The sequence below is a fragment of the Amborella trichopoda genome, chromosome 11, assembly GCF_054954075.1.
Source record: "Amborella trichopoda isolate Santa Cruz 75 chromosome 11, AtrichopodaSantaCruz75HAP2 v2.0, whole genome shotgun sequence".
In the NCBI taxonomy this organism is placed as follows: Eukaryota; Viridiplantae; Streptophyta; class Magnoliopsida; order Amborellales; family Amborellaceae; genus Amborella; species Amborella trichopoda.
In genome coordinates, this window is record NC_142346.1 from 43,855,213 (window position 1) to 43,927,301 (window position 72,089).

The 72,089-nt window shown below is 36.6% G+C and overlaps 3 protein-coding genes and 1 long non-coding RNA gene across 14 annotated transcripts in view; all 4 read left to right on the plus strand.

Annotated features, from left to right (window-relative positions):
- The first annotated feature begins 5,832 nt into the window (after nt 1-5,832).
- Nucleotides 5,833-10,705, plus strand: LOC18448338 (putative pectinesterase/pectinesterase inhibitor 51). The gene is made up of 2 exons (XM_006858408.4): nt 5,833-7,152; nt 9,369-10,705. The coding sequence occupies exons 1-2, from the start codon at nt 6,003-6,005 to the stop codon at nt 10,049-10,051; spliced, it is 1,833 nt and encodes a 610-aa protein (XP_006858470.1). The 5' UTR covers nt 5,833-6,002; the 3' UTR covers nt 10,052-10,705.
- A 2,214-nt stretch (nt 10,706-12,919) lies between these two features.
- LOC18448339 (uncharacterized) lies at nt 12,920-45,575 on the plus strand. 8 transcript variants are annotated; one of them, XM_088850683.1, is made up of 6 exons: nt 14,207-14,599; nt 23,247-23,463; nt 28,821-29,319; nt 29,896-29,981; nt 42,903-45,237; nt 45,360-45,575. In XM_088850683.1, the coding sequence occupies exons 5-6, from the start codon at nt 43,120-43,122 to the stop codon at nt 45,387-45,389; spliced, it is 2,148 nt and encodes a 715-aa protein (XP_088706809.1). In that variant the 5' UTR covers nt 14,207-14,599; nt 23,247-23,463; nt 28,821-29,319; nt 29,896-29,981; nt 42,903-43,119; the 3' UTR covers nt 45,390-45,575. The 8 variants fall into 8 exon arrangements, with proteins under 8 accessions (XP_011628568.1, XP_088706809.1, XP_088706806.1 ...); XM_088850681.1 differs by having other exon boundaries at nt 14,387-14,599; nt 29,896-30,814; XM_020676056.2 differs by lacking the exon at nt 14,207-14,599 and adding an exon at nt 17,708-18,612 and having other exon boundaries at nt 29,896-30,814.
- Nucleotides 34,934-36,142, plus strand: LOC148779933 (uncharacterized). Its single transcript, XR_016043539.1, has 2 exons — nt 34,934-35,139; nt 35,222-36,142. It is a non-coding gene; the product is annotated as an uncharacterized LOC148779933 (long non-coding RNA).
- Nucleotides 45,576-63,063: 17,488 nt separating the features above from the next.
- The window catches only part of LOC18448341 (uncharacterized), a 15,448-nt gene continuing 6,422 nt past the window's right edge, over nt 63,064-72,089 (plus strand). For 2 of the 4 annotated variants that reach the window (XM_020676021.2, XM_011630268.3), the window contains exons 1-4: nt 63,064-63,498; nt 65,449-65,507; nt 65,886-66,061; nt 69,338-69,446. In XM_020676021.2, coding sequence (XP_020531680.1) covers nt 63,228-63,498; nt 65,449-65,507; nt 65,886-66,061; nt 69,338-69,446 — 615 coding nt within the window. In that variant the 5' untranslated portion in view covers nt 63,064-63,227. Of the gene's footprint in view, nt 64,135-65,448; nt 65,508-65,885; nt 66,062-69,337; nt 69,447-70,383; nt 70,747-72,089 lie in introns of those variants that run through there. The other 2 variants (XM_020676020.2, XM_088850684.1) reach the window with 2 other exon arrangements.

Genomic DNA, 72,089 nt, shown 5'->3' on the forward strand with positions numbered 1-72,089 from the left:
GGTTGCAACCTTAAACAATCCAATTAAAGCACATCTTAAAATTTTATGATAACATTTAATTTTGTTGTAACTTTTTTTTAGTAGTATCTTAAATTATATTTTCATGACTAATTAGAAAATTTTAAATTTAAAAAATAGTTAAATTTTTGGTGATTAATTGATTATTAACTCGTTTGGACGATGAAATTGGTCCTATATCGAATTCATTTATAAATAATTGGTTTTTATTTTGAACAATGTGTGATGTTTTCATATTCTACTAGTTTTGTTTTATTTTTTTGATATTTTTACAAATTTGTAGATGGAACATTTACTGATTTGCACTTAAAATTTATGAATAGTCATAAACTTTAAATGAAATTTTTCGTTTTGTGAATATTTGACATCCAAAACCAAATCATATGAATATTAATCAATAAGTAATAATTATAATATAACTTTTATCTTAAAAATAGTTAAAATTATAATATAACTTAAAAAATTAAGTAGATTTATAAATATATGAACATATTGAAATTGGACGGTCTAGATAATATGTTGCAAGATGCGTTAATTCCGGGACTCAATTTTTTTTTTTTTTCATATCCATACATTTCGATATCGAAATGATCGGTTAGAGTATTTTTGTAATATTAAAAGAATATTTTCGGTAGACTTTTAAGGTGCATATGTGATTCTACATTTTAAAGTTGCAAATCTTTCCATTTTTAAATCATCACAACATTTCTGACATCGAAAGAACATTTTCAGACAAAATTTACAGGTGTACCTTACTTCCTTCCACACTATAAATAGGGGCCCTTAATTAAAAAATCATAGAACCATGGAAATGTCTTAAAAAGGGCATGTGAAGGGATGCTACGTATGAGGAGGCGTAATAGAGCACCTAGCCCATGCCCTAGGGGCCCATGCTATTTTATTTGGGCAACTTTTTCTTGTGCCATTGACTTCTTATGGCTATCCTCTCCATAACCACAAAACCCTAAATTTAGTGGAAGTTCCATCAAAGTTGAAATTGGGCAACCAGCACAACCTCTACTGGGCCTCCACCATCAAGGCTTTCCCACTTTGGCTGGGTATAATTTTTGACAAGTCTCCCTAGACTCAAATTAGGTACAAAGGAAACAATCACAGGTTAAATATTCAAAACAAATGATAGGGATTTTTTTTTTAGAGTTTTTATTGAGGTTCTGCTTGTTATGGTAATTTGTTGTTTAATAAAATTAATCATGTTAATGATTTACGTATTAGTTCAAGTACAAGGTTATAAAAAGACATAAAAAAAAGTCTAAAAAAGATATGCATAAAAATAGTAAGAAGAGATATGATGATTTATGGTCTAACTGAGGGTATGTCATTTTGATAGAGCAAAATAGCAGGACAGGATTCGTGTAACCGACCCTAAATAGTTGGAATAAGGTATGGATGATGACGATGAATGATGAATGATTTATCAGTTGTTTGGTAGTGTCCATCATAAAGCTATTTAAAATAAACTTTTAGGAAGCTCTATATATGAGTTTATCTTTTCTTAAAAAAATAATTACTTCATTCAAAGTAATTTTCTGAAAGTCAAATCATTTTACTAAAAAGATGCTACAAAAATTTAAATAATTAAAAAGTATTATAAGTTATACTAAGTATGTACTAAAAAACTAACAAAATTGTATTTTACATAGTATATTAATTTTAGATAAAATAATATACTCTAGAATATTTGAAATAAGCGGAACTAAGACATAGTATATGGAATATAAGTTTAATAATAATAGGAGTAGAGACAAGGAAGTAGTTAAGACTGAAGGCCAAAAAATACCAAAAAGAATGCACTTTTGATATCTCAGATTGGTAATTAGGAAAATTGAGAAATATAGGAAAGTGTTACACACATAATTAGAGCTGCATGAACGAAGTGAAGATGTACAATTGAAGTTTTATGTGATAGTCGCATACCAATGAAGTTGAATGACAAGTTCTATAGGGCAGTTGTGAGACCAGCTTTACTTTGTCGCATGTTAGCGGGTCAATGAACAACATACCCATATGATGAGTATAGCTAAGATGACGATATTGAGATGGATGAGTGGCAAAACAAGAATGGATCTTAAATAAATACATTTGGGAGAACTTAGGTGTGGCTTCAATAGGCGATAAGATGAGAGAAAGTAGACTTAGGTGGGCTGGCCATATATAGTGCAAACCCAATACATCATCGATTAGGAGGTGCGAGTTAGTTCAAGTGGAAGGCACAAGGGGATAAGCCTAAAAGGATATTGTTGAAAGTAGTGAGAAAAATATGGGGATGTATGTCTTCATTCAAGGTATAACCCTTGATAGAGTAGAATTACGAACCAAGATTCGTGTAGTCGACCTCAAATAGTTGGAAAAAAACTCTAATGATGATGATGATGAGTATACTCCACATAAAAAAAAAAAAAAAATCATCCAAACATACCCTTATATTCGTTCATACAAATTTAAAGAAAACACACTATTACAAAGACCCGTCAAATATATATATATATATATATGTGTGTGTGGGTATGGTTTGCATAGAGCCTAGGCTCTAAACAATCAAATTAGAGCCTACCTACAAATAGTGTTGAGAAATGTGGTTTCAATACTGGAAATCTTTTTGATAGCCTTCAAATATATTTCCATCTTTATTTATAAAGTTTAAAGCTTAAAAAATAGTGTAGATTTCTATGAAAACTTGAAAATTTTGAAAATTGATGGCCCAAAAATGTGTTACAAAATACACTGTTTTCAAACTTGAAATCTATTTTTTTCTTATGTCCATGCATCTTGATGTTGAGATGATCAATTTGTGGATATTTGAGTATCAAAAAAACATCTTCTAATGAAATTTTTAGGTAAGCTCTAATTTGATTGTTTAGAACTTCGGCTTTATATGAACTTTTCCCTATATTACTTTAACCACTACCTATCTTAAAACGTTACCTACCTCCTAAATTACTTTTAACCCCTTCCTATCTTACCGATATCTAAGTCTTTGGCTCCTAATAAAATATAGCAAGCACTCAGCCTCCAACATTCACCTTCAAATTTGAAAACCTGTTCCAACCAATTAACCAAATAAATCCCAGCCAACAAGCATTAATTTCTTGGTTAACCAAGGAAACATATCAATCAAACATTATCCTAATAAATTAGCCTAAACCCAAAAACTTACACAATGTTTATCAATTCCAAGTTGGTCCTTGAGACCAAACTGTTTGATCTTTTTTTGGGGTAGCTTTCGCCGCTCCCGGCAGCCTGTCCCATCCGGTGTGTATGAGAATCGGCGATGACTCTCAACATAAACATAAAGACATTTTCAAATATGAAAGTGCACAAAAACAATTTATTGTTGATAAGATTGTATAAACATAAGGGTTGAGTATATACACTTTAAAACATATAAAATTTTGGATAGAGGGAATAGCCATATGTATAACTTGTATAAATATAGATTGTTGATGCACAACTAGTAATTACTTGCATAGCGTGCCTGTGTATAAATAGTATGTCACTTATGCATTCAAGGAGAGTAAATCCAAATTAAACTCACCCACGAAATAAGAGGAAACTGGTTGTAAATTATTTAAATTTAGTTTGGTTTAGACAAGGAACCTACTTGGGATGCCATATTTAGAATTTATGGGGGCACATATCAAATAAGAAGCAATGAATCGAGCTTGGGCTTGATTGGTTAGTGATGGACGATTGTAATGCTGCATTTCAATTCCCTAAAAACATCAATGAAAGAGTAAGTTTCAGGATTTTTCCAATCTCTTTTACTTTGTTTTGTGTGAAAATATTTTTTATGAATATTTCACGTGAAAGAATTCTCTCATGCGGTTAGACAAGAAAATATTTTTGCACCAATTTGTCTTAGTGCATATTTTCACACCAATTGACAGCTAATTGATATGAAAATATTTCCACACCTAGCCATATGAAGAAAATTTTCACATGAAATATTGCCATGCAAATCAAATGTGGAATCAAGTTTATTTCGTACCATTTTGCAGTGAGAAAAAGGCAAAATGTTCAAAGCCCCAAAAACGTCTGCTCTAGGTTATACTAGTGTCTCATTGATGTTGACTAAGAGAAAAATAAAAAACTAGGAAAATTGTAAACAAGAAAATCTTTCATTCCCAACATGTAGATAACATGAACGGATAAAATCAAAGATAAAATTTCGAACACAAAATTAGATTTTGGTGAGGTTGCAGCCTCATGAAATTTGGTAAAGTTGTACTTCAATGGCGAGAAAAATTGTATAGAGTGCAAGAAATCTTGTAATGGCTTGCAAATGTATTTCTGCATTATGTAATGGAAAATTGTTTCACACGTGCTTGACTACATTTCTACATATGCTGTTCAAAAAGTGTAAAGCGTCCATTTTAAAGATGAATACAGGTAGGTGTTTCATCTAAAAACAATAGAAACTAATGGTCCAAATGTTTTCTTACTAGAATTATTATATTTAGATTTTAATTTTTTTTATATTCAATAACCTCCATATTAAAGATTGCATGTTCTTCAAAATTAAGTCTTAAAATCCATCTCAAAAATGGATTTATTAAGAGGCCTGCATTTTTATATATGCAGGCTTGGCCACATAGCAATTGGGTCCTCATGTAATTTAAAGCTTGTACAGAAAACGTAGAGTAAAATGGACCACTTTGAGGGGTTAGAAATCATTATTTTATGGGCATCAATTTTTTTTGTTGAAGAGGTGACGATCCATTTGAAAGTTTTCTGGCATCAAGACTGCATTTTTTTTGGGCAAGTTTTGAGATAGGATTTACGAAGCCATGACCTTATATAATGCACCTCCCGTCAATAAAATAAGCTAATAAACTATAAATTGATGGGTGTAGTTTGTATAAGGTGTCAACCTTAACAATCCAAGTATGGTGCACGTCCAAATCTTGTTGGAATATGCAAATTAGGTGGTGGGAAATCTTTACGATGATTGTAATCTATTTTTATTTTTAATTATAAAATTTAAAGTCATAAAAGAGTCGTGATCAAGTAGATTTTTCAACGCTTGTAAATCAACATACTGCATAATGTGTCACAAGATGCACTAATTTTATCGAGATAACCAATTAGAGAGTTTTCCAAGGTATGTCTTGCTTCTGCATTATAAAGTTTGTGTTTTGTATAAACATTTGCTTGTGAGATTTTAGGGAATTGACATACAACCCCCTCCTGATAATTTTTATCCCTATTAAACCATCGATTTTCCAAAATCTCTTGTACTTTAAAGTTTGAAACTTTGAGATGGTTAGCCACCCAATAAGTTTTTTTGTTCTTTTGAGAATTTTCTGTATTTTGTTTTACTGAATGCCAAACCCATTTTTTAGTCATTTGACTCATTTCTATTTATTTTTTTTGTGACTTTATATGCAAGTTTTAATAACAACAACAACAATATATTAATTGTTCAATGATTTATCTTTTACAAGTATTTTGATAAATTTTATTAATAAAAAATAAATAATAATAATAATAATCTATTAATAATAGTGGTATAAATTTTGATTAATCATTTTTCAAGTTAAAAAAAAATTGATGCAATTGTAAAATAATTCATAATATTAAAAAATAAAAATTTGTTTTGTTTGTAGAGAGGGTCGCCAGAGGTAAGACTGGTTTGGTATTTTGTAAAATAAAAAAAATTAAATTTATCAAAAAAAAAACACAAAAATATAATTGGGGGCTTAAACATGAGAAGTAGAAGAGATTTTGGTAGAGATGAAAATTAGAGCTATCGGTGAGATTTTATGAAAGTAATATTGTCATTCTGATAAAAGCTTAGGGTAAATGAGTAAATCAAGCATGCGTTTTCTCCTCAGGCTAATCCCTCCCTGTTAACACGCACCCGTGAACTCCCGCCCGTAGCTATCGCTGCCCACCACTTTCTCTCTCATCACTTTCTCTCTCTCTCTCTCTCTCTCTCTCTCTCACATGCCCCATTCCTCTCCACCATGCGTGACGACACCAGTTCCAAGGCTCGCCTTCAAAAACCCCTGATCTCTCTCAAAACCCTCGTTATCTGCATTCCAATGGCATCAGTCATTACTCTCTCTCTCCTCCTCCTCTTTCTCTCTCCTCTCCCTGCCACCCTCTCTAAACCACCGCCCATAAACCACCTTCCCCACCCCAAAATTGGGGTCCCCAAGCCCCCAAAACCACCAAATGGAAGCACCCAACAAAACCCAAATGATGTTTCTCCCCTTATTCAATCAGCCTGCAATTCCACCCAGTACCGAACAACCTGTGTAACCTCTCTAATGAAAACCACCTTTCCCACTCCAAATCCATTGGCCATTGACATTGTTTTAGCATCAATGGACCTTTCTCTTGAATCCCTGAAAACTGCTCAATCCATGTCCAAAACCATCTTGGATTCTTCTTCAGGTAACATAAACCAGTCTTCAGCTGCCAAAAATTGCCTTGAATTCTTGAACTACTCCTCTATGAGGCTCTCATCGTCCAGAAACCAGGAAACAGTTAAAACCCACATCAAAGATGTGAAGGCCTATCTGAGTGGATCATTACTTTACCAATATGACTGCTGGTCTGCATTGAAATATGTCAATACAACCAGTCTTGTGAATTCCACCATGGCTTATTTGAATTCTCTAATGGAGCTAACAAGCAATTCACTGAGCATGGTTTATGCCTTGGATTTTTATGGGGCTGATACCACCACTTGGAAACCACCCAAGACAGAGAGGGATGGATCTTGGGGTAGTTTTGGTGGTGGTAACAGTGCCTTTCATGGGAAAAAAGGTGGTTTTGGGGGTGGCAAGAAAGGTGGTTTGAGAGATGGGGATGGTGGTTTTTGGGATGAGAAGGTGGTTTTGGAGGGGATGAAGGTGGATGCAACTGTTTGCAAGGATGGGGCCTCTGGATGTTTGACACGTGTACAGGATGCAGTTGATGGAGCGCCTGATTATGGGAAGGGCAAGTATGTCATTTATATAAAGGAAGGTGTGTATGGGGAGGTAGTGAGAGTTGGGGTGAGCAAGAGGAATTTGGTATTTGTTGGGGATGGGATAGGGAAGACTGTAATTACAGGGTCTATGAATGCTCAACAACCAGGAGTTTCAACCTACAACACTGCAACTGTGGGTAAGTGGATCCTATCCTTTTTCTTGTTAATAACTTAGTTGAAATAATAATTTATTAGTATTATGATATTAGTTTTCACTTCATAGTAATAAGAGCAGGTAATAGGTTGGAGCAGAGTGGTTGTGATATGATCCTTTTGTGGTTGAATTTTATGACTTTGCGAAAATCTTGGGAGAATTTGGTATAGGGCAGTGATTTCATGCTAACGGTTGGTTGCATAGTAATATATGTATTTTATTCTTTGTGCTTGGCTTTGATTATGCCAAGTGGGGTATTTTGGTAATTTAGAATACTCGAGTTACATGATAGAAAAGATTTGAGTTCTTTTGTAAAATATAGTTACTCGAATTGTTCTCCGTTCCACCCCCAAAACATGTTTTTATGTTTTTTTAATGAATAAGTGTTTTGCGTTTAGAATCCGGAGATCATGATGGGCATTTTTTGACATTTGGCTCAAATATGAGCGACCAAACTATCAAAATGATTTGGATTTCAAATATGGAACAAGAAGTCTTGGACATTTTCTGATAAAATAGTTGAGAAAGTAACCTAAGTAAAATTCTTTTTGGAAATCAAATAAGTGCATTAATTTAATTAGAACCATTGATCTTTGGGTGTAGTTTGTATAAGGTTGAGCCCTAAACAGTCAAAATAAGGCGCACCTTCAGATACTGTTGAAAGGTATTGTTTCAATAGTTTAAATCTTTGTGATGGCCTAAAACTTTGTTTTCATCTCTAATTATAAAATTTTCAGCTTAAAAAATAATCTGTTTTCATCGGGCATATCTATGAATACTTGAAAATCTTGAAAACTGATGGTCCAAAAAAAGACATTACAAATGCACTATTTTCAATAGGGAACAATTTATGCAGGGGCGAGGCTCTAAACAAAGGCCGCACCTCAAAAATCCACTACAAGAGGTTGCTTTGAAGCCCCAAAAATCCCCAAATTGATCATCTCGACCTCAAATCAAATTGATCAGCACCACTTCAAGATGTATGGATATGAGACAAAATAGATTTCAAGTCTTAAAAATAGTGTATCTGCATTTTCAAACCTTCAATTTTCAAGTTTTCCTAGATCTACCCGATCTACACTACTTTTGAAGTTTTGAATTCTATAATTAGAGATAAAAATAAATTTTCAAGCCATCACCAAGATTTTCAGTATTGAAACAACATCTTTTAACACCATTTAAAGGTGCGCTTTACTTTGATTGTTTAGAGCCTTTGCCCTATAGAAACTGCACCCTTTCCAAAAACTTGAAATTCATTTTTTCTCAATTCCATACATCTTGAAGTCGAGATGATCGATTTGATGATTTTTTAGCATCTGAAGAACCTCTTTTGTTTAGGGCCTCACCACCCTTATATAAACTATTTCCTTGACCTTTTATGTAGTTTGACCAAGTTCTTGCTATTTTCGCAGTTAATTTGTTGGGTGTGGAACATCTGTCATTCATGTCTGGCTTTGTCTGTTTCACTGCTTACATTCTTCTCATTGTTCACATGAAAAATTGTATTTTGAACATGGTTTTGAAATTCGTCCAAGTCGTCTCTGAATCAGCACCGAGTCGAGTTCCAAGGAACAAATTCGGTTTCATAAAAAAAAATATTAAAATCATAATTGTATGATTTTTTTACTAAACCAACATAGACATATTTCATATATAATTTTGATGTTTTGATTATGATTTGTGAATTTTCTTATCATAAGCTGTATATTTGTATTTTCCCTTTTTTTGGATCATTCTAAATTGTTTCTGGCGATAAATCAATTTTTTTCTAAATTCCATTATTTATTTATTTCAATCCTTTTTGGATAGGTTGCCTTTTTAATGTTTTTCTTTTTATTTTCATCAAAATATGTATATTTTTTTATAAGCCCTTTTTTTTTTTTTTTTGCCTCTTACACTACTCAAGTCCTCTTCCCTTTTTGTGAATTTTCTTACTCGAGTAACTCGGCTCCGGCAAAGTCTAAGTCCTGAGAGGCAAGTAAATGAATCTTGATTTTGAAAATTTTACAAAAAAAAAAATCCATGACTTGTCTTGTTTAGGGATAAACTCCAAGCCTGAGTGACGCAAGTCTTTTTGCCCGAGTTCTTAACCCATGTATGCTTTGTTTTCAACCTCTGGAGTTCATCAAGCTTATTCCTTATTTCTCTATTGTCTTTCTGAAAGTGAACCTCTTCTGAGTCCTTGTCTCATTTTTCTAGGGATCAATGGTGATGGTTTCATGGCGAGGGACATAACATTTGAGAACACAGCTGGGCCAAATAGTCATCAAGCTGTGGCCCTGCGCTCTGACAGTGATCTCTCCATCTTCTTAAATTGTGAATTCCTGGGTAACCAAGATACTCTCTATGCTCACTCCATGCGCCAGTTCTACAAATCTTGTCGCATCGAGGGCAACGTCGATTTTATCTTTGGCAATTCAGCCACTTTCTTCCAGGACTGCATTATACTAGTCCGGCCTCGCCAGCTCAAGCCTGAATCGGGTGAGACAAACGCAGTAACTGCCCAGGGTCGCACTGACCCCGCACAAATCACAGGCTTTGTGTTTGAGAATTGTCTGGTAAATGGAACCCAAGAATACATGGGCTATTACTATAAAAAACCAAAGGCCCATAAGACTTACTTAGGCCGGCCATGGAAGCAGTATTCTCGAACAATTTTCGTGAGGTGTTACATGGATGTTCTGATAACACCTGAAGGGTGGTTGCCTTGGAGTGGGGACTTTGCGCTCTCGACGCTCTATTATGGCGAATATGGGAATTCGGGCCCCGGGGCAAATCTCTCTGGGAGGGTACCATGGTCTAGTCAGATTCCATTAGAGAGACTGTCTCTATATTCCATAGAGAGTTTTATACAGGGTGATCGATGGATCACAGGTGGATAGAAATAGTTCTTTAGAACAGAGAGCTTGTGAACTCTGATCCACAGTTGAAGTTCAGTCATTTTTTATTTGATCTTCATCGTTTAATATTCCTAAAAAAATTTAAGTGGAAGATCTCTTGAACTCAAAACCACGGTTCAATTCAAGTAACTTGTAAAGAAAAAGGATCGACGAACATGTTACTTCGAAATGGACGTTAGAATAAGTGAACTCTCAACTCCTTGAGTTTCCCTGATCCTTCCTACAGTAAACCCTAAACCCCCAACACCAACAATACCCATATTACCTCTCAAGCTCCCATCAAAATCGAGTACCCCAATCCTTCCTACAGTAATTGCCATGTCCTTCCTCTTCTAGGCTTTCTGTAATGCAGTCTCACAGCTATTATGGTGTTAAACATTGTCTCCTCCTTGGTTACACTTGCAGATTTTCTCCTTGCAAGTGCCCATGAAGCTGACATTGCTAATATATGTGACTTTATGCGATTGGCATCCAATTCTTTACCCTCAAAAGATCGTTGGTTGCGGTCTCTTTCTTCGCGAATTAGTTTGAAGTTCTTTTGAAAGATTGATGTGGTACTTCAAGATCAATTGTAGGATGTTGTTTGTATACTCTGAAAGGAAAACTATGCAAAGAGGCATTTACTTCTGATACAAAGAGGTCACAACTACTTTTGTCTGACATATTTCAAATAAATAAGAGTATTATTGGATAGATTCAAAGTTTTAAAAAAAAAATCTCTTAATTTGTAACATACCTTAAGCCGTCCAATTTGACATTTAATAACTATAAATAATTGTGACCTTTTTATATCAAAGATAAATGTTCCCATAATATACAATCCTACTTTAAAAGCCTAATCAAACTTACAAAGGTTTCGAAATATAATGCTAAGCGTGTGGTTTGTATGGGGTGTAAACTTCAAATAATCAAAAGTAAGAGTACCTCCAAGCCTTGTTTGAAGATGAAGTTCTAGTGCCAAAAACCCTTTTTTAGCTTTAAATTAAATAATTAAGGGTGAAAATAGATTTGAAAATCTAGCTGATTGATAAATACTTGAAAATCATAAGAAATAGATGGTCTAGATAATGTGCTAGATGTATTATTTTTTCAGACTAGGTAAGTCAATAATTCAACTAGCTAAGTCAATAATTGAACAAATATGTTGAAGCTAAACGAGTTTCGGTTCACTATGTATTAAAGACAAGCTAGGTCAATAATTTTATGTGTAGTTCAATAGGGATGAAGTCCTCTACTCGTGAAAGAAATGTTACTAAGGATATCATGTTGCGGCAACCCACCACCTTAACTTAAACAACTTTTGTTTAAACTAATCTAGTTTTGCTTTCCATATTAGCATAAAAATGTGGCTCAAGAATTTTTTTTTTGTGCTACTATATCCATCATCATCATAGCATTTTCACAATTAATTGGTATAGGCTACTATATCCAAACTCCCCTAAAAAGGACTGGTGTTTCTAATATAAAGCAGGTGATATTAATAGACATTGTGCTTTAGTGTATTGGGCTCTAGTATGGATTCTCTTGAATAAACTTGGCAAATCAAGGGTCATGTGTTCAGAAAAACCACAATCAAATGCAAGACCATTGAAGGTACCCAAAACTGCTGCAATGCATTCATGCTGTATTAGCCATCACCCTTCCATGAAAATCCCCAAATATCAGCACGAGGTCCTCTAATTATACCCCAAAACTGTTAAAAGAAGAGCACTGGAAATCCGTTAGGGTTTAGAAGCTTTGTCTTGACCTCCTATCCAAATAGCACTTTTATTTGAGGGAATAAATGGGTGGTTTGCTCAGTGGGGTCTAAATCATTTTTTTGATCTATGCTAAATCTGAAATTTTGAGCTTTTTTTTTTTTTTTCATCTTGGGCTCAAAATTTTTTATCTGATTTGTATTTATATTAGTTTAAATTAAAATCGTATTTGAAAGTTGTTTTATTTATTTTTCATCTCGATTTTTTTTATGTTGTAGTATATTTTCTCGTATATTTGCATTTTTTTTCAACAGCCAATGTTTAATTGTTTTTTATTTTTTTGTTTTCATTTAATAATGTGGTTTGGTTTGCCTAGGGTTGGGAATCGGGTTGACTCGACGATACGGCTGGTTGACCCAATCCAGGTCCGGATCCAAGTTTTGGACAGGGTGGGTTAGGTCTGGGTTCAAGTTGACCCAACCTAGACCCCGCCCTAAACATATGTAGACATAAAACCACACACACACACTATATATATATATATATATATATATATATATATATATATATATATATATATATATATATATATATATATATATATATATATATATATATATATATATATGTCCCTTAAAAATAGGGTGTGGTTTGTATACGGTTTTAACTTTATACAATCAAAGTAAAGTTCATCTCTAAATTTTATCATAAGATGTAATTTTGGTGTCCAAATTTTTTATGATGGCCTATGATTCTATTTTCATATCTAATTATAAAATTTAAAACTCTAAAAAGAGTTCAAATCAAGTAGATCTATAAACACATGAAAATATTGAAAATGGACGGTCTAGATAATGTGTTGCAAAATGCATTATTTTTTAGATTTAAAATCGTTTTTTTTTGTTTTCACATATCCATACATCTCGATGTCGAGATGATCATGTAGAGACCCTATTTTTGGAATTGAGATTCTTTTTGGAATTTTGAATCTCAAAGTATAAAAAATGAGCCTTAGACAAGCCTTTTAAACCATAAGAACCACGTTAGCCTAGTAGACCATAGGACACACTAAACCATAGTCATTCCGATACCATAGTCCAGCGTAGAATGCCCAAAAAATTCTATCATCACAATCACACTCCCAAAGAAATCTAAGACAACTGGGTCGGTTACCCATCGCACTTGAACTTGGGGTGCATCGTACATGCAATCTGCATTGTGTGGCGCAAACAACTGTCAATTTCTGATTGGTGTAAGTAATAGCTTCACGCATTTCTAGGGCACCTTTGCCTATAAAATCTTTGTTTTTTGACCTCCCAAGGGGAGAGCACTGCATATTCCTTACAAACCCTAATTTCCTCTCTCCATCCAAACCCTAACCCCGAGCAACCTTAGTTTTCAGCAACCACAGCCAACAATCACAAAGATAAATAACCTCCTCTTTTTCACTACCTAAAGTATTAAGCTTTTGAGGCTCTAGACTCATCATCAAGCTAGTCCATTTAAATATCATATTCAATTATTCATTTCTTTAAAAAAAATTCATTCAATTAATTAAGTTCTGATCAGGGCCTCTACTGTGGGTGTCGGCCGCAAAGCCTTACCCAGTTCGTAAGTTCTTTTCCTTTTGTTTTATTTTGAATTTTATTTCGATTTTATCATTTTATTAGATCTCATTTCATTTTCTGGAACCTTTTGTTATATTTTTCTTACTTTAAAGCTATTTACAAGCCAACCTAGCCGATGATCTAAAAAGGGTTGGATCTCTAATGTGAGATCGGATAACCTTTGGATCATATTTTGATTGGACCCTAATCTACCGGATTGCGATTAAGTAGTGAAGTACAAAATTTTGCTGCCGATCTTGTCTGAGATCGGTCTCGAATGGATTGTACAAAGATTTATTAGAAGGTTTTTGAACATCAAAATAATGTTTTTAATGGATTTTTGAGTTTCACCCTAATTCTACATTTTAAGGTTGTAACCTTATATAACTTTTCCCTTTTAGAAAATATCTCTTTGTTTTTTTAGGGTGTGGTTTGCCTGAAGGTACAACTTTAAACTTTAAACAATCAAAGTAAGACAACAACTCCAAACTTTACTATAAGATGCAATTTTAGTATTGAAATTTTTTTAGGAGCGTATGAGAAAAGTTTATATAAAGTTACAACTTTAAACTATAGAATTAGGGCGAACCTAAAAAATCCATCGAAAATGGTGTTTTGATGTTGAAAAACCCTCTAATTGATCATCTCGATATTGAGATATATGGGGAAAAAAAATTCGAATCTCAAGAACAGTGCATCTTGCACCACATTATTTGGACCTTTCATTTTCAAATTTTCATGTGTTTATAGATTTACTTATTTTGAAATACATTTTAAAATTTTAAATTTTATAATTAAAGATAAAAATAAATTCTCATATCATCATAAAAATTTAAGATAAAATTTAGATGTGCACCTTAGTTTGATTATTTAAGTTGCAGCCTCACACAACGACCTCTTTGAGGAAATTTCCCATTAAACAAAGATAATTATGACTCAAGTCGAGACATAAAAGACTACGATAGCCTTTTCATGAAGATTTTCAAAACCCTATTTGTGCCCACATTCTCGAAGCTCGGATCCGGATTACTCTTGTTTATATAAACGGGGTGCGAAGAGCCCAGCGTTTCAAATTCCGAAACTATTTTCCTCTCTCTCTCTCGTTTTATTCTAAGTTTTCTTGGTCATAATCTTCTTGGAAGGAGGGTTTCTCTCTGCATTTGAGACGGATTCTTTCTCTCTCTATTGTCTGCGCGGTAGTTGGCTGGTTTCTCTTTCATCACGAGGTGAGTTTTTTCTCCTTTTCCTTTTTAGATCCATTTGATTTAGTGCCTGAGTTTTTGTTCCTTTCTCTTTTATTATGGGGATTTGTCTTTCATCTTTGGGTTCGTTTTTGAATTGTTATGCTCTTTTTAGGTTTGTTTTGCGTTAATAAGAATCAAGTAAGACGGACATTACAGCTAGTTTATGATGAGATTTTCCTTTTTTTTTTTTGGGATAAGTTGATGTTAGGGTTTCGTCAAAATTTTATTTATGGCATGTTTTTTAATTTAGTTGTCTTCTTGTGCTTATCCTTTTTTGATTTTTTGATTTTTATTTTTTATTTGGTGAATCTGTATCATGCTTCTTTCGTACAGATAAATCTTATTCACTCTGTTAAGTTTCCAAGCATGTAGAGCTTAATGTAGGACTATATGTTTCCATACCAATTAGCCGAAAGAAGGTCGACATGTTACCTGTGATTGATTGTCTTTGCTCTGTGCTTTGTTATTAAACTTATATCCATGCGTAAATCTTTTCAATGGTGAATGGTTGCTTGAACTGATCCATTCATTGAAATCATCTGAAACATCATGCTTTGAATTGAGGTTTTCCTTGGTATTTTCTTGTTATTATTATTTGGGATGATTTTCCCACTAGTTTCCCCATCTTACCTCTCTTTCCCTGTTTGTCCTTTGATTGGAAGGAATTAGTTTGCTAAGTTTGGTTTCAGGTTAGAACTTCGCAACAATCGTCCTTTGAGAGACTGCTTTGCTATGCCTTGGTAGTTGGACGATCCTTGTAACTCTCAATTGGAAATGCCTTTCCCATTACTTTCCCCCTTTTGCTCACCTGCTGTCTTTTTGGTTTTCTCGCTCTCTCACTTTCTATGCTCTGTTGTTTGGTGGAAAGCATGCCTTGTATACTCTTTTATGAAGCACCAAAAGTACGATTCGTTGATTTGTGGTTGATGCTTGTTCTGTACTAAATTACTGATATAAGGAATTAGTTGGCATAGATTCCTAGTGTAGCCACCATGAATCATACTGGAAGTCTATCTGGTTTCCAAGTACCATAGCCTGAATTTGTATAACCTATGTCAGCATATTTTTTGAGCCTATTACCCATGTCAGCTTTTGTTGGCTGTTTCGATTATCTGCCCATAGTTCTGGGAAGGGTAGTCATTTCTGAATGCCCTTAGTTTTTGTTAATTTAAGCTGGTGAGGTCTGATGATCTTTGGCCATTTAGACTCTTTTTAAAATGCTCTTGTAGAAATCCATTTGGTTAAACCAAAATTTTGGCTGGAACTTAGAATAGCCTAGAATGTTTATTTTCTTGATACATATTTGCTGTGCAAAGCAACTTCCAGTTGCTATTGACTGCAACTACTGGCATGCTAATTGAGGGCCTTCATCCCCTTGCTTATTTGGTCAGAAGTATGGTCTTTTTAGGGGCTTCATTATCTGGAAATTGTCGTTCTTCCTGCCTTCATATTTTATTTTTTAAGTTCTCTTGTGTTCTAGACGCCTGGAATCTTTTTTGAGTACTATTCTCTTTTTCTAGTGTTCATTTACATCTTGCTTTTTTCAATAATAAATCTTGGCTGTAGGGTAACATACTCCATTGTTATGTGAGGATTTGTTTCTTTAGATTCCGTTGGAATCTAAGTTAAATCGTATTGGTGCATAGAATGGTGTCTACTTCTATACTTTAATGTTTTACATTACTTTTTATTAATTTTAATTATTAACAGTTTCTCTTTTTCTTCACAAGAGGGCTCTTGAAGAAATAGGTGGCAGTGTAGGCATGGAGCATGAGACCTCCCTCAATGTCAATAAGAGCCAAAAACAATTATAATATCGTTATTGATGGTTTTGTGAAGCTTTGAATCATGTGAAACATCCTCTCTTGAAAGCTACTTGTCGGTGGCCATTTGAAAAAGTAGATGACTGTGGATGTTCCTTGCACTATGTTTCACGTGCAACGAGAAATGATATTGAAATTGAATTCAATAAATGTGAAGGACATGAATAATGAAGCAGATCATTCATAAAGAAACAGCTTCTAAACAAAGAATATAGGCTGGGGTGGAATGGTTGAGGTGTTGCTTGTTGGGGATTGCAACACCACATTCCTAGTTTGAATCCTACCCCTGAACCACATGGGAAAAAAAAGAAAGAATCTACTGTTAAACAGCCCTTATACTGTGCTTGAAGATGGAGAAATTGTTGTTGTCGGCGGAAGGGGTACACAAGTGGTTGACTTAGTTGACATACTTCTGGGCATGAGGTGAGATATTATTACTGGCTGGCTGAAGATCAAAGCCTCAAAGGAACAGAAACTGAAGCCAAATTAACAATGGGATAATGTCACACAAAAGTATCAAACATGTAAGCCGTGTGCTCATAACAATCCTTATTAAGGCTCCAGCCAGTTTTGAAGACTCATATGAAGTTATGAACTATGGAACCCCATAGCTTTCTAAATGGCTGGAATGAAGTGCAATATCATAGTCTAGCATCTATGTTTGCCTCCTACTTATGAACTATTTAATTAGCTCTTAAGCACACATACCTTACAAATGTCCAAACATTTTGAGGGCATCATGGATTGAGATTGATTTTTTGTTTAAACAAGTGTAAGGAGTAATCACAAGGAAGGGAAAATGGATGGGTTGGTGGAGTTGTTTGCTTTGACAAGTGAGAAATGCATGGAATAAGGGGAACGAGCTAGTGCAGATTAAAGGAATGGTGCAGGACTTCGGTGATTTGCCCAATTTGTATCTTATGCAATAATTTATTTTTAAATTCTCATGTTGTTTTAATTGGGTACAAGGGCACCTCTTTTAAAAGTTATAGATTCTACAAGTTGGCTTGTAAGTATGAAAACTTGACAGTTGAAAACCACTAGTGGAGGGCGATGGATTACGAGGAACCCACATGTTCCTCTTGTAAGGAGAGGTGGAATTAGTGTACCATATTTTATACAATTTAATTTAGCCAAAAGAATTGGACCAGTTATTATTATCGTATAGTTATTATCGTATTTACTATATCATAGGCAATGCCTAATAACTTTTTTCTTTCCTTGCAGGTACGAATCATGGGGTTGAAAAATGGGGTCTGCCCTTATGGTTGTAATTTGGCATTTATGGACGGGAAGAAACCGTTACAATTTAGAGAAGCTAGCATGAATATAGACAGTTGAGATAATAAATTAAGTCGTGGTAGCGTTTTTGGCAATGGCACTCAATGGCATCATGGAAGATGTGAAAGCCAGAGGCCTGGAGCTCATGGTTAAAATGATACGGGTTTCGAAGATATAGATCCCACAGGACAAATCAACCTTGGTAAATGCATGCTCTTAGGTCCGCTTCAATAGGGCCATCAATGTTGGGACTGGATTAGGTGATTCATGGTCAGGACGGGTGGCGACAACATGACTCACGAGTAGCCTTCTACTGGTAGACGCCCCTAATTCAATGCATGCTCAAGCTAATTGAGCGGCCCATGAGCGAGTGACGAAGGAAGAAGTACCATGAACAAGGCCAAGTTCAAAGTATGATCTTTATGGCTTCTTGCGACCTGCACAAAATGCTCATACATACCTTTAGAGGCTGAGAGTTTGAAATAGCGGGGTTATACGTTTTCAGGGAAGTTCCGGTTCTCACTTTGCCTGACTTCTTAGGAAGTCAAAGTGGGAAGGTGGAATAGAGAACCGTTTCAGTTCCTTCTCTTTGACTTCGGCACTTGAGCTTCACTCACTTATTTAGGGCCTTTCAACTTGGGATACAACCTATATTGATTTGGTTCTCACCTCCACCATGATTGTTGGTGCTATATTTTGAATGGAAGCTTCCAAGGAAACCTAGAGGGTCAGCCCAACCATGGTTTTGTGTAGTTAAGCTGGTTGTGCACGTCCTTTGCTCTCTTCATCATTAGAGTGCCGCACTAGAGACCTTGCCTGAAATGGGCTCATCTCTCCACTTGAGGACCACTTCTTATTTTGAAGCATGCAAGATCTATTTTTGTTATGGGGGTGAGCACTTCGGATTCTGTTGACTCATGATTGAAATGTTGTTTAGATGCTTTATAGGCTCCTTAGGTTTGAAGGTTGCCTATTATTAATCGGAGTGTGTCTTTATGCTGTAGCTTTCTGCATAGTTAGACTTCGAATGATGTTAAAGGCGTCTCCTGTGTCATGGAGATTCTATGGGGATTTCCGAAGATCTTCAAGGTTTTGAATGCCATATGGAGATAGGATTAACTCATGTTGTGGGGATTATAGATGTTGAAAACGCGTATGATTTTAAATCGTTTTAGGAATCAAAATCATGGAATCATGCGTGGGCAGATGATTCCTATAATCAGAATCACCTTCTGTGCAATGCATATCACATGAAGTGGGGTTTCTATTATTTGGGAATCACTCTCGATTCCGATAGGAATTGAGATTCCTACCTTGTTGGAATTACGGTCCCATCAACTTGGAATCGAGATTCCTAAGTTACGAGAATTGTGAAGCAAACCACTTTGAACTCATATGGAAATTATCAAGAAGAGTTCCAAATGGCAAAAGATTTAACGTTTTAGATTATCTATAAGCAATAATTTCTTAGTATTGGACTGTATATATTAGGTACACTTACCCATGGCCCCCTATTATTGGAATTGGTATCTTTGACAATGCTCCCTAACATTGGGTCGATGTTATTAATATATACACTTACCCATGGCGTGCCTTTTATCACAGTTCTCCACAAGTATTAGAAACAAGGTCAAGTACCCTTAATTAATACTTCCGTTGAGTTTTTACATCCTTGGAGAACAAAGAAAATAAAATTACTTTGTTTATTAATAAAATAAGGAAAAAGTTTATATAGAGCCGAGGCTCTAAACTATCAAATTAGAGCCCACCTAAAAAATTTCACTAGAAGAGGGTTTTTGGATGCCCAAATATCCTCTAATTGATCATCTCGACATCAAGATGCATAGACATGAGAAAAAAATGGATTTCAAGTTTTGGAAATAGTGAATCTTGTAATGCATTTTTGGACTGTCAATTTTCAAGATTATCAAGTTTTCATGGATCTGCTCACACTATTTTTGAAGCTTTAAATTTTATAATTAAATATGAAAATATATTTTAAGGCTATCACAAAGATTTCCAGTATTGAAACCATTTTTCTCTACACTATTTGAAGGTGCACCTTACTTTGATTGTTTAGAGCCTCAACTCTATACATACCGATCCCATAAAATAATAGTGTATTTTTTTTTTAAAAATAAGACATTTATTAAAAATTCTTGAAATTTAGGAATGGTGTAAATTAGAGTTTATTGACACCCATATTGTTTTAGATACCTGTAGTATATTAATCATTAGTTTAAATAACAAAAACTGCCAAATATTTTTTTTGAATTCCTAGCACTCACTAAATTTTGGCTGTGGATCTAGATTCCAGATATCTTTGATTGTTATTCCTAAAAATGGGAAACGAGGTTGCGTATTGGTTGAATCAAGTTCATGTGCACATATGAATCGTAAAATTTGGAGAAGTAGAATCTAGATTTCAAAGACTTCTAAACAAGATTAAGAAATTGTGGAATCGTGATTCTTAACTTCCAGGAGTTCGGATTTGTAGTGATACCTAGGGTGGACGATTCTGGTAAATGAGGATACCATTTTTGTCTTAGATAATTAAATATCTCAATGCTTGCAAGGATAGGTTTGGGCCTTTGAAATTCTTACCACGACGAAAAGAGCTATGGTGTTGTTTCATGCAATTGTTTTGCGCATAATAGTTCTCATGAAAATTGTAATGATTACAATTACATAAAATTAGTCTTTTTCTCATTTTTCTTGCTGTTGTTATTGCAGTCTATTGGATTCTATGAAGTCTAGGGATGTGATATCTTGCCTTACAACCAATAGCCAATCTCATCTCAAGCTAATTAATTTGCTTGTGATGATGATGAGATGCGTACCTAATCATAAAACATTAAGATAAATAAGAACCACTTGAAGCAGCAAACTTGGAATAGTGATGAGACTGTGTCATTGGAGTGATAAAGAAGATTACCCTCTTTGATCTAACTCCTAAGATATGATATATTCAAAAGAACAACATAGATATAGAGTCGCAGAGCCAATCCATGAGGTACGGAACTTCGTTTGAGAGTTTGTGTGGAAGAACAATTAATTGTGGATTGTGAAGGGGCAAGAGGTTGCTATCTACAATTTTGCAAATTGGCAATGACAAGATCCGCATATGAACATTTACAATATATTCAAATTTCGTTTTTTTGAGATTGTTAATCAGAATGACAAGAGTGTATCTTTAAATTGGTGTCAGACAAATGATATTATCATAGTTTTTTAAGGTACCTTTAATTGTATTACTATAAAATTGTTGCATGAAAGCATTCCCAATATATAAATGGGAATGTATACTATGAGACGATCTATTTTTGGTACAAGAAGTTCACAATCATCTCTATCCATTAGACTTGAAATTTGCACATTAAGAACAATGTACAAAGTTTGAGAAATTTTTTATTGAGCTTTGTGCGTAATCTATGGCACACCCTTACCCATTGTATTTCACATTTGATGGCTAGGAATAAGTGTGACCTCCTTGTGTCAAAAGTAAAATGTCTGTCTTATACTTTATATAATTATACGAAAAAGCTAACAATAGGTTTTTACCTAAAAGGAATAGTAGTTTAGGTTATGTTTCTAGTTGTCAGAAAAATTCTTTCTCACATAGCATGCAAAAAGCACTATTTCTATCGTTCAGATTGCCGTGTCTCGAATATATCCAAGTTAGATCTTTGTTACTTGATGAAAAAGTCCAAAAAAATTAGGAAGAAATGAAATGCACCAAAAATAATGATCCGATGTTTGGACACAAAACTCCAATTTGAAAGAGATTTCAATTTCTAGGATTTAATCTCTGAGGCCTTGGATCTCAAATACTTGTCTAATCTTCACCATAGAACCTTCAAAATGAAACTCAAAAACAATATCAAACAATCCACCAAGATTCAAGAGCAAACTCCAAATTTTTTCAGAAATTTTGGAAGCATAAATCTCTCTCTCTCTCTCTCTCTGCATTTGATAACTATTAGACACACATATGCGCCCCGTAAAAGCCACCGTAAAATGTTGTTCTGATACTAGAAAACCCTCCCATTGATCATCTTGACCTGAGATGTATGGTTATGAAAAAAAGAGATTTCAAGTCCTAAAAATAATATATCTTGTAACACGTTCTTTGGGCCATTCATTTTCAATATTTCCTGCTGCGGAACTACCATCAAAGAAAGTTTAAATCACGTGCATATTAAATAACAAAAGTACCCCTTGCCCTTACTAAAATTCCAATGGTGTCATTATCTAATGACAAAGGAGCCTGTATAAAGGAGGATGCCATGGGAGAAAAGAAATATTGGCATTTGTATGAAGACACTGTCACTCTCTTTAACATTTCAGGGTGTGAAAACGGAGGAGGTAATCAACTACCTGATGTTCAGTATACTTATGCCTGGTTATCTTGTGCTCATTTTTGCCATTATTTAGTCTTTTTGGGTCTTTCAACACTTAGCTCTGTACTCCTTGGTCAATGGAAGACTTCAATGGATGTGAAGATCGGGTGTGAGAGTACACTTTTGAGAGTATGCTCTTTGGCCATTCCTCAGGCATTTGGAATTGAAAAGAACAATATGATTTTCAAACTATCCCTAGGTAGGTTGAAAAAAGGAGCATTTCTTCTTGTTCCGAAATTATGAACTAGCCATAGTTTATATGCAATAGCTATTGGTATTGCTAATTCTTCTATGAACTAGCCATGATATATATATGCAATAGCTGTTGATATTAGTTAAGGATAGATATTATTTGCTCTCATATTCAAAACTAAACTGCATTCATGGGAAACCATAGGTATTTTCAAACTTCCTTGGGGGAAATTGTAAATTTATAAGTTTTCTGCTTTACCCCCGGCCTTTAAACTAGAATTTGGTCAAGTAATCCTCTCTAATCTTCCAAACTTAGAATCTATAATTCATTTACTTAGAGTTCCTTGAGTTTCATTAAAGTAAAAAGCAATGACAAGAGCTAAGCTGCTGAAAATTTTCAAACTCTATGAGATATATAAGGTTGCTGGAGACTACGGCTGGTGTCTGCAAATCTGCTCTCAAAGTAGGCCTGTCTTGACTTCTAGTTTTCTTTTGACAGCTATTTCTCTGCAATATACCAAATATAATAATGCTGCACTCAGCACAATCATTTTCTAAGTTTACCTTTTGCATATTAATTACAATATCATTGATGTAAAGTACGCTTGGGATTTTGTTTTGTAAATCTGTTGTTCAATATCCTTAACAGTCTTAAGACCATACTAGGGCTTTCGACTGATGAGGAATGAGCTCTTGTCTCTATGCATGTATGATTGGTTCAGCTTTGCAATTATCTATATGTATTGTATTTCTTTATGTGTTTGTAAAATATGTATCTTTCAATTGTTCATGTTAAGTTTCATCAACATTTGGTTTGTAAATTGTAGAATGGGCTATTATTAAAGGATGCACATGCTATAGTAAATTACAAATGCTAAATATGATGAGAAGCATGCTTATTTTTTTATTTAATGGTATAACCATGTTTCTCAGGTCTTCGATTGTGTTGCCTATCACGAGAAAGGACTTTTTCTTTATAGGTGATGGATATGTATGTGTTTCATCAGCTTAGCAACTCATCCCTTTGTTTGGAAGAAGTACAGGGAACACTAGACAAATGCGAATTCTGCTAGGAGAATGGAGGAGGATTCGGTAGCTCTAGACATAAAAGAAACGAATCTTCAACTTTCTGAGTCTTTGGAGAGAAATGGTGGGTTCCTCTTACAACAATCTTTGAGCAATACATTCTTATGTGCACACACATATGCATACACACATACCTCACGAGCATGTAGAGTGTAGACATGCATGCAGGCTCCCATGCATATGGAATAAACACAAAATTCTGTAGCAATTTCCCTAACGTGGATCGCTGGTGATCTCAACCGTTCGATCTTGATCAAATGATTGATTGCATACATTTTTTGAATTTTAATATTTTTTAGAAATCCAATTGAGCTGAAGTTTAGGGTGCTTACACTTCAAAATAGGGCACACTTGATAAAAATATAAAAAACTAGTTGCAGTAATTAAAAATAACCAAAATACCATTGGAAGTTTCAAGGTATTTTGGTCAGTAATGCCTTTTTACTAATTTATCAGGTGCACCATATTTTGAAGTGTGGATGCCTCGATTTTCAGTTTAATAAACTTAGAAAAAAGATCAGAAATAATGAAACAAAATGCTTGTTTCAACTCCAAGATCTAAACAAAGCGACAATGGTAGAAACCTTGAATAGTAGAGGAAGTATAATGCCTGCGGGGGAACATACTTCGATTTTTCTTGGAGAATTGGAGGGTTTCTTAGTTTTGAACTACTTCTTTCCATGTACTTACTGGTAGTAATATAAAGAAACGCTCAACTTTACCATTCTTTGCCAATGATCAAATGTCTCTGTCTTGCGAGGCTGTGCATAACTTGTCCTAATTCCTAAGTTTGTTATTTTTATCTTGTTTTTGTTTTATTTTTGCATTCCTTGGTATGAATGTGCCCAAGTGCCAAAAAGAGTTTGCCATTCCTTCTACAATTGTACTTATTAAAAAGTGTCGTAACCTGGTGCTTGTCCCGCCTATGCAGGGTCTTGAGAGGGTGAGCTGGAAACGGTCCTAACCTTTGGTGGCCGCTCTTTGGACTCGAACCACCCGAGCCTTTTATCATCACACCAAGTGACGGCCCCTTACAATTGTACTGATTAAAATATAACAAATTATAAAAGCTCAGTCCATACCTAAATATGGAAGGATCCTAAGGAGGCATAAAAAAGAAATCAAATGCGTTTCTTGTGATAGTCTAGGGACTGAAAGGATTCTCCTATCATCTCAGGAGTGTTGAGAACATCTCAGAGAAACGTGGTCTGACTAGATCAAAATTGTAAATGATAGGTCGTCATGTCCACCTCGTCCTTGGCGGCATTGTTTACCATGAAAACATTCACGCCTCTCATTGGAACTCAATGAAGCTCCACAATTTTGTGTGCATCCCTGACTATGTGTTCCACTGCTATTGAATTAATAATCCAACTGTTAGATAGCAGATGAGGAACTAGCACCTTTGTGCACATATTAGCAAACTCAATGGAGTGAACAGTTTGTTCATTTTTCGGCTAAGTGCACTCACAATCGAAGTGGCTCATTTTCTAGTAGTTGTAGTAGGTCGAGGCTGACTTGTCCAAAGAGCATTGCGCTTGCTTCTCCTTTCTTATAACGTTTTTACCCTTTGTGCCCTTAACCTTCGTTTCCTCCATCTTGAGATGATTGTTTACCAAGTATTGCTTTTGGGCTTGCCTTGCTTGGCAAACATGGTGAGCTCGCTGTCACTAGCAAAACAACGCTCAACCTTCAATGTTGGATGATGAGATGAACGATCAAATGTCTTAATGGTCTCATCATGCGTCAACATTATCTCTATCTGCTCTCAAGATGAAGCGATCCGGGCAAAACCAAAGCTTATTTCTCGTCATTTAGCACATGCCAGCTGCACTTATATCGACAGTCATTTGTGCCATTTTTCTCAAATGCTCCATCTTGGAGACATTTGGTGGCATTTTGTACATTTCAAATGCTAGTGTGAGTGCATGCAACCTAGTTGATGAGGGAGGTGCCAGTGAACTGGAGTTGGAACACATGCCATAGCTCCCTGATTGTTGGATAGGTCTCAAATCGACCACTCAGGTCATCATGGATTCTGCTCAACAGGGTGAATGTGTGTACAGTCTCTTTTGAGCCATGCTCGATTAGCTTCTATCTTACGACGCATTGGTCTGTGTTCCCTTCCTCAACGGATTCATGCTGTTGGTCAAGTGTTCCACCTATATGATGGTCACATGGTCATATGTAAGAATGACTATCATGATGATGGCCAAGTGTTGCATCAAGGTATCAAGTGATGTATCAGATGTAAGAATTTGAAATCTAGGTGCGAGGTTAAAGCCCATTTGAAACATAAGGTCTAAAATTACATCTTCTGAGGCTGCAATCCTTTAACTACAAACCACAATCAAAATCAGCAACAATGGGACTTTATGGAGGTAGGTTGCAACCGCACTCAAATCCCTCTGTGTAACTGTGGTTGTAACAGTGTGGCCTTGGTCTCTTGGTGTGGCCACGTTCTTGCAGCCTCAAGGCCATATTGTTGTGACATTACCCCTCATGAGGCTGTATAATATCATCCATCTGTGTGACAACCAGGCTGTTATGCACGACTGCATAGTACAACCTTGGGGGCCACACAAGTTATGAGTGCTTTGCAATTGCACATGTTGTCATGTGCTGCGAATTTGTGCAAGCACTCGCCTATTGCAGATATGCGTCTGTCGCTTGTGCATGGTTTCACTTTATAGGACCACTATGGTGTACAACTTGCCTGTGTGTCTCCAACACTTTTCCACTGAACCCCTGGACTAACTTGAGATCATTGCGCTCATTGTTTTAAAAAGTGGACCGCCCAGCGCCTAGGCGGTCTAGAAGGTCTGAGCGCATGTCTTAGGCTTAGGCGGCCAAATTAGGCGGGTTGTGCCTGGGCGCCCGCCTAGGCGCTAGGGAACTTGCCTAGGTGGGCGCCCAGCGCCCAGGGCCTGCACCCCGCCTTAGGGTGAAATTGCCCCTTGTTGAGGGCATTTTTTGGTCTTTTTTTTTTAAATATAAAAGGGCCAAAATCGTGGCGTTTAGATTTCAAATGCCTATTTTAAAGAGAGAAAAACCCAAAAAAACAGTGATGTGCCCTAAGTCCTTAACTCTTATGTGTTATACAATTATATTTATATTGTTAGACTATAGACCACATGCTCTAGAGACAAGGGTTTGCGACAAGGTGATGACCGAGGCAGAAAAGGGACAGTTTATGCAATAGTTCAAACAAGGCAACAGAACCCAAGAACGAACCTTCATCGAGTTGTTTTGATGCCAATGGCAGATATCGTGGGTCTTCAATGCAATAGAAACTCCAAAAAACTTAAAACATGCACAAAACCATTTGATGGTTGGAGGTTAGATACTTTCTCATTGTTCGATCTCCCATTTTGCACCAATTCCTCCCTTTCACAGGTTCAAAGTTTGACACCTCCTTAGGTCTTTGTCTTTCAATTACTAGAACCTCCAAGAGTGGTTCCTAGTGCAAATCCCAAGCACTGATGGATTATTGTGAGTTCTTAGTTCACTGGCTGAGGGTCATGGGTTTCTTGATAGAGGGAGCAAAGAGAGAGCGAGCGATTTGGGTCTCATTTGACTTCTTTTGGAGATAGAGGAAACTAAAGAATTTTTTTTGGATGGTTTGTAGTTCTTTTTAATGAAGAAAAAAGCTTATCCCTCTCTCTCTCCAACCCCTTCTGTAGAGCTTTTCAATCCCTTGATTTCCTTTCCATTTGTTACCCTATTCAAAGTAGAAATCAATCTAATTTATCCATATAGACTTACCTTTTCAAATTTGGATACGATCTCAAATAACCACCTTGACCCACAAAAATTCTTTCTTCTGCCCATAACCATGGAGGTCTCCCCACCCACAAAGAGTGGCCATCAAGGATATCTCGAGCGGAGTTATCTTGTGTCTTCATCTTTTATTGCATTTGTGCTTCCGTTTTATGGAAAGAAAATAGTTTGTATTTTCACATGAGAGCATTATCTAGTTGATCAATTTACTAGGTTTCAATTTGATGAATTGCATTTGAACTAACCTTTACTCTCTCCCATGTATTTTAAGGACCCGATTTTGTCGGTTCCGATTCCTCTAAGATCTAGAGATTGAACCATGTTTCTTATGGATAAAGTCTATTGGGACAATTACTTTTTTCTATGGTCCAAAAGTTCCATATTCCCATATTGATGACAATGTTTATCTTTGTCAAAATATGCCAAATGAGATAAACTTTTGTGTAGTCACCTATTTGTGAATAATCATTTTGGAATTATGGTTTATTTTACGACTTCTTTCTATTCTATAATAGTTATAATCTTGAGGAGTTCTCTAGACTTGATCATAGCATTGCGCCTTGACCTCTACATTTTCAATATGATTGATGGAACATGAAAGTTTATAGCATTGCTTTAGCTCTACTCATAATTATCGGATTTTGTTTGCCATGATTCTGGTTCGAAAACCCGATTCAGCAATTCGTCGGAACAACGGAATCTCGATTCCTTAATTTAGGAAATCTCGTTTCAATACATCTTTAGAATTTTGAACCCATTATTTGTGGAAAGTCGTTCCCTTATACATTGAATTGTGACTCCAGCAAAGATTGAATCTTGAGTCCGTGTCGAATGGTACATGATTCCATATGTAATGATTCTTATTTCGTTAGGGTTTTGAATCTAGAATCTACAACATATCTTACATCGGTTCATGGGAGTAGGGAAGTGCGATTCAATCAATATGGAATCTTGCTTCCTTATATTTTAGAAATACATAATCCTATTTTGTCTATATAATAATGAAGTCAAAATCACAATTTAGAAATATGTCTTTTGTATATAGTTTTCCTAGTAATTATATGATGGGTTCCACACTCTGTGTGCATCTCCACCAATTGACTGAATGAACTACGGTAGTTTTGTATGCCTATGGTATATGGTATGCTTTCCCAATTTCTCTCTGATTTCTTGGTTTGTATATATTTATTTATTTTGATATATTTGGTTGGTACTAATTATTGTTTCATCTAGTGTATCCCTCAAATTGCTTAGTTGTTTTCCTCTTTCGATAACTAGACTTGCTAGCTTTGTTGTTTCCCTTGATAAATAGTAAGGAAAATCTGCTGCAATCCCACCAGGCGTGGAGAAATATAGTTCATGAGGTCATGACCTCAATCTGTGGACGGATGGTTTTGGTTGGAAAATGGAGCCCACCAGAACATAACTCTAGTTGGTTGGATTCTCTCCTTCAATCAAAGTCAATTTGTTGAATGGTCAGGAATGATCAAAAAGACTGTGGCCTTTCCATGGTCTGTGGGATTATATTATAGTTTTTGAATCTTGTATATCTATCCATATAAAGGCAATAAATGCACGTACAGAATGATCTTCTTAAACCTCAAGTCTAACTGTATCATTATGCTTTTCTCAAATTTACAGAACCTTGTAGAGAAATACCAGCCGAGAATGTAAACACTGAAGGTCCAGCTCCATCTCCGACTTTGACTCCAAAAGACCTGCGTTTGGAGAGCATAGCCTCTTCTGAATTAAGCTCTTCTACATTGATTGCTAATCCATTAAGGAATCCAGTTGCTAAAAATGCTCGAAAAAGTTCTAAATGGGATCTGTCTGTGGAAGATCTTCCTAAAAGTGAGAGAGAACATGACAATGCAGAAAAGTGGGGCTCTGGTTGGGATTCTTGCAGTGATTCTCTAAAGAAGTCTGCCATCGAAGAGGACAGTATTGCGAAGTCTGGATCATTTTCAGATAGGCCATCCAGGGAGAATGGCAAAAGAAAAAGAGATGAAAATTTGTCAAGTGCAAAGGCATGGAGCAGAGATCACGGTTACAATACGAGTAGTATTTCTCCTGGTATTGACACATGGATGGAGAGAAGCCTTAGCCGCTCTCCAAGGAGTGGATGGAACAGATCACGCAGGTACATTATCATAATCATATTTGAGTACAAACACACTTCTGCTGCTCATATTTTCTGTTTAATTTTTTTTTCTTTCATCGTTTGGGAAATATCAAAACATCGGTTGGAACACTTGCAGTAATCATGCAGGTGTTCCAGATAAAAAACTTTTGAATTTCTCAACCCAATGTTGTTCTATCATTTAATCATGAAAAACAAAATTCAGAAAAATGCCTGGACAGGTCATTGTTGTAGATGGATTTTGTCTCCCTGGTCTTATAATGAAAATACAAGATTTATGAAGGGTAATTTATTGATTTAGCTGAGTGGATTAGATTAAAACTCTCATTTGGAGGAACACAATAGGATGGGCATTATTTGAAAATTCAAGTTTCTGTCATAGTTTCAGTTCATATTGGTATTCTAGGCATTGATTCAACTTTGGAGGAAGGATGACATTGCATTAAAGAAAAGCAATCATGTCACATACAAGTAAGACTAATGATTGAGATGACAATGAGGCAACTCAATTTGAGCTACATGATTAGAAAATAAAGTAGCTGCTAGACTCGAATAACCGACTTCTTCCTTTGCCAGGCCATCAACACATTCAATTGCACTGCAAGGGATATGGGCAGAACGGATCTGGTGGCCACTTCACTAATGCATGTCTAGTTCTCCAAGTGAATACTTCTTGCCTGGCTGATCTGTTCACATTTAAGCAATTCCCTTCCTCAATTATTGGGAAACAAGAGATTCTAAGCGCTAGTCTTGCCCCCCTCAAGTAGAACTCTTGCCTCAGGCAAAGTTGAGTAGCTGATCTCAAAGGAATCCCCACAGCACCCCAAAGTTTGCCTGGAAGACTTCCGTAGCAAACCACCTATACCTGCGTGTTCCGGATGACCTTGGAGTGTTTTATCAAAGTTAAAGTTAAAAACACGAATGAGCAATGCAACTTCATTCTACTTATTGAACACCATTGAGCAAGGCAACCTCCTACTTATTGAACAAATTGGCTACATTGACATCCTTGAAGTCCATGTTACTTTGAAGTCCTCTAAGTCTGACATGCCCTCACCCATGAAACCATAGGCCGAAAGCAACATCAAGATAACCTTATCACCATCACCTATAGTGAATCATGTCCAGTGGGGGGTAATCATTGCTGCCTTGGTCGGTATGGATGTGCCATATCACGTTGCAGTACGCAATGTCAGGATAGCCTCATCACCATCACCTAGAGCAAATAATGTCCAGTGGGGTGTAACCATCATCCATTGCCTTGGTTGGGACATAACAGATGCAGGTTGCAATGACCCAGCATCAAGATAACCTCACCACCATCACCTAAAGCTATTCATGTCCAATGTGGCGCCAACCATCATATTCTATCTTGGTTGGCCTCATTATTTTAAAACACGGCCCCATAATGCGTTATGCGGCTTGGAGCGCATCGCTCCAGATCACATGTGAAAAAATGTGATTGGCCTGCATTGAAACTTCTTTGGGTTGTTTGGTAAGTTTTTCATTCCTAATATATATATATGTATGTATGTATGTATGTATGTGTTTATTGTTGAGGGAGGGGGGGCAAGGTCTTCATCATCAAGTAACAAGAATCCGGCATAGAAATATGCTTACCTCTAAAGCCCAAAGGATGGAAATTGCACTACTTGTACTCGTGGGAAAACTTATACAGGGGGTATTTTCTAGCGAAAGGAATACCTAGCTGATATTACAGGGAATGTTAAAACCTGCCCACAAACATCCTATGACATTGGAAATGGGATTAGGGAATACATAGATAACCAAGAAAAAGGAAAAGAAAAGAAGAAAATGACACAAAAGGAAATTGATGGGAGAATTTAAGTATTCGATGACTTATCTGATTGAGATTTGAGAGTTAATCTTGTTTTTTACATGTCATAAACTTTTTGTGTTTGCCTCTTTGGAGTTTTAAACTTTAAATTTTGGAGTTTTGGATGTTTTATATGCGATTGAATGGATTGCTTTGTTTTACATGTTAATTGTGTTAGAGATTTGAAAATTAAAGATCAGAAGTTAGAACAACAGACTCTATTACTCTTTATTTGGCTATAGAGGGACTCAAAGTCTCAGACAACTAATGTGTTATAGATATTGAATTAATTAAAATATCTATTATCACATAAATCACATTTATGTTTTTCTCTATGCAATATTATATTTTTTTATATTTTTATTTTTATTTTAAATTTATTGACCGTATTAGAGGTTATGCGCCCGCGTCGGGGCCTCATCGACGATCGCATTGGGCCCCATCCTGCATTTTATAACAATGGTTTGCTGTTGAGCGCCTCTCTAATTTTACTTTCTATTATGATGATCCAAGCATTCCTTACCCTCCAAATGCCCTAATCAGTGTATGAAAATTGCTGACTTAGAAGGCAATTGCTTTAGTCGCTTAGATCTTACCCTTTGCTGGTTCCAAAGGACCCTAAAGTGGCATACTTGAGACTTTGATTTGGATCTGGATAGGGAATGTATCTACTGTAGAATATTTTTGCAAGGTATGGTTTTTGGGAGAATATTTTTTCCTGGAATGCGTTGGTAAGGATTTTTATATACCATGGTTGTTTTTTTTTCTTTGGTGATCGAGTTTATGTTGATGAAAGCTTTGATAAAATATTTTGTTAAATCAGAATCTTGGTTTGATCCCACTTTCTATAAGCTTATCTAAGAATCAAAACTCAAAAATCTGAAATCAAGAGCCATAATTGAAGTTTCAAGAAAGTTTGCTGGTTCCAAAGGACCCTAAAGTGGCATACTTGAGACTTTGATTTGGATCTGGATAGGGAATGTATCTACTGTAGAATATTTTTGCAAGGTATGGTTTTTGGGAGAATATTTTTTCCTGGAATGCGTTGGTAAGGATTTTTATATACCATGGTTGTTTTTTTTTCTTTGGTGATCGAGTTTATGTTGATGAAAGCTTTGATAAAATATTTTGTTAAATCAGAATCTTGGTTTGATCCCACTTTCTATAAGCTTATCTAAGAATCAAAACTCAAAAATCTGAAATCAAGAGCCATAATTGAAGTTTCAAGAAAGTTTGCTGGTTCCAAAGGACCCTAAAGTGGCATACTTGAGACTTTGATTTGGATCTGGATAGGGAATGTATCTACTGTAGAATATTTTTGCAAGGTATGGTTTTTGGGAGAATATTTTTTCCTGGAATGCGTTGGTAAGGATTTTTATATACCATGGTTGTTTTTTTTTCTTTGGTGATCGAGTTTATGTTGATGAAAGCTTTGATAAAATATTTTGTTAAATCAGAATCTTGGTTTGATCCCACTTTCTATAAGCTTATCTAAGAATCAAAACTCAAAACTCTGAAATCAAGAGCCATAATTGAAGTTTCAAGAAAGTTTGAAAAATGAGGGCATTAAAATTAAAGGAGGGAAGAAGTTACTTTAGGAAGTTTTTTTGAAGAAGGAAAAAAACAATGCTCACTTATATTGGTTCTCTAAAAAACCGTGATTTTTTGAAGGTTTTCGAGTAACTTGTAATTTTTATGAATTTCAAAAATTCAGAGATTTTTTGGGGAAAACATCTCTTTTTTAATCGGATTCCTACTGACTGGTTGACTGAGGCATGAGATTTACTTGAGATTAACACTTAGAAATCTCTTGGAATACAAATGATGGGACTTGGGTGTGTCCCATAGTCTTGGCCGGATGTGCTTAGTCCAACTCTTTTTTTTTTTTGATTTAGGCAGGAAACTGGAAAGAAAAAAAGTTGGAAGGTATCTGTCGACAAGGTGTACTAAGTGGGACCGCTCAAACTTCTATCTGATCTTTAAACAAGATTTCTGAGAGATTGGCCAAACTTCTATTTAAATGCTAGTTGGTTGCTCTTTGTAGTTTGGGAGATACTGCAGATAAAGATTATCCTGCTTGGGGAGAACGGGGATAGGATATTATCCCAATGAGTATAAGGTTAAATATGTATTCTCAGGAAATGAGGTGAGAGGGGGTATCGATCGCTTGAATCATCTTCTTGCAAGGCTGACGGTGATGTGCCCTGTGGTGAGCACAACAACAAAGGAGAAGAAGACTGCAAAAGGGAAGATGGTTGAGGCGATTGGCAGCCCATATTAGCCCCTAGTCAGGAGGAGTGGGATGATGATGGAGAGTTTGGGGCACTACTTGAATGTGCTCAGGAGGCGAAGCTTGTAGATCTGTTGCCAGAAGAGCAGCATGGATAGGTATGGCGGAGGGCTCCTCAGGGGCAAATTACCAGCAGTGCGGGTAGGTCCTCAGGGGCTAAATCAAGCCACACTGCCGGTGCCACAGTGGCTGCACACCTAGTTTGTTTAGTTTTATGAGCTTGATGGGGACAGTTGGTGGGGGGTGAGCAGCATAGGCCAGACAACCTCCTTAGCCCACTCAACCCACCGAAGTCATGCAGCCTCCCTAGGCTCAAATTGGCCTCATCTTTCAGAGCCTTCATCAGAGTAGATGACCATCAAGTTCAGCTTCACTAAGACAATAGCGAAGCGTGTGATGAGGCTGAGAAGTTCTTTTATTGTGATATCATTCCTTTCAATGTAGCCGACAATGAGCTCTACGAGCCCATGATGTCCATTATAGCTGGTACAGGATCTGGAATCAAGCCCCTCACTGCATATGAGATTAGTGGCCCATACTCAGATGAACAGGTGACCGAGGTGGACCAACATGTCTGTTGGCTAGAGGGACATCAATTGGAAAGCTTCTTACCCAAAGGGACAATCTGCCATGGCAATATTAATGCCACAGGGTCTGTGAAGTGTGAAAAGCTATTATACAAGCTTGATGATAAGTTTGAAGGGAGTTGGTGAGCTGTACATTGACTAAGTAAAAACTGAATGTTAAGAACTCCAGCAATGCAAGAAAGAGGCTGATGAGGAATATGAAGCATTTGTTACGGAGTCCCTGTGCAACCGCTATAACAACCTAATGCTTGATGACATTGGGAAACGTAAGCAGGTACAAGAGTGTGTTGAGTAGGGGGAAACCATCGTGGAATTTGTACACAACCACGATCTTAATTTGATTAGGTAGTACATGTAGGGTAAGAGTTTGATTATGCTGGCCATATCACTAGTGTCCTGATTAGGATTTAAAAATATGTTGCCCTCAGAACAATGGGTAATCACCCACCTTATCTCATAGACCTAGGTTATAAGGAACTTACATGGATAATCAAGAATAAGAGGTTCTGGGTAGGTAAGAGCAGATTTTAGCAGCTACAATCCTTAGAGTTGTAGTTTTTGAAGATGTTCCACTAAGATATGAAGCCTGCTGTGGGATCCTTTATTGAAGCAGTTGGTTGAGCAAAGTAGACCATCGAAGCCATATAAGGAAAGCAAGGGGAATAATTGTTAACCAATGGAGTACCTTGTTGCATTGACCAATATATGCATCAGGTAAATGGTTTGAGTTATGACATTTAAACATTTTAAAGTTATAACTATTTGGATTTTGGTATTCAGTTATGGTTTGGGATCAGTGAGGGTTCAGGTAATTAACTAGGGGATATTGTATTAATTGTGCCCGCTTGCTAGATTTTCACTTCGACCTGGGATACTTTTGCATAGAAAGATTTTAATAAAGATGAAAAGAAGCCGATTGAAGCTCTGAAGGAGGCGAGGAACGATTTCTTTTTGTGGAGATGTTTCCCCAATTTGGGTCATGGAGTTACGTAAGCCACATATGTAATCCAGTAAACCTCGTTTTTTCCTCAGCTTTCTATATGTATGGATGCATAAGGGAACTCTCAACAAACGTTGCTAGAAAATCTCAAACTGAGTTCATTTAGGTTAGCTCTGAAGTTCCTATGCAGGTATACATTCTTTATTGGCATTTGACTCATTTCTTATGAGTTTATTCATCTTTTTCAGTAAAGTGGTGGGAACTACATGGTTGTGGAGATCCCTACCAACAAATTATTGCGATCAAGCTGCTCAAACATCTTCCACTATGAGGTGTGAGCAAAATTGGATTGCATTCTAGTGGATCCAAATGCCAAGGGGAAAGACGTTGGGTACAGCTGAGCTTCACAAGTTGGTGTATGTCCACTACAACTTGAACCTCTGACAGTGGCTGCTGAGGAGGAAACCTGAGGACTACGTTCCTACCAATTTGGATTGCATAATTCTGGAGCATCCAACTGTAGACTGGTTTGTGGAAGTGGAGGAGCCACTTCTAAATAAGATGGGTAGAGAAGAAAGTTGGGAACCTCTGACAGTGGCTGCTGACGAGGAAACCTGAGGACTAAGTTCCTACCAATTTGAATCACATAATTCTGGAGCATCCAACTGTAGACTGGTTTGTGGAAGAGGAGGAGCCACTTCTAAATAAGATGAGTAGAGAAGAAAGTTGGGCCTCATCAATGTGGAGGGTGAGACTGCAGATGCACAAGTGGAGGAGCATGGCGTAGATGGAGGAGGAGATGATAACAGTGATGAGGCCACTTAACCAAACTATGGTGACATTAGGGGCCTTTAGATTGAGCACAAGCAGCCGACCAAGAGCGAGCACAAGGGCTAGACTAGCCTTGGGGAGTTTGGGTTAGAAGTACTGCCAAAGTTACTAACCCAAAGTCCCCAATCTATAGAGTCATTCCTAAACCATTACAGTGGTACTCTGGATGACCATGATCTGGATAGCGTTGAGCCTCTTTGCATTCGCATTAGCTGCATATTGAGTCATTTTGCTTGTATACTTGTAGTTTTATGAAACTCATTATTGCTATGCATTCCAAATTGAATTCTTGGATGATTAAAACCCTCATTGTCTATAATTTACTTATCTTTTCTTCACTCGACGTAATATTTTTTTCCCCAATTAATCATGTTCTTTTCTTTCTCTCTTTTTTTTTTTTCAAGTTATTCCACAAGTTATTCAATTCTTTGACACCATTTTGGGGGGACTCGGTCCAACTCATTAAGATGACTCGGCCCAGCCATGCTTGAGTTAGGACTTGAACTTTGCCCCAAATGATGACTAGGAAAGCCATTTTCCCAAGGACTGCCCTCTTGTAGGAAAGGGAGCTGCTCTTCATCTCCCAAAGATGCAACTTCCTATCATAACATCACCAAGTGCAACCTAAAAGCAGTTACCGTATGTGCCCAATTGATGGATGTTATGGGACAATGTTCATTCCTTGCCTCCGACCTACACATGATACGCACATTCAGCATATATAGTCTGGATCAATGAGGGAGATAAATGTTGAGGTCTGTTATAGGCCTGCCAGCCGACCAAAGGCCTACACTCTCGGTGGAACATTGAACCTCCAGATGAAGTGAGGTAGAGTGAACACAGCTGAGGGGCTCAAAGGAGGCCAATAGAAGTCACAAATGGAGAAAATCCCACCGCTTTATTTCAATGTCAAAGTCTTTTGGTTTACCTTGCTTAGAAGAAACATTTGCTCATGAAGCCAATCAAAGTCGACAAAAATACTATGCGACCACCCTTTACATCCCTTCAAAAGGTGGAGCTCCATATGACATTTTCCCTTACTTGTTCAAAAGATACACTAACCCCGTGTGCAAAATCAGTTGCAATTTTGGAGAATGCTGGAATTGGTCTCTTAGCACCTGATCACCGCACCAAACGTTGTTCCAGAACACTGCTTGCTCACATTGGAAAGATAATGCCCTTAGCAAACTCTCTACATCACTTATTCCGTACAAATTGGAGACACTACTGTGAGCTACCGGTGATCTAGTGCGCGATCCAAATGCACCTGGTTAGACTTAGATAACTGCTCTTCGTAGCCCACCATCCTCCTCTCCCAACCTCCATAGGCACTTACATTCAGGGACTCTTGATTGACTATCTTTAACTATCTGTGTCTCTTCCCTGTAGCATTCTCTCCCATTTGACCAGATATTAGTAATGCCAACATTTGATTATTGGACATGAAGTATACGATTGGATTGGCCAATGTAGATTTGATGTGCGTAATCCTACAGCCGAACAAGAGGAAGTAGGTTATCCATGCAACATGCTTCCTTACAAATCTCTTACCACTGGATCCTACATGCTCAACTAGGCTTCCTTGTAGAGATGAGGAGCCCTTGACTGTCAAGGTGGTTTGACTCCCCAGCATACTCTCCTTATTTAGTTGATTTAGAGCTCAGAACATAGTTGTTTGAAACAATTCTGAATTTGAATCATTTTAAGACTCGGAATCATATAATTGTGGCCGGCTAGAAGATTCATGCTTCAGAATCGACATTCATACAAGAGGAATGTGGAAACACGATTCCTATTTTATGAGAATCAAAGTTCGACCAAAAGGTCCAAAATGGAATCGAGATCCCTAAATAGATGGAATTGAGATTCTTAGCACTACGGAATTGATTTTCTGACCTATTTGGAATTCACCAATATGAAATCAAGATCCCTTCATTTATTGAATAGAGATTCCTGGGCATTTTAATTCGAGATACTAGTTTGGAATTGCGATTCGAACTAGATTGGAATCAATATTCATAGCAGTTTGGATTTGAGTTTCAACCCATCTGGCAAATGAGTTTTGTTATCCCTTTATAATCAAGCATCAAGCAGACACATGGATGATAATTTTTGATTCTTTGTTCTACTTGGCAATGAAGTATTACTAAACCATTTATAACTTATTATCAAAACAATAGTCCTATGATACCATACAAAATTAAATTATGCAACAAAGAGTTTTAGAGCTATTCTTTGATCAACTTGGCACTCGTATCTATACCTTAGTTTTAAATTTCTTCATTTACAATCTCTCTAGTGGATCATTACAATGCATGATCAATGAAATCAATCGATAAAGAACATAGTCCACTTGACCTTTTTCGGTAATTTGTTGTCAAAAAATCTGACATAAAGATGATCTCATCTTGTAACTTGAGAGGTTTGACATAGAAAACATCAGTTCTCCAAAAAAAAAGAAAAGAAAAGAAAAAACATGTGCAAATCCCATATGCACTGACGGGTTTGTGCCTTGTGATAATGAGGGTGAGGATGTGGAGTATTTAAATTTTAATGCTCAAAGGACCAAGTTCTTATGAATTTAATGCTCCAATACCCTACTTGTACCTACCTTTCTTGCGTGCAAAAGACATTAGAATCATACATGTTAAGTATTTCCTAACTCTTAAATATTTGCCTTTGAAAATTGATTCAAGTTGCACATTGTTTCAAAAAATAGCTCGCCCAGCTAGGCACCAAGAGGCCATAGGCCGCCCTCCTAGACTTGGGGAAGCCTTCTTGATCAGAAGTTCCTGCACGCCTTCTTAGCGTGGGTGGAAGTTCCTGGGCGCCCACCTAGCCATCTAGGTGGGCTAGGTGATTGCCCAATGCCCAAACCTGGGTGGGCACCTAGGACAGATTTTTTTTGGGGTTATTTTGGGTCATTTTGACCCAAGAAAAGGGGTATTTTACCCCGTAAAGTAAAAAACTCTTCCTATGCCCTAGAAACACCCAAAATTAATGGATTTTGTGATTGATTTAAAACGAGAAAATTTTGAAAAGTTTGTAGAATCATTCGAAACCTTGCCATGCCTTCTTGCAAACTAGTTTAGGATCCAAATGATGTTTTTAGAAGAATTTTGGGGTGATTTTGAGCTTGTTAGATAACAAAAACATTGAGGATAAAGTATCCAAAACATTGAACAATTAACGAGCTCCTTTTTCTTTTCGTTTGTATAACATTTGTCATAAAACATCATTTTGTATTGGTCATTTGGTCTTGTTGGAGACCTAGAGTCTTAGTATGACTGTATGAAGTATAAACTATAGAGTATGGTGTATGGACACTAAATCACTAACATACCATGTACTAGTGTTAATTTTCACCATTTTAGCTATGCAAAGAAGCGAAATTTTCAGTGATTTAAACTTGTTCTAACATTCACGTGCTTATATTTGTATAAAAAAGTTGTTAAGACTTCATATTAATGCATAAATATGTATGTTCGACACATATATAGGCATATCTGTGTGTTTCAATAGCGCATATATGCATATATGTATATATCTCGCATCTCTGGGTACCTACCTGAGGTTTTGGGCGGCCACCTAGGCGCTGGGCGCCCTAGACCCCTCCCCCCTCCTTCCACCCCCCTCTAGCGCCTAGGGGCTGCCCAACACTTTTTTAAACCTTGGAGTTACAATACTTTGCCATTGTGTACATCACGTTACTCTTTGGATTCTGGATTCAAAAACCCTTATGAATGAAGATTCATTGCATGTGAAATCGGGAATCAATAGATGTGTAATCAAGATTCAGTAAATAATGGAATTGAAATTCGAAAAAGTTGGGGCTCAGATTCCATAGACATTGGGAATGGGATTCTGAAAAGATTTGAAACGAGATTACTAAATTAAGGAATCGAGATTCTTGAGTACTAGGAAATGGGATCCGTGATGATTCCTTGTCGGAATTGCTGAGTTAGGGTTCCAAATCGGAATTGGAATCGTGACCTCAGCAGAGGGATTCTGGTAACTATGACCTAGAGACATCCTCAAAAACCCTCAAAAGAATTTTCAGATTCTCCTGCCAATTTTAAATTTCAGGAATGTAATATGTATCTTTGCCTGCATATTGTAGATGGATGACTGGCCCTCAACTGCCACCTTAAAGCGCTGTAAAAGATCAGAATAGGTGTCCTTATCAGTTAGATGACTAAAGCCTTAGCCGCAATGGAAAATAGGTTAGCATCCTGCCTCAAATCCCTAAGAATCCAAAATCGCTTGTAAGCGAGCCATTAATTAACACTGAATACAAGGGGCAGAGATTGATTGTGACATGTACCTCCATTTGATGTAGCCAATCCCTTTTAACATATATAGCCAAAGCATCATCAATCCACATGGTCATGTGCTTTATCTATATTTCTCTTGCTAATAAGACTGGGTTTACCATCTCTGTCTCAAATCGGTACATTCAAAAGAGGCCATCAAGAATTTGATAACCTCTAAGAATGGCCAATTGTGCAGGAGTGACGATTCAAATTTTTTAAGTCAGCACAAAAGAACCTTCTCTAGAGTATTTAAACATTCCCATAAGACCTATAGGTCATAATCTTTTGTTTCCTTTGGATCTACTGCCTTGGATAGAGTAATAAAAGTGGAAAACAGTCTCTTCTACGCCTATCCTTTTTTCTTTTGAAAAAGAAAAAGAAAAAATACACTCCTTCATAACCTCCATCAGATTAGCCTGCACAGTCTCCCAAAGGAAAGCCAAGGGGGAACCATCAGGCTCAGGTCTCTATGTTGGCCTAAAGCAAAGATTACTGCCTTCATTTTCTTTAAAGTGGCCCTTCTGTTGCCATGGTCCATAGGAGACCGTCAAGCCTAGTTCTTGTGAACTACTACTACAGTAGAGGCACGTTCATTTCCTAGACACTGCCATGAGTGTTGAGTGTATAGACTCATTTCAGGTATTAGACATGGGAACCAAAATCAAGACATTGGTAGCAGGCATACATGGATGTGTGTGTTTCTTTGGTATTCAGAATGTTGTAGAAGTATTAATTCTATGAAAATATAGTTAAAATTAGTACATGTAATAAATTTTAAATATTCTTTTGTACTGAATGCCATCCTGGATAAATAACTTGGTGGACTATTTTAAAATGGAAATCAATATAAAAGTTCTATTAGCTCTTTTAATTATTATTTGAGCTGCTGCCATTTTTGTTTCTGTCATTGTGTGCAACAAGATGCGTATTTGATACACTTGCTAATTACAATATTTATTGGTGCATTTTTTTGGTTTTTAGTTCATTTTGATTTTTATGATCACTACATAGTTGCGCACTAACCCAAGCATGCACACTTACGAGAAAAGGAAAAGAAAAAAAACAGATGATGCATTCACTTTTGAATTTAGGTTTGACTTGTATTTTTGTACATATGTACATTAATAATCTATCTTAATTTGGTAACTTCTTGTAACTTATGAATAGAAAAATTGATTACATTGTATAAAATAATATGCGGATATATAAATTACCAAAATGCGTAAACTGCAAAAAAATATTGGCAAACTTCGATCAGGATTAAAGTATTGTTTAGTCCTTGATGCAAAACATGTATTTGTCGTTTAGTTTATATTATAACACTTAGAAAACTTTGATGCATAAGTTACCATTACCAATGACTTGATGGTGAGGCCTTTGATTTCTAACGAGAAGGTACCAAGTCATGTGGGACATTTAATTTTAAAAACTGTGTATTCTGGTGTCTGATTTGAATTATGGTGCCAGACATGGTCATACATGTTCAGGACCATGTCTGAGCATGTCCAATTGGTTTTGTGTGTTTTTACCGTGTAGTTTTCTCGCATCAGATCGCACGCTTCTCAAACTCGTGTTTTTATGTGTTGTGTTGCAAATAAAGCACCCTAAATAATTGGAAGTTGCAAAAATCCCTTTTTTTGAGCTTTGACAAGACCTGGCTACCACAGGCAAAGAAAGAGCTAAAAGCCCAGCCATTTGACCTTGCTACCACTGCTAGGCTTTTGACACGCAAAACCCTTCCCATTTTGACATTCCTGTTTGACGTAGATAGGTGCCAAATGAATCACCAGGTAGCTTCTGACCATATGGGGTTGAATCTACCCTATTCCAAACTGCTTTCTTAGGATTTTAATATAAACATAATCGTTGCAAGAATTTTCTTGGTAAGGTAGTTTCACAGGAATTCTTTTCTATTCTTATGGAATATTCTTTTCTATTCTTATGGAATTTTCAAGAAATATGAAAAATTGTAGAAGACTACAATAAGATAAATAGAAAGCAAGAAACTTAAAAGTTAGGGGAATTTATGAAAAGTCGGTTTTATTATAAGAATTTAAAATGCCAAAAGGTATTCTATTCCCTGGGGAGTATACTGTCCATTTCCTCCCTCGGGTAAAACCCTACCTAGGATTAGTTTTAGGACCCCAAATTTTGGGGATAGAACCTCTTTCATACTCAATAAAATTTTATTTTTATTTTTTATTTTTTTTATTTTTTTTATTTTTTATAGTTGCACTTTCTAAGCAGTTGAAAAAACGTAATGTCTCAAGATTGATTAGAAACCGTCCAATTTTAGATGGTGAGATCTAAGTGTTAAAAAACTCAAATTTTTTTTTTTTTTGAGAATAATTTTCTAGTGATTCTAAGGTGGTTACCAAAATTTCTGATTAAAAAGAAATCCTCTCAAGTAGGTCATCTGACCAAGGGAGTAGAAGTAAACTATGCTCATGAGGGAGCATAGTATAAGTGCACATTTAAAAATAGACCCTTATATTTTATATTTATGCTCAAGTCCCACTTTTTTGGGAGCACATATGTTATTTTTGTTTAGTTTTTTATATATATCGGATTAAGCTCAAATTTGGGGATCCGTAGTTCTCACTATCACACCCCTGTAAAAAGTACAAAAAAAATAATTTGAAAGATATAAAATGACAAAAAATGCCCAAATTCCAATTTTAGGGTTATTTTAGTCAATTTTATTTTTATTGAAATATTTTAGTCATTTTGTTTTTATTCCAATTATTTCTTTTGTTTCATTGAAATGTCATTGTATGATTTCCAGGAGTAGAAGTAGATCTCCTTCCCATGGTGGTAAGCATGAAATAGATGATAGGAGCGATAGTTGGAGAGGAACTAGGGGTTCAGTTCCAGTGTGCAAGGATTACTTGGGAGGGCGCTGCAGGAGAGGAAGCCAGTGCAGATTTCTCCATGATGATCATCGCTATGATGGTGGCAGGCCAGAGAGAGACAGATCTGAGAGAGAAAGATATTCAGAGGATATGGACCATGAAACCTTCAGCAATCTCCATGGGTCTAACCATAGATCACATGATACCATTTTGCAAGGTTATAATAGTAATTATGATAGTGACGGAAGGAGAAGAGAGGTGAAGAGAGAGAACCGGTCTTCCTATCAATGCTATGATTTCTCGGTAGGCAAGTGTTATAGAGGTTCTGAATGCAGATACATTCATCATGATGCCTCTGATGATAGATATGATGGAAGGCCTAGCAAAGAGGCTCCTAGAGAGAGAACCCATGATAGACGAGATGCTTCTATGTCACTTGAGAGCGATAACAATGATAAATATGGATATCCTGGAGAGAGATCCTACAATCGGAGAGATCCTCGTTTATATGCTGAGAGAGAAAACTATGATAAACACCGGTATCCAGGAGAGAGAACCCATGATAGGCAAGATCCTCGTATCTCTTTTGAGAGAGAAGCCTATGATAAACATGGGTTTCCAGGAGAGAGAACCCATGACAAGCAAGATGATCCTCCTGTGTCTTTTGAAAGAGAAAGCAGAGATAAACATACGTATTCAGGAGACAGAGACCATGAATTGGATACTAAGAGAGAGCTGTCTCTCTCGGGAGAGAATCATGATAAACATGGATATTTGGGAGAGAGAAACTGTGGGTCGGGTACTGGGAGAGAGCTATCTTTTGAGAGAGAGAGCCATGATAAACTTGGGTATTCAGGAGAGGGAAACCATGGTTCAGGTAAGGTTAGAGATCTACCCCCTTGTAAGTTCTACTCCAAGGGCCTTTGCCACAGGGGCACATCTTGCAAATTCTCTCACCGGGGCTCTGTGCATGAGAGTCAGAGTGAGAGTTCTAGGGATGACAGAAGGGATAGCTTCTCCAGTGGGTTGGATTTACCTTCTTCAGGTCATCTTAACCAAGAACAGTATCACCGCCAAGTAGAAAGAGTAACTGGGATAAACCACAAAGAAACCAGAACAAACCACGTAGAGGTCTCCAACCAGATTCCCAAAGAAGATATCAAATATCCAATCGGACAAACTGACAATGCAAATAACATGCCTACGATGATTCCTGATCCTCAGAGAAGCATTGACCCGAACCAGCAGATTCTCTCTCAAGCTCCTTCAAATCACCACCTGCAAAATCAATTGGATCCGGAGGAAACAGCTAATAAATCAGAAGAGAGAAAAGGGGCTATGAGAGCTGATGTATTCTCCATCCAGCCCAGTGCACGCTCAGTTTCACAAACTGGAAATCAGGTAAACCAAATGCCAAACCTTGCAGCTTCTTTGGCACAGATCTTTGGAGCATCTCAGCAGGTTCCACCTGTATATGCAGCTGCAAATCCTCTCTCTCTAGGTGGTTTGGTGCCTCAAGGTTTCTCAGTATATCCTGATTCTGTGAGGCCAATAGAGCCTGTTGGACCCAATCCAGTTCAGCCAATTCAGGGTTTATCGGCCCAAAACAAGCAGTATGATCCTTTATCAGATAGTGTCGAGCTTATTCAGCCACAAATTGGTCAAAAAGAGTTGGGGGTCATACTGGATTTTGTTAAACATCAAGGGATTTCTGCTGGAAGATCTTTGGATCCTGTGCCTATTGAGACCAATGAGAGTTTGTCTATGCCTAATAATGATAGTGAGAGAAAGACAAATGAGCCACTGGATCATGTTGGAAAGCTCAACTCTGAGAAGCTTGGGTCAGCAAAAGGCATGGAGCTCCAGGAGGAGAGAGAAAATGTTGGGAAACTTGGGGAGGTGAGAGAAACTTCTAGGGAGGTTGAGGAGATGAAAGAAAATGTTGGGGAGCTCACGGACAGAAAAAATGTTGGGGGAGAAGGGGTTAAGGACAGTGAAGACAGAGCTCGGGTTGAGGAAGAGAGTAAGAGAAGCAAGGAGGAGAAGGGGATGAGAATGTTCAAGTTTGCATTGGTTGATTTTGTGAAGGAGCTTTTGAAGCCTACATGGAAGGAAGGCCACATGAGCAAGGAGGCTCACAAGACCATAGTTAAGAAAGTAGTTGATAAGGTGACAGGCACACTACAGGGGCCTCAGATTCCAAATACCCAGGAGAAAATCGATCAATATCTCTCTTTCTCTCAAGAAAAGCTCACAAAACTTGTACAGGTGAGTTAATTTCATTTACTGTTAAATATTTTGTTGGTGCTCCTCTTTACTCTCTCTCTCTCTCTCTCTCTCTCTCTCAGTGGCAAGTTACAGTGCCTGAAAATTTCTGTCTTGTGTTGCAGGCATATGTGGAAAAATACGTGAAGTCCTGAGAATGCGTTGACTATCTATATTGGGTGTTATTTGAAACAGAATGGTCTTGAAATTTGTTAGAAAAGCAATGTTGTCTGCGTCTACCAATTAGGTTCTCTTGTTTGGTGTTTTACCCTAATGGGTTGACAGTTGACACTCATTAACTGGTTCAGTAATTATAAGTGGGGGTAACTTGTTCAGTCCAAGTAATGAGGCTTGGTTCAATGTTAAGGAGCCTGATGAAAGTGACTTCTGCAGTGTTTGAAAAGGACTCTTGTTGGGACTTGCTGGGGTCCCAAGCCGAGTCCGGCAATTGAACTGGGCTGATTCTGTCTGGCTGCGTCCAAAGAATAGCATATAAAAATTTTGGGGACTGACCAAGACTTGGCCACTGTCCATGGTCTCCGAATCCCATGGCCTGCTGAATTTAAGTAACTCGAGTGCATCTGAGTCAGTCCCTGAGTTTTCAAACACTGGTAGAGAGTCATGAAGGCGCCAAATTAAATGTGCTCTTTTGCCATTAAAATTTTCATAGGTTTGAATAGACTGGGGCATTACACTGGCATTTTCAGTATGTATTAATGAAAGTAAAATATGTTCTTGTCCTTTTAACTTGTGGATGCGTTTCCCCTTGGTTTTGGGTCGGCTAGGCGTGTGTTCCCTAATGGAACGTCTAAACAACATCGGAGAGAGAGAGAGAGAGATATGGCGGGGGAGTGAGTAGGGGAGAGGTGGTTGCAACGGTGTTGTGGTGGTGGTGTCGAACGAGGGGTGGTTTTAGTGGAGCAGGTAGTGGTGTTGGGGCAGTGAAGGAGAGTGTGGAGAGAGAGGTAGGGAAAGAAAGAGAGAGCTGAACTAAAGTTTTTTTTGGGTAATTTTGTGGGGAGTCATGCCTACTTTTTTTTTTTTTTTTTCAAGTAGTTAAGAGTTAGTTTTTTTTGGAGGTATTAATGGGTAATGGTAGTGGGAATGGTTTTTTTTTGAAATAGTTTAATAATTAGTTTTTCAAAGATGTTAGTGGGGTAATGTCAATGGGAATGAAAACCACAGTAGTGGTGATTAGGGTATGGCCCTGCTACCACGACGACCCCACCTTTTTTTCCAACCGAATCATATCTTTTGAAACATAATTTATAGTATTTGCCAAGAGCCCCAGTTGTAAATTAGACAATTGCAATTTAGTCCAAATTAAAAATAAACAAGCTTAAGCCCTTAAAATGGCAATACAATTTTGTCCAAATTGCATTAATTTCTACAACGCGAGGCAGACTACCGGGTTGGGTGTATGATGCTCTCTCTCGCTCTCTCTCTCTCTCTCTCTCTCTCCAATTTCTGCACTAAGTTTGCCCAATAAATCTAGGGAACCATTACGGATTGGGACTGTATACTATAATACTTTTATCTTTGGTGCAACGTGGTCATAATAAGGTCGTCAGACATAAAATTTGAATTTGAAGATTGGGGAATTTCACATAGTTTGAAGCAAGGCGCACCTCAAAGATCCTCAGATATATATACTATTAAAGCAAGGCGCACCTCAAAGATCCTCTAGAAGAAAGTAATCCGATCAATTCAATTGATCAGATTGACTTAGATGACTTAGATATGTGGATATGGAAAAATAAAGAATTGTTAGTCCTATAAATGGCACAATTTATAACAAATTATCTGAGCTGTCTATTTTTTAAATTTCCAAGTGTTTATATATTTGTTCGATTTACATTATTTTTTAAATTTTATATTTTATATTTGAAGGTAAAAGTAGATTTTCATGCTATCATAAGATTTCTGACACAAAAACTCTAACTTCAAGTAAATTTCATGTGTGTGCAATCGCTCTTACGGTACAAGGAAGGTGCCTTATACAAACCTCTCTTTTAACTTTGAAATCAGTCAATAATGGAACACCCCCATCCGTCCTGTTCTACATTCAATGGCCAAAAATGATTGTGGCATCCTTCTGTTAAAGTTCAATCACTCTATTACATTACTCTCTCTCTACAGACAATGGTAAGGTGCACTATACCATTGTCTGGTCCGCCTATGATAGTGAGCGCCAAATTCAAATTCAATGGAGCCAGCACCATCATGGTGGACCGGAGATATAGGTAAGTTATGGTAGCTACAAATATGGGCGGTTATTGTGACTGACACTAGCAGGAGTTGGCAATTTGGTGGCTTCAATGCAAGTCATGCTCTAGGGCTAGCTGATATATGTTATCCTGTTTTTCAATTCAAAAGTTTTACTTCGAAGATTTATATAAACCCTAGACCTAGACCCTTATCGGAAATTTGGTGCGACATGCCTCATAATTGAATGGAATAATAAAATTGGGCCACCGCCCTTTTTGACCATTGCATATACCCTTGTGTGTATGTGTTCATCCGAGTGATGCATAAGAAGACTGAACTTAATCGGTAAGTAACATCAAAGCCACACAGTTAAGCTAATGGCCTATAGTCCAGTCCTCTATGTCTCTAGTTCTCTCTCCATACAATAAAATAGGGAAATTTATCAATATATATCTAACATTTAAATTATTTAATATTTTGCCCTAATTTTGATAAATTTCAAAACCTAGTTTGATGTGTGATATGATGGCTATTTGAAATTTGGTTAAAAGAAGATGGGCAATTTGAAACTAGACAAAAAATTATGGGTTAAATGTTATATATTTATAAAGTACAGTTTAATAAACGTAAGGTTAATATCTAGTAATTCGTGTTATTGGTGACCTAGTAACTATAGTTATCAACATCATGCATAACATGTAAATCAACTCAACAGAGTTAGTTGATAACTAGTCATCTTAAACCAGGGTGAGCCATGTACTTTTATGGACTCATCAACTTACATGATGTAGAACTACAGATAAAAATAAATAAAAAACAAATTTGCATGATGGAGAACTCCTATAAGAACCTTAGGAGTTTAAGAAGTATTGAATGAAGAAAAATGGTTAAAAAAGGCCTAGACTTTATTGAAAAAGCAAAGCTTCCCCTCGAACTTTATTGAAAATTGCAGTTCTAGATCGGGGGACTTTTAAATCGTTCATACCGGCCTTGACCATTATGATTACAAAAAAAATATTAGAATTTCAAGACCTAAAAAACAAAATTTCAAAACATATTCTAGGAAATGTTTTTGTAGCCCAATTAATTAAGGGTGCAACCTTACACAATCCAATTGAGGCACCTCCAAATTTTATACATGTAATTTTGGTGTAAAAAAATTCTTAGGATTATCTAAAAATCTATTTTCATATCTAATCATAGAAATTTAAACTTTAAAAATAGTTAAAATTAAGTAGATCTATAAACATATGAAAATCTTGAAGAAGGATGATCTAGATAATGTATTGCAAGATGCACTATGTCTGGGACAGGAAAAAAAAAAAAAAAAAAGAATATATATATATATATATATATATATATACATATATATATATATATATATAGACATCTCGATATCAAGATGATCAATTAGAGGGTTTTTCAATATTTAAACTACCTTTTTCGATAGATTTTTGAGGTGCATCTGTAATTCTACATTTTAAGGTTACAACCTTACATAAAATTTTCCTATTAATTAATAGACCGTCCATTTTAGTGAGATGTATAGATCGAGACCTTTAAATGATGTTTTTTCCTTTTAAAAATTTTCAGATAGTTTTATTATTATTAGATTAATGATATTGAAAAATAAAAATTGATTTGAATTCATAAAGGCCTAGATCTAGGATGCAAATTGATTTTTTTCTTTTTTTTTTCTTTTGAGATCGACTATTAGGATTAATGTGTACAAAATTTAGGGCCATACAAATGTCACAAATAAAATTTCCTAGAAGTGTGGTTTTATTATATTACAATATCACTGTGACATGACATCATTCCTCTCTCTTTATATATATATATAAATATAGAGAGAGGACCCTGTAGAGAGAGAGGCTATTGTAAGTCCCTAATCTGCAAAATATTGCTTATCTGCAGAATATTGCAGGTAGTCCAAATAAAAATATAAAATATGAATATATACAAAATATGTGACGTAAAAAGTCACCATTTTCGGCTGTTTATATCAACTCCTCTCCTTAAATTCGGCCAAATCAGGCCTATGCTACATGTGTGTAAGAGTCTTTTTCGGTTTGGAGAGAAAAATGAAGCAATTCGGTACTTCGACCGATCCGATAAAAGACTTCGTATTTTTTTTAATTTAATTTAATATAAATAACTAATTTATTTAGATATAAAATATATAGAAATAATGGAAAATTTTAAAATTTTAAAAAATTAAAATTAAAAATAAAAAAAAATACTTTTATATAGCTATTTCTTTGCTAGCCGAAGCAGACCCGAATCTGATCGAAGCAGCCTGAAGCGGCCCGAATCTAACTGAAGCGGCCCGAATCTAACCGAAGCGGCAAGGCCATGTTTCATTTTGCATCGGTTTATGCCTAAAATCCGAAGGAAGCGAAGTGAATTTGATAACACCGGTGTATCCTAACCTGGTGGTATGGAGCTCTGTTTTATACCTTCATCATAGTTTCTGTTCTCATGTATTGGTAAACAAGATAAACAGTTACAAATTGTAAGATTATAACCCATATAAATGTGATCATTAGTGCCTAAAAACTCAATAAGTTAATTAAAAATGTTGAATCACAATGCTTGTAGTGAGTTTCGAATAATAAAATATTACTAGTAAACAGTTGCTTGAATGCATCATATGTTCGCGCCGACTTTGAGAAAACAACACAGTTGCAATCAGTGTTCGAAAAATTGAAACCTGCCAAGGGCAGGATCCGAGTAACCGGTAAACTGGGCGATTCAACCCAGCCGGTTCAAAAAGTGTCAAAAAAAATTATAATTTTTTTTTAAAAAAAAAATGAAAAGTATATTGCATGATTAAATAAAGCATTTCCAAATGAAGTTGACAAAGTAGTGAAAAAAACTGGATTAAAAAATGGGTTTGTGCCTAAAGGTATTTCGAAATTTTTAAAAAAAGATGAAAAAATATAAAAATATGTATCTATCGCCGAAACACTTTCCAATCTTTGCCGAAATTGATAAAAAAAATTTTAAAAACACATTTCAGACAAATCCTTTATATTTTGGGATTAGATATATATATATATATATATATATATATATAATATTTTAAAACAAAAACCGGATTGGCCAGTGCCTAGTTCCGGTTTGACCAGCCGGTTCTGAGTTGGACTAACCGAGTTTGTGAACACTGGTTGCAATTAAAGGCCAAACTTCAAATAGTTGTATGCAGCTTAAATCTTAACATTTCCAATTTAAGACAAGTTCTTTTGGTTTAGTACGTGGTAGACTCCATACTAACATCTTATTTACCTCCAATTGTTTTCTCTCACAGTGCAGCACTTCCTAGTGGAAGAAGGAAGGTATTTTTTATTGCAACCTGTGTTTATGTTCAAAACCACAATACATTCAAAACTATTGGATAACAATGAATTTTCGAATTTCATGGTAGGCTTTGTTACAGTGTTTTTTTCATTATATTCCAGCTAAAAATGCTTAGAGTCATGGCCTCCGAGTTGCTGACAAGTTAGAGAACGAAAATGTTTTTCAAATGCCCACATGTTTAGAACCTTGCAAGCCTTTCTTTATTTCTATTTTATTTGTAGTAGTTATTCTAAGTGTACACGTCTTTTACTGCTATTTTGGTCTTCTTCATAATGTCCTAAAGGAAAGAATTTTCGTAAATTTGTAATTAAAAATCTAAAAACACATTCTCACTTCTTGTTCTTACAGAGTTCATGCTTTGAGAATAATCAAGCTTTGTTCAAAACTTTACTAACTACCAAATTGATTTATTTGGTTTCATCAAACTTCTAAATTTCAATGAATTTCGAAGGAACATAACTTTTTTCCCTGTTGGACAAAGACAATCTTGGATAATTTTGAAATTAAACATATTTTCTTGGTGACTGATTACTCAGTTAATTCATAATCGGTGAGTTCATAAAGAATTTCTAATTCGGATTTAGGAAGCTTATCTCTGATCGGTACAAGGTCTTAAGAAAAAATTTGCCTGTGAATGACAGTTTTCTACATATAGTAGAAAGTTTTATACTTGGTTTTCTTCATGCAGCAAATGGTTAGTTTTACTCAGTTCCAGACGGCCCCAGATCAAGCTATCCCACACAGAAGCCAGAACATCTTCAACTATAGCTTATATTCTATAGAAAGTTAGAATGTTTTGGTGTATGGTTTCTGTTAAATTTCGCCTTAGTTTTGTTAATGTAATGCAACTATTGATCAATGCCCTTATCATATAATGCGAAGATAAATCTCCCAGTGACATTGAGATCATATATATTTTAATCCTAAGGATTTTACTCACAAATTCAACCGAAGTCGCAACCAAATGTTAGCCATCCATCATATGGACATTTCCGTGTCTCATTTCAATTTCCATAAAGATTCAAGTTCTTAAAAATTTATCTTTTTAAGAATTTTCCAGATTTGAACAAAATTTGGACTTAGCTACAGGTTTTCTATATTCTGAAATCTGAGCATTTTGATGTTCTTAAAAAATTTTGAACACCAAACCTTATATAGCACAACCACCCAAATCTTGAACCATAAATAAGATTCCATGTTCCACATTTCAAATCAGCTTTTTTGACTTATGATGGATGAGGCATGTCTTCCACCTACCTTGAGCTTTGTATTTGATTCCTATTTACTAATAGAAGGAGAAAACTTGAACAGATTTTACCAAAAGAGTGCATTGTCGTTATATGTTGAAAATCACTATTCATATAGTCAATTGTCTCAATAGGAAATAGAATTTGATAATGAGTCCAATATGTCTCACCCATAGTAGAAAATTAGCTAAGCTGTAATAATGAGAATACAAACAAGAGGCGTTGGTCTCTTTCCACTATCATAATTGGGGTCCTTTTATTCTTGCTAATGAAAGGGAAAATCTCATGAAATTTTCAAATATGGGAGGAAATTAGAGAAACTTCTCAATTATTAAGATTTTTAAGAAAACTTTGTCTAAGAAGATCAAAGTGGGTATGATTTGGTGTAGTGGTAAACCACAAACCATGAAATGCAAAGGGTAATCCCGTAATTTGTAGGGTTTAAACTATTTAGATATGGGGCAGCTTTTTGCTAACTCAGATTAAGAAGCTTATGAGTTTGTGATTAGTGAAAATACATGAAGGCCTTCTTAAACAAATATGATACGCTCTTAGGAAATACATCGATTGCCGGTGTTATTAGGATTGGATTGGCCATTGAACAGGTGAAGGCTATAGTCCAGTCAAAATTGGTCAGATTTCTAGACGAACTTGTTCTGAATTTAAAAAGACGTAAAAAATATATGAATAATAGTTAAAAATATAGTTTATAAGAAGAAAAAAAGGCTGCCCAAGTTCATTTGGTTAGTGGAATGGATCGAAACCAATTGGTTGGACCTGTCAAAATTGGTCAAACACTTGTTTTGACTGATTTTTATCAAGCTCAATTTTCATTTTGGACAAGCCAGCCAAAGACAATGGAGGACAGTCCGACTGGTAGAACTGTTGTCCAATCCGATCTTGATAACTATATTTATTGGGCACCCAATATTGTGGATTATCTCTTACAAAATTTCCATTGGTGATATTCCTTTCCCATGTTGGCTACACGAAAACAAGCAATACTATACCTAGTTTGGAGTTTCCACGTGTCTTTATGTACGGTTAATTCATATGAATCGAGAGATATCCAGTCATTTGATCTTGATTGAAGAGATCGATGTGAGCTGATAATCAAATCATACATTAATTATAGCTTGACAAATACAATTGACACTAGCTCAATTTTCGAAAAATCGAACAGGCCAAAGGCTGGGTTCTAGTAACAGGTAAACCAGCTGGTTCAACTGGTCTAATCAAGAAATCCCGGCCAGTCCAAAAAGTGTTAAAAAATACAAAAAAATGTAAAAATATAAAAAATATATTTTAAACATGATTAAACAAAACACATCCAAATGAAGTTGAAAAATATTGAAAAATGGATTTTAAAAAATTGATTTGTGCCCAAAGATATTTTTGAAATTTTCCAAAAAAAGATGAGAAAATATAAAAACAAGTATTCATGACCAAAACATTTTCTAGTCTTCTTCAAAATGATAAAAAAATATTTAAAAACACATTACAAACAAATCCATTTTTTTTGAAATTTTGTATATTTTTTCTGATTTTGTTTTAAAGAATATATCAGCCATACCACCAAAACCGGATCAGCCAATGGTTCCAATTTGACCGGCCGGTTTTGAGTTGGACCGACCGAGTTCACAAACACTCCACTTTTTTTAATATAGCTAGCCTATTACATTAGAGCAAGCTTTCTATGCTTCCTTTACTGCATAGAAGTTCTATCCTCCCCTTTATCCAACCGTCCATTCTGAAGGGAGAGCTAGGATTCCCCCAATCACAATGTCACGCCTCTACACTATTTTATTTTAAATTTTTTTCTATAAACTATTTTGACACCAAATTTTGGACAGCCATTCCTCTATTAAACTCACACTAGTGAAAAATTTTTTAAAAATATTTTCAATAAAATAAAATGACCAAAATACCACTGAAAATTTCAAGGGGTATTTTGGTCATTATATTTTATAAAAAAAATATTTTTAATATTTTTTCATAAGTGTGTCCATTGAGAAGATGATACATACCAAATTTCATATTCATACAATTTGTATAAAAATAACTAAAAATAAAATAGACTTCGGATCTAAGATCAAATGGTGAGTGGCTCTCTTGGTCAAAATTGAATGGCTGGATGGTAGGGGGAGGATAGAACTTCTATGCTATAAGGGAAACATACAAACCTTTCCCATTCCATTATGCTGGGCTCACTTATGATCAAGATCAAATGGCCATGGTTCTCAAGCCACATATAAATTTTTAAGTGAACATAGACAAGCACAAAGATTTCCCTAGTTTCAAATGCCATTGTTATCTTTCCTCCCTTGCTTTTGTGCAACATTCTTCCTTCATCTCTACGTAAGAACTGGTTTATAGTTGTATGCATATGGTTAATTTAATCCTTGTAGCAACATAGAAGAAAAGCAAGTTGTTTGGTTGCCATACATGTTGAGTTGAGATGATAGAACAGGGGCAGAGGCGGTTAGGAGAATATTGGTGGGTTTGACAATAACCAGCATGTGATGTAAGGGAAAGTGATGAACATTGCGTGGGTTGCCTTGCAAACACAAATGGGAAAGCATGCAAAGGTGGCGTGTATGAGAGAGAGAGGGTTACTAGCATTAAGAAATGCTCAAAAGATATAAGGAGATAAAAGGAGACCAATTCAGAGCTATTAAGAAATACCAGAGAAAGAGAGAGAGTGTATGTTGGTCATGTGGGTAGAGAGAGAAAGTTGGTGCGTTGGTAATGTGGGTAGAGAGAGAGGGTATGTTGGTCATGTGAAGAGAGAGATAGAGTAAGAGGGAATGGCTGTGTTGGTTATGTGGATAGAGAGAGAGAGGGTGTGTTGGCCATGTGGAGAGGGAGAGAGAGGGAGAGTGGTTGTGTTGGTCATGTGTAGAGAGGGAGAGTGTGTTGTGGTCATGTGGAGAGAGAGAGAGGAGAGAGAGGGAGAGGCTAAGAAAATGGGCTGAATAGCACCCAATGTAGAGAGAGAGCATAAGATAATGGGTTGAATATCACCCAATGTAGAGAGAGAGAGTGGGTTGAATAGCACCCAATGTAGAGAGAGAGAGTGGGTTGAATAGCACCCAATGTAGAGAGAGAGTCTAAGAAAGTGGAGTTGGATAGCACCAAAGGTGCCCAACAACCCCCTCGAGACTTGTGGAGATGCGACCAACTTAGGTGAGGTATGCGATGAGAGAGAAAGAAGAAAGATAGTTTTGCCAAAAACCTAAGAAACTCTCCCACCCACGAAATGGAAGGAAACACCCACATGGAATCAAGAAACATGGGGAATAATAAACACCTTGAAGAGTCCCTCAAGCATAACCTGTTTAGGGTTTTGGGGGTGGGTGAAGAAAAAGGCCCTAGGGAATTGATTGCTTGCCATCGTCACCCCTACAATGTAGAGAGAGAAAGAGATGCCTACAAGTTAGAGAGAGAGAAGAGGGCTAGAGTTAGAGAGAGAGAGAAACCCTAGGGATGTGTAAAAGCCTGCAAATGTTCACGAGGAGCATAGCTGGACCCTGGATCCTTGCGGGTCCCTTCCCTATCTTGCTTCATTTCTTAATGTTGCATGAGGACACCATACCCTAATTCAGTAAACAAAATGCAAAAAAGAGGACTCCCACTTGACCCAAAGTTTTTCATGTAATTATTGGCTTGCTTTCATCTCTCTCCCACCCCCTTATATTAATACTTAACCCATTCCACGTCTTTTATTCATTCAACTCCCACATTCTCATCTACCTCCTTCAATCTCTCTCTCTCTCTCTCTCTTATTCATTCAACCCGCACATCTCTCTCTCTTATTCATTCAACCCGCACATCTCTCTCTCTCTCTTATTCATTCAACCCCCACATCCTCTCTCTCTCTCTCTTATTCATTCAACCCCCACATCCTCCCTTAGCTCCTTGAATTTTACTCTATCTCTAAAACAACACTAGCTCTCTAAAAAACACACACTCTCTCCCTAAAACACGCACTCTCTTTCCCTCCTTCTCCCCTAGGTCATTGAATCTCTCTCTCTCTAAAACACGCACTAGCTCTATCTCACACACAGACTGGCACTCTCTCTCAAGACACACACCATCTCTTTCTCTCTAACACTCTTGCACTCTCTCTCTCGCTCTCAAAGCACACAATAGCACTCTCTCTCAAGACACACTAGCTCTCTCTCTCTCAAAACACACACACACTCACAATACGAGAAGATTCCCACTACTTTGCCCTCGAATATCCATTCTCTTTCTCTTCATTACACTCTCCCTCCCCCTTCTCTTGCTCTCAATCTTGAAGGCTTCTCTTATTCTTGCTCCCTTTCATCTTCTCTCTCCTTTGGATCTCTCTCTCTAACACAAATACAGGCTCCAAGTAGACCCATCACTTGACACCACCATGAGAGAGCGATTCCAGCCATGGTCGAAACCCCTACTTGATCAAATTCCCTTTGAATTGTCACACAAAGAGGACTGCATCCCTCACTCCAATCCCCAACAATTCTCATACCACAACCATTGCTTCAATCCTGAGACCCCAAGTGATCTTATCGCCGGGAGGATGCATTGCGATGTGGAGAGAGAAGGTAATATCGGTACCCTCATGGAGAGCCAAGGGCATGTAGAGAGAGATGATGACGTTGGTGCCATCAAAGAGATGATGTACAGGATTGCTGCAATGCGGCCGGTAGATATCGATCCGATCTCGATCCCAAAACCCCAACGTCGAAATGTTAGGATCTCAAAAGACCCGCAAAGTGTGGCTGCTCGGCATAGGAGAGAGAAAATAAGCCAAAGGATCAGAATTTTGCAGAGGCTTGTACCAGGAGGGACCAAGATGGACACAGCTTCCATGTTAGAAGAGGCCATTCACTATGTTAAGTTCCTGAAGAAACAGGTGCAAGAGCTCCAGTCGAATCAGTGCTCGCCAAGTGGAGGTGGAGGACACTTGGGACCCATCCATTGGTCGATCGCTCATGACCTCATGCCACCTGGTGCTTCCACGGCATCTGCGGGAGCCCCTGGTGCGATTAACAGTGGGATTAGTGGCTATTGTGATTAAGAAGTAATTAGTGCTACTAATCGTTGTAATATTATGAAGGTGGTGAGTAGTTAATGGATGATTTATATTTGTTCATCATCCATTTGTTGAAAGACATGGTCGTTACTAGGAATCCTTTTGATTGTGGAGTTCGTTAGTAATTGAACTTAATTGTTTAGTATTATTAACTAAGTAATATACTAGCATGAATCATAGAATAATAGTTCTTGGTTGCTCATTATGTGTGCAGAGAGCGAGACAGAGAAAGAGTATCGAAGCAATTGTTTGTTATTGTTAACTAGACACACCTTCAAATAGTGCCAAGAAATGTTTACTATAAATCTTTGTGATAACCTTAAAACATATTTTCATCTTTAATTATAAAATTTAAAGCTTAACAAATAGTGTAGATCAAACAAATCTATGTAAACTTGAAAATCTTGAAATGTCTAAAAATGCGTTACACGATGCACTATTTTCAAAACTTAAAATCTATTTTTTTCTCATGTCCATGTATCTCGATGTCGAGACTACGAATTTAAAGATATGTAAGCATCAAAACAACCTTTTCTAGTGAAATTGGTTAGGTGGGCTCTAATCAGCAGTTAATGATTTATAGATATCGTTTGTTGGTTGCTTATTGAGTGTGTAGAGAGAGAAAGAGATGAACTAATTTATAGATATCATTTGTTGGTTGCTTATTGAGTGGGTAAGAGAGAGAGAGAGATGAACTAATTGTTTATTGCTTATTAGGCACGAAGAATAGAATTTAAGTACCTATTGTTAACCAGGAAGTATGTTAAACGAGCATTTAATGAATCATACAGAATCACAGCTGTCGGTTGCTTATTGCGTGTATAGTGAGAGGAGTTCCTAAATTAAAATATAGGCAAAGAGAGAGAGAGATAGAGTTCTTGCTTTAAATTATGAAACAAACCATTGAAGAGAGAAATCAACAGAATGATAGACATGCATGTGACAATGGGTAGTTACGATTTTGTTGACTTCGATTTTGTTGACTTAAGGGTTCACTGATCTTAAAATCCTTACTTTCAGTTATCTCTTTGTAGTTTGTATTTCTTATATAATATACAGAGAGAGGGAGAGAGAGCTTAAGGAAACATCACGTTTGAAGAGAGAGTAATCTTGGGATAAATGGTGATGAGAGAGGGAACTTAGGGGGATACATGGTAATCAGAGAGAGAGAGACCGTTCATCATAGTGAAGGGTGGTAAGATCTTGATAGGTTTAGAGGCAATCGATGCCGTAAGCTTAATGATTGCACATGGTGCAATTTTCAATGGGAGCCCTAATGATGGGGTGCATTGCTTAAAAGTCAGAGCCCCTAGGCTTTTGAGGAAATATAATATCTTACTAATAAAAACAGCGCAAAAATTTTCTATTTTTTTAAGGCAACCATTGATACAAGTTGAGAAAAGATTATATGGGTGTGTAAAGTATGCTATGGTACATGTAGCACACAAACAATATACGGCTTACAGGTTTGAAGCAATCCCATGCTTGAATCTATCAATCGAGGTATATGTAGTTGAGAACATAGTTATCAAAATCATACCGAATTAGTGGTCTGATCAGGTCCGACCTGTACTTGGGTCGGTCTAACATGAGCATTAAACTGGTATTTCTTAAAAACTGGTGGTTAAACTGTTTGACCACCGGTTTTTCCGGTTCTGATGGATGAATTGGCCCAATCTTCCCCCCACCTCTCCTGATATTCTTTGATTTGATTTTTTTATTTTGATTGTACATGACATTTTATTTGCAAAATCTTTAATCCAAAAGACCTCAAGATTTTGGCCAAAATCATTACCCTAAAAGGTTAAAATGAAAATCCTTTTTTTTTTTGCACTTTTTAGTTTTATTTTAAAAAAAAATTTACTCTCATTCCACTTGTCATTCTGTCTTTAATGGGGACAAAGGTGCACTTGGTTCTTCTTCATTGACGCATTTCAACTTTATGAATAAGGATGTCACAAGATTTATTAATTTTGATATAATTGGCTAAATTTTAAAACCCTCCTGTTTTTTTCACAAGTTAGATTTTTTTTACAACAATTTATGAAAAAATATCTTATTTTTAATTGAGTTTTCAATGGTGTTGCCTAATGCTTATCTTATTTTTAATTAAATTTTAAAAAATTAATCAATTTTTTAATTATTTACATATATAAAAAAGGTCTGACCGGTTTTAAGTGGACCAGTCCCTTTGCCTATTCGAGCACTAATCTGATCCTGATAACACGGGTTGAGAACATGTATAACTGAGATTCAATGCAGCCGATACTTTTTCATGCCACAAATATTGCATTTATGTAATCTTCTCTATGTGCATGAAAGTAAAGAATATGTTAATGGATATATGAAAACTTATCAATATACCCACCAGTGATGTACTATTCAACATTTTACATAGTTGCCTCAATTTCAACTCATAATCACAAGTGTTTTGATAGGTATTTTAAAAGTGAATCAAATCATCTTTTGATAGGTATTTTAAAAGTGAATCAAATCTATAGGTAAAATGTTAAATAGTTCATCTCTTATAGGCATTTTGAGAAATTGCCGACTTGAACTATCTCTAAGCTTTGCGTGCACGGGTGATGAACTAATTTTATAGAATCACGTGCAAAGGGAAATCTAAGTCAAAAGAATCTTCACTGACATAACATTTTATAGCCTTGCAAAGACTAGTGCAGCGTGGTGTAAAAATATATACTCACATGCCCGCTAGCAGCAAACCAAAGGAGCATGAATTGACAAGATATGGGCATGATCCATATGTAAGAGGCAGTTGAACATATACCTAGTTAAACAAGTGTGTTGATATTTTGAATTTAAATTCAAAATGTCTAACTGCTCAAAACATGGGTTGTGTAATGATCATAGGTCATATGAGATATGCTGAACTTGGGTAGGCATTAACCATTGTATAATGACTATGCATAGTTGAATTGGTATGATTAAAAATAATTACTTTGTTGTGGGCTAAGTAGACCTTTAACCTCATAACGAGCAATGTAGGAACGCAGGTGGGCAGTACTGGTGGTGTATGTCTCAATAGCCATGTGGAGGAGGTTGAGTACGCAGGTGCATACTTGGTGCTATATAAATCCCTTACCCGAACCTTTTAGGGCATTTGTGTTTATATGGTGAATAAGGATGGAATGCCACCTTTTGCCTACACCTCGTGTGTGCTTCATGTGTTTGCTGCAATTGTTGTTTAGGCTTTTGAAAGGTTGGCCCTGCCTTATTTCGGTTCATGTTTGTCTCAATCTTAGTTGTTTGGTCGAAAACTAGGACTAAGAATGGGTTGGATCAGGTCCGGATCCGAATTTGTATTCGAAAAATATACATGGGATTCTCATGCAAATCCGATCAGATTCATAATATTTGGATGTGGATTTGGATCGAAGTTGTATACATGGGATCCGGATCTAGATCTGGTTCTGACCAGATGCAAAAAACTATTTCGTATATTATTTTGTATCTATAAAATAATATATGACAAAAAAATGTTAAATAACATATATGCATATATGTAGAATAATATATAACAACTAGCTCGAATCCGAATCGGATCCACATGTACTCAGATCCGATCTCAATTACTATTTGGATCCGGATCCAACCTATCAAATCCAAATATTGGATTCATACCTGGATCCAAAATTCGGGTTTCGGATCAAAACAACCAAGTAAATTCTCAACCCTAGTGATAACTGGTAACATAGCGTTGTTTGGTGACCGTATCTGGTGGTGGTCGAATGAAAATGGGAACGGGCTAGTCACCTTCAGGAGCCAATTGGAGCAATTCATGATCTAAGGGGTCCAAGATGGTGGATTGGCACACAACTTCCTCGTTTTGGAGGCTCGGTTGGTTCCTTGGAGGCTAACATGGAGGAGCGATGTGGCATCTGTAATGCTTGTATGGAAGAGCTCCTAGACAACCTAAAATTCAAGGTAAGTGCGTAGCCCTGGAAGAAGGCATGGACATTTTCAATAAGGCCTCTTGTAATAAGCAGCTTAGACTCTCGTAACTTGAGGGTATTGGACCCAGGATGTTCAGAGGCATGAAGGACTCCATGAAAAAATTCCTACAGGAAACTATGCAGTACAGTGACATCGTTCTTTCATGCCCGTGAGGAAGATCGAGTTGGCATTTGCACTATGTACGGCATCGCATCAAAGAGATGAAACTATGGTGGAGGATGTGGATCGAGGACTTCAAGCCCAAACGTGACCGCTTGGGAGGTCTTGAAACAAAAGATGAAAGATATGTTCTTGCCAGATAGGTATTGTGGCCTAGATGGCTCATGAGGATTTGCGAAAGCTTCGGCAAACAAGCTGGGTGAGGGAGTATGTGAAGAGTTTGCATCTCTCATTTGTGGACCGTGACCGAAGAGGATCAAAACGTTTACTTTGGGCTACAAGGTTGAGCCTATGCTGAGTTGAAAGTAAATGTGTGAAGGTTAATGCAGCTTAGGACGTGCATGCACATGTAGGCTAGTAAACGACCCTTGGTGCAAGGCCTTGGGCAAATGATGCTAATGGATGATTAGGTGGGACTTGGTACACCATTGAGACCAACTCGTTGAGGCTTAAGTGGTTTAACTATGGTCAGCACGACTTGAAGGATATGAGTATGGTCCATGTGCAAGAGTGGCTTACTATGCCTTGGTTGGGATGGTATATTGACCCCAACGGTCAAGTGTGCAAATTCAAATTCACATTATCCATATGAGAGAGTGAGTAAACTTAGGCGGGCATTAACAATCGTGTAACGATTATGCAGTTTTGAATTGGGATACATGAACCATGTACACATGTGACGTGAGTAAACAGACCCTTAACTCCCCCTAAATGAACTAATCACACAATTATTGATGGTGGACATGGGCTAGTGCCATAGCCACATCAGATGGTGGGTAGTAACTGTGGTGCAAGCCTTATTAGCCATGTCAATAGGATGAACATGTGAGTGCACTCGGGGCTATATGAGTCCCTTGAACCTTTGAAGGCCATCAGTGACATTACATTTCCTAGTGTATATTGTATAAGAGCGGGTTGTGATGCTAATTTGTACACATATTTCGTATTTATTTGCAACATTCCTCTTGTGAGAAGGTTAACCTTGCCTTAATGAGGGTTTTCTTGTGAGAAGGTTAACCAACCTTTTTTCTGTTCGAGGAAAACTTAAAAGATGAAAGCCATAACGTATGATTGAGGTATGTGGATTGTTACCACCATGTCCCGACCCTTTTTTCTGTTCGAGAAAAATTTAAAAGATGAAAGCCACAACGTACAATTGAAGTATGTGGGTTGTTACCATCGTGTCCCACCATCGTCAGAAATCATTTTTAGAAGATTTTTCAAATAATGGAAATTAGAAGATTTTTCAAATAATGGGAAGTCCAAGGCATATATGCTACATAAAACATAAAATTCCACTTAAGTCCCTCAAGGTCATGGACCCTCGTGTGCATTCCAAACTTTGTGAGAACTCTCAGGTGTCTAAGAAATGCGAGTATGTCATGATCCCGCGGGAGCATATAATGTCAATTTTCAAACTTTTCAATCTTAAATTTGAGACTCAATTCTAAAATCTAAGAAAAAATCACTATATAAATATTTTTAAATAGTAGAATTATAGTTTTCAACACTAGATGGTGCCTTCAAAAAATTGGACAGTATGTGTTCAACCTTGAGATTTTCTTTTTTAAGATCATAAAATCTATGATTTGTAACTTGGGTTTTACTAAACACTTTACTCCGGCAGGAGCACACCCGAGAAAGATATTTTTTGTCATTTCAAGGGGAAGTCCACACTCCACACACATCTATTTTGTTTCCCGCGTTCTTTGCGTCTGTGATTCTGTGTTCTTATCACCACATACACCGGAGAAAGAAGAGCGAGAGAGAGGTTTTCTTGTGAGAGAGAGGAGAGAGAGAGATGGAAATTGGTATGGGTCACTTGGGTACCTTTAGAAGCTCCGGCTTCATGAGACCTATGTCCTGCAACTGCAACTTCCTTGCTTCAGCATAATCATCACCAGACAGAGAGAGATAGAGAGAGAGAGAGAGAGTGTGTGTGTGTGTGTTTCTGATTTCGTGCAATGGAAATAGGGATGGGCCACATGGGGACTTTGAGAAGTTCCATCTTAGTGAGACCTGTGCCCTGTAACTGCAAGTTCCTTGCTATGGCATCTTCAACTTCTTTCTCGTCAATGCTTCACGCATGTCCACCTTCCATTCATTATTCCTGTCGCCGATTGAGCTCTCTTATAATACACGCTCGGAAGAAGAACATACACATAGATCCTTCCCTCGAAAAAACTGCATTTGATGAAGAAGAAGAAGTTGAACCTGAAGAAGAATTTGATGATGGTATGCCTAAATCTCTCTCTCTCTCTCTCTCTCTCTCTCTCTGTGCAAATGTTGGATGAGATATAAAAGAGTATGTATCAGATATCATGTAATCCTAGTGTTTTTTATTTGATTTTGGAGGATCTGGGAAGGCTGAATAAATCTCTAGACGTTATGGATGTGTTGCAATTGGCTGGGAATGCTACAATGTTTATAATCACAAGCAGGTCTCGAGTAGAAAAAGGTGGGGTAGGGCATGTATGAGTGTGAGAACGAGATGCCTTCCAAATGTATGATGGAGATAGTACTAGGGTCTGAAATCGAATTCGTATACATGTATCAGAGAGAGAGCGAAAAGATGAGCTTCAAGTGTTCGAAGAGGAAGAAGATGGAGACATGTTGAGGCCAGGGCAGGTCAAGGCAACCACCTCAGCCAAGGCACAAGGTGGGCCTTGGCCACCTAGCTGGATGCCTAGAGACACCTCTGCTCTAGATGATACCCCTAGGGCATTGGCCCGTCTCAGGCCGCTCCTCCTAGGTGCTGATACGGTTTCATATTGTCAACAAGCACTGTTCTGTATATTCTATCAATAAACACAACATGCTTGCATTTGATGATCAAAGCAGAGTTGAATGAACTGATGGTTATTGCCTAAGGTGATTCATTAAGGTGGATGATTGTGTCTTCCAAAATTTTGATTATTTATCATGCTGCAAGTTTTTCTAGTACATATTCAATCATATATAATTTGATCGTATTTGTTTGGTGATTATCCTAAGCTCTTGATATGCACGATTGCACAGTCTCAGTGTTAAACATGCTATACCAAGATTGATTGGATCCATCTATCTCGTGTTTTTCTTTTAATATTTTTTTAGTGATGTATGGATGTTGTTATGAAAGAAATCATTATGAGGGCTGTGTCAGCATCCAAGTTGGGTTTCAGTATTAGCTACAACCAGTTAATCTGAAAAGCATTGTGTGTTTTATTGAAGAGAATTCTGAGTCAGAATATCTCTTGCAATAGCAGTTGTATGATATCCTAGTTCAATCATGTCAAACCAATAAATGATGAATATAAGTAATATTACCCAGGAAACAAATGTAACCTATTCAATCTCGGAGAATCCTGTTATGATCTCCACACAATGTACTAACGACTCACCTTTGTTGAGAAATTCTTCTGATTTTTAGTTATGTCACATATTGGTTGCAGTTAGTGTTTGAAATATTCTTGCATCTTTGGAAGGTTCTTGAATTTCAAAATAGTACTTTTTTTCCCTATTGCGCTTAAATAAAATTTATGTTACTGGGACTCGAATTTGAGTCTCTTGGATGAGAGCCAACTATCATAATCATCTAGATTACAAAGGATTGTTTCCTTTATTTTGGCATCCCCTGTGTGGTTCGTTTCCAGTATAGGAGAGACCTTGCCTCCACCAGCCTTAAGTCAATCAATAGTGACTTCATATGGAAAAATAATATAGAGAAGCTCTATATTGAGAGAGAGCTCGAGTGCGAGTCCATTTATTTTTTCCCTCTGACAACTCCTCCGAGTGAGGAGTTACTTATTGGAATAGTCATTATATGCAACTCTAAGGACCGTATATGTGGTGAATATTTTCTCTGTTGTTCCTATCTGTCATTATATGCAACTCTAAGGAACGTATATGTGGTGAATATTTTATCTTTGTTGTTCCTATCTAATGAGACTTCTTATGTGATCTATTATCTAGCTTCACTGCTCACCAGTATTCTTATAATGCCATTTTTTAACACTGTTTGATCTATACCTTGTTTGAACTTTTAGATTATTGTTTAGGCATTATTTTTATGCTGTAGGAATGAATTATCAATGTGCTAAGAGGCAAAGATGATTTTTTAGTTGTTCTAGGCAAATGGTTTTGTGGTTTCTTGTGTGAAGATTTTCTTTACTATAGTGAAAATGTTAATTTTTGGGCGCGATATAGGAATTATGATGGATGAAGATGATTACTTTGAAGATGAATTCGAGGATCCTGAGCCCGTTGTAAGTTATCTTGTCTAACATTGCCAATTGTCAATGATTCCTTGCCTTTTATTCGGAGGGATCTAGAGGTTGGTTGCATCATGTTTGTTCTACTGGACCTGCTTGAGACTCGAGGCTCTTGATCTGCCTAACAGGCTAAGCAAGTGCCTAGATGCCACAATGCTTTTTTCTTCTTAGTTTCTGCACATTTCCTTTCCAATATGATTGATATGGAAATTCCTATGCTTCCTTTTTTCCTTTTTTTGACAAGTCCAATAGTTCTAATAGTTTCTTTAGCTACGATTCAATTGGTTTTGACTCAGAAAGCCTTTAGAATGCCTCTTGCTTCACAAAGCGCAGGTTCTCATCAAGACTCTACTTTATTTTTCTTTTCTCAAGGACGGAGATGGAGGAGGAGGTGGTGGCATTGTGCTTGCTGGTACATGGTGGGAAAGGAAAGCATTGGATATTGCACAAAATGTTGTTGCCTCCTTTAATGGTGATTTTAAAATATATTCATTCCAGGCATCTTTAAATGACACCATCCGAATTCGCATTGAGAAACTATCTAATAAGTAAGTATTGATTACTATTGGAACTGGAGTGATATTTTCTATCGCATCGTAAAATTCAGCCTTGAGAACCATTTATATCCTGCATGATAGCAACTTTATGTCACAATCCAAGTAAGTTTTGTGGCATGGTATATGAAATAAAGCAGAATATTAGAAACATTGTTAATCGAAATTTGTCCAGAAAAGTAGTTGTGATCAAAAGTTGCTCAATAGTGTTTATATTTTGGTATCTTACAAGAATGTAGACATAAAAGGCATGATATACACTTTCTTCAAATAAGCACAACTGTAGTGCACTTACCAATAATTTCGATAAATGGGAGAGAAATAATTGAATATTCATTAGTTTCTACCTAGTTCTGTCTCCTGGAAATTATTTGGAGATTCCCTCACCATTCATTTGAAACCTTTTCTCAACATCCTAATTTTTAGCTTCCAGTGTAATTATACCAGTAGCTCGTTGCAAGACAGCGATTCTACCTGAAGGGATCTCTTCCCATATGATGAATACTCAAATCTGTTAAAGTGTTCCAGCTTTTCCCCAATATTACTATATTTGTGAGCCTTCTGTCAGAGCTTGCTCTATTCCAAATATCTAGTTCCCAATTAGCTTATAGATTTATTTATGTTTTCTTATAATTTTGTTCTTGTCCTATCCTTGGGAGATGGTTCCATGTTTCCCTTTCATCCCCATCTAGCATTTTGACATTCATCTGCTGTAGTTTCCATTTCATATTAACTACCAATGAGAGAACTATACTAATGATACCCGTTTCATAGTTGCACTGCATATTTCTTTATTCTTGGCAAATTGTTAATGGAAACACTCACAACCAGATGGATTTTATGTATTTATGTATCTTTCAACAGTATTATCAGTACAGTACTTTCTATATCTGCTTAAAAGCTACAAAATTTTCATTAATATGCATTGGAATGAGATTCCTTATGTTATTTGATACCTGTTTCATAGTTGCACTGGATATTTCTTTATTCTTGCCAAATTTTTAATGGAAACACTCATCCAGTTTTATGTATTTATGTGTCTTTCAACAGTATTATCTGCACATTACTTTCTATATCTGCTTAAAAGCTACAAAGTTTTCATTAATATGCCTTGGAATGAGATTCCTTATGTTGTTTCCAACAAGTACCACATTTTCCTCATGTATTGCTTGTATCTAATGTCTGATGGTTATCATCCATAGCATAATAAGTTCCAATGTTGCCAATATACTTGTTTATTTTCATAATAGTTCTATATTTCAAATTATCGCATGTATAAATGTCATTAGAAGAATATGTTTGTACCATATGCCTAAGCCTTACCCATATCTTGCCAAGATGCTTGCATGATCTGATTTCCTATGTTGAGGTGGACATGATGTTCATTTAGACCGATGATAGCGAGTGGAGAGCAAAGGACGATCTTTTAATCCAATATGGCATTACCATGTTTGTTATGACGGAAATATTCTTTTATTCAAATAGGTTTTTGCGATCTCTATCATCATCCTCGTAACCTTTTCCCAACTATTTGGAGTCGGCTACACGATACTGGTCCGCCATTCTACTCTATCAAGGGCCATACCCTCAGTGAGACCATAAGTCCCCAAATTTTTTTTCACTACTTCCAACCATATCATTTTGGGCTTACCCTTTACGCTTTTTGAGCCTTCCACTTGAACTATCACCTCTTAACAAGTGTTGTACTGGGTCTACATTGTACATGGCCAACCCACTTAAGTCTATTTTCTCTCATCTTATCGTTTATTGGTGTCACAGCTAAATTCTTTCGAATGTATTCATTTCGAATTCTATCCCTTTTTGTCTTGCCACTCATGCATCTCAACATCATCATCTTAGCTGTACTCGTTTTATGGGTATGTTGCTCCTTGACTGCCCAATATTTTGTCCCATAAAGTAAAGCTGGTCTCACAGCTGTCTTATAGAACTTGTTCATCAGCTTTATTGGTATGCAGAGATCACATAAAACTCATGTTACACATCTCTACTTCGCCCACCCAACTCAAATTCGATGTGCGACATCTTCTTCAATCTCTCAATTTTCTACGACCTCTATGCACTACTTAAATACTTGGAACTAAGCTTTGAAACAAATTCAGGCAAAGCAACTTTTGGTTTGGAGAATGTGGATATAGTAGAAGGCATCCAAGGAGGTCCTTATTGTGGTATCGATTACACTACCAAGCTTAAGTTATAATAACTGAAAAGACTATATGCTTTCATGGGAGAAAATGTAAGGTTGATCTTGGTGAAACCCTAGCTAGGAGTATTTTTGGGACTCCAAATTTCGGTGATGTGATCTACTCAATCAAGTGACCAACCTAAAAAGAGAAAAAACTCCTACACCCTAGAACTGTATGAAAAAAATTACACCCTAGGATTGCTTCCATCCATTTTTTGGACAGCCAGATCTTGCTGTTTAGGCCCTTAAAGAAAAATAGAAAAAAAAGATTAAATACTTTATCTAACAGTTAACTTTATCAAAAAAAAAAAAAAAAGATTAAATACTTATCTGATGATTCTAATTTCTAAAGTTGACACAATTTTTCAGATCAAGAAAATCTTCCTAACGTTTGTCCAAGGGAGTAAATGTAAACTTTGCCCCCCACGAAGCATAGTATCTGCGCCCATTTAAGAATGACTGAATTGGACATAATCAAGGGCCCCTTAATCAAGTGGATGATGCCCAGAGATTGAGTAGTCTTTCCGTTGTGTCCTATTGGAAGGGAAGCAAAAAGTTGTTTCTTCTTCTTTGAAGGTTTAAAGATCTTGAAGTGATCATGGTATTTATCTCCATTTGAAAAGGGCAACTATATCCAAACAGATTCCATGGAAGAACACAGAATAGAGAGCAATGCTGGTCTGTAAATACATTTCTTGGTATTTATACAAGAAAAAGGATAAGGGCTAAATTATACCCTAGTTTAAACTTTGAAATGCATGATACAAGTGTGCCTCTGAATTGGTAAGTTTATTTGTTACATTGTAGACTTGTAGAAGGAGGAACATGGTACATTTCTGAAACATATTCGGAAAAAATGTACATACGTTTTCACAGTTAGATTTTTCTTTAAGTCGATGCTTATGGATCCAAATCCAAAGATCTAAATTGAGGGGCTTTCTTTGAGGTGGATGCATGGTAAGCGTGTCTTAGGATTAAACATTGATTGCAGATGACTCTGGCACCTTTTAACAACTTGTTCGCTATAACGGTTTCGAAAAAATTAAACCAGATGACATTTTCTACAGGTACGGTTCACCTAGTATGGGCGACATTGGAATTTTCTCCATGGCCTATAGAGAACGCTTGGATGAAGCTGAGCATGCTGGAGCTGTGCCGGAGAGTTTATCCTTAGAGGTGGGAAATTTTTTTATTTCAGCCTCTTTCATATTTTATGTTTTCATTTGAGGTATGGTTTCTTTGTTTCTTTATTGTTCAGCATCTGCATATTGTGAAAGAAGAGATGGAAAGAGACTTATTATTGTTGCCATTTTTTTTGTTACATCTCATTATAAGTGTGAGCTATCTTAATGGTAGTTATGTTAAATGAAAGCTATATTCCCTATCAGTGTTTCTCTTAATGATGTTATTCTTGATTCTTCTTACAATTTTAATGGCATCAAAGCTATCAATAAACCAAATATTGGATTTTTATTTTTTTAGCCAATGGTTTTGAAGCAACCTTCCTCTTCACTTCTGTGGTAGGTCTCTTCTTAATTTTATGCTACATCTTTTTATATGTGCCCGATGAAATGCTCTGTCTCTCTCTCTCAAAATTTCTTTCATGTCTCTCACAAGCACTCCTCTCTTTTATGAGATCCCTCATTATTTCATGTAGCTTAATCTCTTACTTCATTTTCATGTCTCCATTGACCCTGTATCTTCTCCAGTCACCTTATTTTCATTTTAAAGGAAACCTCAAAGAACTCAACTGAGAAACTCTGAAGGCTACCCTTTGGAGCCTGCTACTCTAGTACATAAATCTTCAACATTAAACCCTACGTCTTAAGAAAAAATAAAATTAGACCCTTATGTTGATACTCATCCCTAAATCTTATCCTTCTATTTGTAGATTGTCCATCTTCCAAGAGTTTTCCCTACTCTTCTAAAATTTTTCTTCTCCACTCATGAACTCATCTGAGCTCAACCCTCTTAACCTGATGCTCTTGGGTAGCAATAACGTGAATTATGGGCTCATAATCTGAGTCACTGCCCACATTCAAAGCAATAGTGGCATCTTAAATGTTCAAATCATTTGTGAGTGGTTTTCTCAGAACTTTCTTCATCCATGTAGCTTTCAAAGCCTTTGCTACAGAGAGGGCCTTTACGCATCAGGATCAAGTCGATGTTGCTTTCTTTGGGACCAAGGTTGGTTGGCCATTTCTCACCTTATATGTGAAGGCCAAGGATCTCATCATGCATGTGTGGCCTCAGCAAGTACAATCAATGCTTATCGGATTCCCTTTGGAGCGCTCTTCATTTTGGTCAGGAAAGGGAAACACTTCTGTTTCTCAGCCAATTCAGGGGAACTAGAAAAACTTTCAAAATACTTTTTAAGACTGTGAACATGTCAGGCATGTTATGAGTTTTTAAACAATTTGGCATATTTACCATATTTTTAAGTGTATGGGGCATATTTCCCAAGTTTTCACCAAAATTTCCTTAAAAGTTTTGGGGTGGATTTTCTTTGCTTTGGTTTAATGGCTCAAGTCAAGAGTTCAACTAAAGCGAAGCAAATCTGGTAACACTAACTACAAGGATCGGTTCCCTTTGATAAAGAGGTGTTTTTATCTTTTTGCCTAGATATGTATCAGTCTCCATGTAGTGAAAATTTGCAAGCCCCCTTCCCCCCTTTTTTTTTTTTTGTATCACCCCCAAATCCCTTGTCCAAATCATATTACTCACACACGTGTGGTGATGCGACAACTAGGGTTTTATAGGTTTTTTATATCATATTTTTAAGAGATTGGAATAAGATTTGGGGATGTTGGGGTTTCTGGTTTTCTTTTAGGGTATTTATTTATTTTTCTTTTTCAGAGAATTGAAAGGTAGAGTTGAAAGTTTAATTTTTAAAGGATGGAAGGGTGAGATTTAGTAGAAATTAGAGTTTCTTATGAGGAAAGTTGGTATTTTTTAAGGTTTTTCTATGATGAGTGTTGAAAGTGTAAAAGAGAAAAGACATCGCTCTTTTCGGTCTTATGGAAATATCTTGAGGGTGGAGTCCCGTACAAATCCAAAGAGAGGGTAAATCTCTTAACCTTTGGGGCCGACTTGCCTGCAAACCTAAAGAGAAAGTATAGTTTGTTACATTATTCCGGTTCATTTTATTTTTCCCTTCCCCCTCTTCCCTACATCAAGTGTTAACATAGCTTTAGAAGACCCCATCCATCATGATACACCCAAAACCCGCTTTTATGATTGAGGATATACTACCACAAGTTATTGAGGCTAAGAATCAGAACATAAATCGAGTAGTGGAAGGTCAAGTCCAGACTGGAAATATTTGAGGAATGATTGGTGAACTTCGAGGAGAGAGAGGTGAGATAAAGTGGCAGCTGCAATGATTAGAGAATACTGGTTGTCACGAGGAAGTTGTTCCATAATCCAGTAGATTCGCCACCAATCTCGACCTTCATGATTGGAGTGAGAAGAAACTTGAGCATATTGAATATAATGAAGATATAAATCTCAATGGAAAAGAGGCTGACATCAACCCAAAACTGCAATAAGTATCAATAATCAATTATGAAGAAAAAACATGCTAGCGGTCATGTGAAGCACAACCATTTGAGCTCAAAGGAGAAATTGATATTATGCTTGATATCTCTCACTTCCACTACATGTTTGAAATAAAGTATTATGTTGATTAGCTTTTGGAAGTGAAAAAGGGTACCCAAACAAACAGTGGAACTCCACCAACTACTGAAAATGCGTCTGAAGGATATGATGAACCCAACAAGCTTGATGTCCAGCTTCTCTCAATTTCAGGAGAGTGATGCA

Bases quoted from the DNA above. Each gene is read 5' to 3' on its own strand.
- LOC18448338 (XM_006858408.4), top strand. From the start codon at position 6,003: ATGCGTGACGACACCAGTTCCAAGGCTCGCCTTCAAAAACCCCTGATC. The intron at 7,153-9,368 runs GTAAGTGGATCC...TCATTTTTCTAG, and splicing joins CTACAACACTGCAACTGTGG to GGATCAATGGTGATGGTTTC.
- LOC18448339 (XM_011630266.3), top strand. From the start codon at position 23,391: ATGGAGGAGGATTCGGTAGCTCTAGACATAAAAGAAACGAATCTTCAA. The intron at 23,464-28,820 runs GTGGGTTCCTCT...TCAAATTTACAG, and splicing joins TGAGTCTTTGGAGAGAAATG to AACCTTGTAGAGAAATACCA. The intron at 29,320-42,902 runs GTACATTATCAT...TATGATTTCCAG, and splicing joins GGATGGAACAGATCACGCAG to GAGTAGAAGTAGATCTCCTT.